Below are 72,089 nucleotides of genomic sequence, written 5' to 3'. Positions count from 1 at the left end.
CGCGACATGGCATCCGATTTCAATTCCAGCTAATTCTGTGTTGAAAAAGTAAAACAGTGCTCCTTCCCTTCCGAGCTCTCCCGTGTGCCCAAACAGGGGTTTACCCCAACATATGGGGTATCACCGTACTCAGGACACATTGGTCAACAACTTTTGGGGCCCAATTTCTCCTCTTACCCTCGGGAAAATACAAAACTGGGGGCTAAAAAATAATTTTTTGGGGAAATGTTTTTTTTATTTTCACGGCTGTGCGTTATAAACTGTAGTGAAACACTTGGGGGCTCAAAGTTTTCACAACACATCTAGATAAGTTCGTTGGGGGGTCTAGTTTCCAATATGGGGTCAATTGTGGGCGGTTTCTACTGTTTAGGTAAATTAGGGGCTCTGCAATCGCAATGTGATGCCTACAGACCATTCCATCTATGTCTGCATTCCAAATGGCGCTCCTTCCCTTCCGAGCCCTCCCATGCGCCCAAACAGTGGTTCCCCCCACATATGGGGTATCAGCGTACTCGGGACAAATTGGACAACAACTTTTGGAGTCCAATTTCTCCTCTTACCCTTGGGAAAATACAAAACTGGGGGCTAAAAAATAATTTTTGGGGGAAATTTTTTATTTTTTATTTTCACGGCTCTGCGTTATAAACTGTAGTGAAACACTTGGGGGTTCCAAGTTCTCACAACACTTCTAGATAAGTTTCTTGGGGGGTCTAGTTCCAATATGGGGTCACTTGTGAGGGGTTTCTACTGTTTAGGTACATTAGGGGCTCTGCAAACGCAATGTGACGCCTGCAGACCAAGCCATCTAAGTCTGCATTCCAAATGGCGCTCCTTCCCTTCCGAGCCCTCGCATGCGCCCAAACGGTGGTTCCCCCCCACATATGGGATATCAGCACACTCTGAACAAATTGGACAACAACGTTTGGGGTCCAATTTCTCCTGTTACCCTCGGGAAAATACAAAACTGGGGGCTTTAAAATAATTTTTGTGGGAAAAAATGTTTGTTTTATTTTTACGGTTCTGCATTATAAACTTCTGTGAAGAGCTTGGTGGGTCAAAGTGCTCACCACACCACTAGATAAGTTCCTTAGGGGGTCTACTTTCCAAAATGGTGTCACTTGTGGGGGGTTTCAATGTTTAGGCACATCAGTGGCTCTCCAAACGCAACATGGCGTCCCATCTCAATTCCTGTCAATTTTGCATTGGAAAGTCAAACGGCGCTCCTTCCCTTCCGAGCTCTCCCATGCGCCCAAACAGTGGTTTACCCCCACATATGGGGTATCAGCATACTCAGGACAAATTGGACAACAACTTTTGGGGTCCAATTTCTTCTCTTACCCTTGGGAAAATAAAAAATTGGGGGCGAAAAGATAATTTTTGTGAAAAAATGATTTTTTATTTTTACAGTTCTGCATTATAAACTTCTGTAAAGCACTTGGTGGGTCAAAGTGCTCACCACATCTCTAGATAAGTTCCTTAGGGGGTCTACTTTCCAAAATAGTGTTACTTGTGGGGGGTTTCAATGTTTAGGCACATCAGGGGCTCTCCAAACGCAACATGGCGTCCCATCTTGATTCCTTTCAATTTTGCATTGAAAAATCAAATGGCGCTCCTTCGCTTCCTAGCTCTGTCATGCGTCCAAACAGTGGTTTACCCCCACATATGGGGTATCGGCGTACTCAGGATAAATTGTACAACAACTTTTGCGGTCCATTTTCTCCTGTTACCCTTGGTAAAATAAAACAAATTGGAGCTGAAGTAAATTTTTTGTGAAAAAAAGTTAAATGTTAATTTTTATTTAAACATTCCAAAAATTCCTGTGAAACACCTGAAGGGTTAATAAACTTCTTGAATGTGGTTTTGAGCACTTTGAGGGGTGCAGTTTTTAGAATGGTGTCACACTTGGGTATTTTCTATCATATAGACCCCTCAAAATGACTTCAAATGAGATGTGGTCCCTAAAAAACAATGGTGTTGTAAAAATGAGATATTGCTGGTCAAATTTTAACCCTTATAACTCCCTAACAAAAAAAAATTTTGGTTCCAAAATTGTGCTGATGTAAAGTAGACATGTGGGTAATGTTACTTATTAAGTATTTTGTGTGACATATCTCTGTGATTTAATTGCATAAAAATTTAAAGTTGCTAAATTTTCAAAATTTTTGCCAAATTTCAATTTTTTTCACAAATAAATGCAGGTAATATCAAAGATATTTTTCCACTATCGTGAAGTACAATATGTCACGAGAAAACAGTGTCAGAATCACTGGGATCCATTGAAGCGTTCCAGAGTTATAACCTCATAAAGGGACAGTGGTCAGAATTGTAAAAATTGGCCTGGTCATTAACGTGCAAACCACCCTTGGGGGTAAAGGGGTTAAACAGGTTATTTTCTGATAACACATTCCTTTAAAGGTTAAGTTGAGTTTTTCATGAGATTTTTATGCTGCATATTTTTGTTGCACAAAAGCACAGCATCTTACATTTCCAGCAAAGTGGATTGGATAGAAATCTCGTGCCCACGGTGCTTTTATTTTACACTGCATAAACTTACCTGCGATGCGTGTTTACAATCAGTAATATGACAATTTCTCTTGCAGTAACGCTGAGATTTTTGTGTCGGTAGTGCATCAATAGTTGTGAGGACCTTGCCAAGTTGCTCAGCAGGAAGGTACTACAATGCCCAGGCGCTAGAGGAAGGTTATTGGATTCCACCTGGATAAGGGGACTATGGATTTGCCTTCAGACCGGCCGGACTCTGCCTGACCTGTGGTCCCTGCCCTGGACTGTGGATGCTGAAGCCTTCAGTAAAGGTAAAGAGACTGCAACCTTGTGTCCTCGTTATTCACTGCGCCTTACACAATCCACCATCTACACTCTGGGAAGCCCTGGGGCAGGCGCGGGCTGGGCCGGGTGGCAGAAATGCATATGCCCCCCGGGCCGGTGTCTAAGCAGCTGCACAGGGCCGCTGGAGGACTGGCAGTGACTAATACATAGCGCACCTGTAGTGCGCGGTGGTGTCATCCTGCCAGCAGCCCTGACATGCAGGCTGCAGGGGTATGTGAAGAGCAAGCTCCTATGCGCCACTGCCACTCTGAGGGAGAGAGCCAGCAGCCAAGATGAAAGGTCAGCATACCGGCATACCGGCCTGTGTGTGCACGGAGCTCCGGCTTCTCCTGCTCTTATCTTCTGTCCCGGCAGAGAAGGAGGGATGGGGGAGGTGCCAGGACAGTGCAGAGCTGTGAGCAGGAGAAACTGAAGAGCTGCACATGGACATCAGCCCCCCCTGCACCACAGAGGAGAGTGTGTGTGTGTATGAGGAGAGTGTGTGTGTGTGTATGAGGAGAGTGTGTGCGTGTGTGTGTATGAGGAGAGTGTTTGTGTATGAGGAGAGTGTGTGTGTGTGTGTATGAGGAGAGTGTGTGTGTGCATGTGAGCTGTGTGCGTGTGAGCTGTGTGCATGTGAGCTGCGTGTGTGTGAGCTGCGTGCGTGTGAGCTGCATGTGCCTGTCATTATACAGTGGGGCCGTGCGTGTGCGTGTCATTATACAGTGGGGTTGTGCGTGTGCGTGTCATTATACAGTGGGGCTGTGCATGTGTGCGTGTCATTATACAGTGGGGCTATGCATGTGTGTGTCATTATACAGTGGGGCTGTACATGTGCGTCATACAGTGGGGCTTTGTGGGTATGTCATTATACAGTGGGGCTGTGCGTGTGTGTGTGAGCTGCGTGTGTGTGAGAGCTGCGTGTGTGTGTGAGCTGCATGTGTGTGTGAGCTGCGTGTGTGTGAGCTGCGTGTTCGTGTGAGCTGCGTGTGCGTGTGAGCTGCGTGTGTGTGTGAGCTGCGTGTGTGTGAGCTGCGTGCGTGTGAGCTGCATGTGCCCTTCATTATACAGGGGGGCCGTGCGTGTGCGTGTCATTATACAGTGGCGTTGTGCATGTGCGTGTCATTATACAGTGGGGTTGTGCGTGTGCGTGTCATTATACAGTAGAGCTGTGCGTGTGCCTGTTATTATACAGTGGGGCTGTGTGCCTGTCATTATACAGTGGGGCGGTGTGCCTGTCATTATACAGTGGGGCTGTGCGTGTGTGTGTCATTATACAGTGGGGCTGTACATGTGCGTCACACAGTGGGGCTGTGTGGGTATGTCATTATACAGTGGAGCTGTGCGTGTGTGTGTGAGCTGCATGTGTGTGTGAGCTGCGTGCGTGTGTGAGCTGCGTGTGTGTGTGAGCTGCGTGTGTGTGTGAGCTGTGTGTGTGAGCTGCGTGCGTGTGTGAGCTGCGTGCGTGTGTGAGCTGCGTGCATGTGTCATTATACAGTGGGGCCATGCGTGTGCCTGTCATTATACAGTGGGGCTGTGTGTGTGCCTGTCATTATACAGTGGGGCTGTGCATGTGCCTGTCATTATACAGTGGGGCTGTGTGTGTGTGTGTGTGTGTGGGTGTGTGTGGGTGTCATTATACAGTGGGGCTGTGCGTGTGTGTCATTATACAGTGGGGCTGTGCATGTGTGTCATTATACAGTGGGGCTGTGTGTGTGTCATTATATAGTGGGGCTGTGTGTGTGGGTCATTATACAGTGGGGCTGTGCATGTGTGTCATTATACAGTGGGGCTGTGTGTGTGTCATTATATAGTGGGGCTGTGTGTGTGGGTCATTATACAGTGGGGCTGTGCGTGTGTGTCATTATACAGTGGGGCTGTGCATGTGCCTGTCATTATACAGTGGGCCTGTGCATGTGCCTGTCATTATACAGTGGGACTGTGTGTGTGCCTGTCATTATACAGTGGGGCTGTGCGTGTGCCTGTCATTATACAGTGGGGCTGTGCATGTGTGTCATTATACAGTGGGGCTGTGCGTGTGTGTGTCATTATACAGTGGGGCTGTGTGTGTGGGTCATTATACAGTGGGGCTGTGCGTGTGCCTGTCATTATACAGTGGGGCTGTGTGTGTGCCTGTCATTATACAGTGGGGCTGTGCGTGTGCCTGTCATTATACAGTGGGGCTGTGCGTGTGTGTCATTATACAGTGGGGCTGTGCGTGTGTGTGTCATTATACAGTGAGGCTGTGCATGTGTGTGTCATTATACAGTGAGGCTGTGTGTGTGTGTCATTATACAGTGGGACTGTGTGTGTGGGTCATTATACAGTGGGGCTGTGCGTGTGTATGTGTCATTATACAGTGGGGCTGTGTGTGTGTGTGTGCCTGTCATTATACAGTGGGGCTGTGCATGTGCCTGTCATTATACAGTGGGGCTGTGTGTGTGTGTGTGTGTGTGGGTGTGTGTGGGTGTCATTATACAGTGGGGCTGTGCGTGTGTGTGTCATTATACAGTGGGGCTGTACGTGTGTGTCATTATACAGTGGGGCTGTGCATGTGTGTCATTATACAGTGGGGCTGTGTGTGTGTCATTATATAGTGGGGCTGTGTGTGTGGGTCATTATACAGTGGGGCTGTGCGTGTGTGTCATTATACAGTGGGGCTGTGCATGTGCCTGTCATTATACAGTGGGCCTGTGCATGTGCCTGTCATTATACAGTGGGACTGTGTGTGTGCCTGTCATTATACAGTGGGGCTGTGCGTGTGCCTGTCATTATACAGTGGGGCTGTGCATGTGTGTCATTATACAGTGGGGCTGTGCGTGTGTGTGTCATTATACAGTGGGGCTGTGCGTGTGTGTGTCATTATACAGTGGGGCTGTGCGTGTGTGTGTCATTATACAGTGGGCCTGTGCGTGTGTGTCATTATACAGTGGGACTGTGTGTGTGCCTGTCATTATACAGTGGGGCTGTGCGTGTGCCTGTCATTATACAGTGGGGCTGTGCATGTGTGTCATTATACAGTGGGGCTGTGCGTGTGTGTGTCATTATACAGTGGGGCTGTGTGTGTGGGTCATTATACAGTGGGGCTGTGCGTGTGCCTGTCATTATACAGTGGGCCTGTGCATGTGCCTGTCATTATACAGTGGGGCTGTGTGTGTGCCTGTCATTATACAGTGGGGCTGTGCGTGTGCCTGTCATTATACAGTGGGGCTGTGCGTGTGTGTCATTATACAGTGGGGCTGTGCGTGTGTGTGTCATTATACAGTGAGGCTGTGCATGTGTGTGTCATTATACAGTGAGGCTGTGTGTGTGTGTCATTATACAGTGGGACTGTGTGTGTGGGTCATTATACAGTGGGGCTGTGCGTGTGTATGTGTCATTATACAGTGGGGCTGTGCGTGTGCCTGTCATTATACAGTGGGGCTGTGCGTGTGCCTGTCATTATACAGTGGGGCTGTGCGTGTGCCTGTCATTATACAGTGGGCCTGTGCATGTGCCTGTCATTATACAGTGGGGCTGTGTGTGTCATTATACAGTGGGGCTGTGCATGTGTGTGTCATTATACAGTGGGGCTGTGTGTGTCATACAGTGGGGCTATGTGGGTGTCATTATACAGTGGGGCTGTGTGTGTCGTTATACAGTGGGGCTGTGCGTGTGTGTGTCATACAGATGGGCTGTGTGTGTGTCATACAGTGGGGCTGTGTGTTTGTCATTAGACAGTGGGGCTGTGTGTGTCATTATACAGTGGGGCTGTGTGTCATTATACAGTGGGGCTGTGTGTGTGTGTGTCATTATACAGTGGGGCTGTGCATGCGTGTCATTTTACAGTGGGGCTGTGCATGTGTCTTTCATTATACAGTGGGGCTGTGCGTGTGTGTGTGTCATTGGTGCATTCTCTCTGTCATTCTTTGGACTGCAGACTTGTGCTTCTCACATTGCTGGCAGTGCTGTGGTCATTTGGCGGGTGCGTGGCTGTAAGTTTGTGATTTACATACAGTACATGCGGTCACATGCCAACTAGACTTGCATGGCCTAATGCAACTGTATTGAACAAGGCCCAAAACAGTCTAGTCGAAATGTGGCTGGGAATATATATATCGCATGCTTGCAGTCACAAGACCACCTGTTGCCGGCACCAGAGAATCTTCATAGCGCATGATATGATGATTCACACATAGTGTCTGTAGACATGTAGCATAAGATCCGACAACCCCTTTAAGGATGAGCCGCTACTCATGGGCCACTGCTGTGTGCTTGCCCCCCAGGCCAAAATTTGCCCGTCAGCCCCTGCCCTGGGGACATACTTCACCTGTGGGAAGGTATACCATCTAGCTGCCATAACATCACCCCAGCGGACCCCTAAGCAGCGTCGGTCTCCCTGACTGAATACCACAGGTGGCGTCATGAACATTATCCCTTAAAAGACCTTTCCCCCAAATTATCAACGGACCTCCCGAGGGCCACGGACCGGGTCAGCCACCGTGACATCCCCACTGAGAACAGAAGAGCCCGGATCCGAGTACCCCACAGCCCTTGGGGGCGCTCCAAATTCATGCAGCTGGGACAATGAAAACTAAATCGGGGCAATGAAAACTAAATCTCCGAGGACATCCAAATACTCAGAGACCACCCGAGCATGTTCAGGGAAACCCGAGTAACGAGTATGCTCGCTCATCACTAGTGTCTATGAGGAAGCTGTAGTTTTGCAACAGCTGGTAATTCACTCTTTGAAGACTACTAACTTTAAAACTTAAAGTAATGGATGATGTGTACTGGTGATTCTCGTTTCTCTTGTTTCCAACAACTGTGGACATGGCAAGAGTGGTCTCATCTCTACTGACAATTTGTATAAAATGTGTCTGTGACATATCACCTCCTCTTGTTCTTTTCATTGGTTGGCAAATGGCCATCGGTGTAGCCTTTTCTCATGCCTGTTCTTCTCATTGGTTGGCATTGCTCTTCTCATAGGTTGGCAAATAGCATCCGATGTGTGGCCTTATCACATCAGCAACAAATTCCAATTTATGTTAATATCTAGTGTCTGCTTTGGCTCTTCAGTTGTTGCATATGGTTCTACCATCTGCTTTTATTTTGCCTTAGTCCTTGTTTTTGATCAGTGATGGAAAGTATTCAGAAGGACTATTCACAGAGACCTTGAGGACAGTGAGCTGGTTAAACCCTGGAGAAGAATCTAGATTTCTTGGAAAATAAGGTTGACTCCCATGACTTCTCAAACCCATTTAATCTGAACCAATTTAATTTTAATTTCTGATCGCAGAATATTTAATGATTTCTGACAATTCAAACTATCTTCTAATTCTGTTCTAGACTATCAGAATTATTGAATTATTGATTGAAGAATGCAAACAACAACAGCAAGAAAACTCCCAGGATGGATGGGAGCAACGATGATTCACACATAATTAATTAGCTATAATTAAGTAGAACATCAAAGTTATGACATTGGAACTCAAATGACCTTGCATGGAGTCAAGTCTGCTGTAGACATCCAAAGTCATCTCCTATAGTTGTGACTCACCTGCGTTAGGGTCTGTGCTTTTTGTTTTTTTGTTACCTCTTGATGAATAGAGTAATGTAGTCTATTGCACTTGATTGAACCCATTAACTTATATTGATCTTTTATGGAGATGGAAAAATGGAAATCATTATGCCAGTTGAAAGGGATTCTGGCATGTAAGCTGCCTAAACGCTTTCATAGGGAACCTAGTCCCTCTGTGTATCATACTAGACAAGTATAGCTTAACTTGATAGTTAATTAAAAATCAGCTTTTATTTAACATGCAAATGTGAGTGAATTGATTCACCATTGCTGTGGCTTATGCCTTGGTGTACCCTCACAAACTCCTATTTACATAATAAAGCCTCACCTCACATTGAATGTCCTTTCTCTCAGAATGAATGTTACCTTTCCTGCCTTCAAACTTACACTAGATGATCAGGCTGGCATGCTCATAGTGTCTTTGTAAGTGCTAGGCTACTTTCACACTAGCGTCGGACTCGGCCCGTCGCAGTGCGTCGGGCCGACATACCGATGCTAGCAGTGAATGCGCCGTACAACGGGGGCAGCGGATGCATTTTTCCAGCGCATCCGCTGCCCCATTGTGAGGTGCGAGGAGGTGGGGGCGGAGTTCCGGCCGCGCATGCGCGGTCGGAAATGGCGGACCGTCGGCAGCAAAAAACGTTACATGTAATAATAATAATAATAATAATTTTTATTTATATAGCGCCAACAAATTCCGCAGCACTTTACAATTAAGCGGGGGCATGTACAGACAAATTCAGTACAAGTTAAGACAATTTAAACAGTGACATTAGGGGTGAGGTCCCTGCTCGCAAGCTTACAATCTACAAGGAAATGGGGGGACACAATAGGTGAAAAGTGCGTGTTATTTCAGGTCTGGCAATTATAATAAATAGGGATTTTCATATAAAGCTGCATGATCCGGTCATCAGCCCGTGTGTTTAAGTGCAATAGTCAAGCATCAAGTGCAGTTATCGTGTGCATGGAGGGTGTGGAGACAGATGAATAGTAGGGTGCAGATTCACATGCAGATAATATTTGGAAGGAGGGAACAGGACAAAGTTAGTTTACAGAGTAGTTGATTTGGTAGGCTTGTTTGAAGAGATGGGTTTTTAAAGCGTGCTTGAATAGGTCGGGGCTAGGTATCAGTCTGATCGTCTGGGGAAGTGCATTCCAGAGAGCTGGCGCAGCACGAGAGAAGTCTTGAAGACGGAGGTGCGAGGTTCGGATAATGGGGGATGTTAGTCTTAGGTCATTTGTAGAACGGAGGGCACGTGTAGGGCGATAGACTGAGATGAGAGAGGAGATATAAGGCGGTGCAGAACTGTGGAGAGCTTTGTGGGTGAGAGAGATGAGTTTATACTGGACCCTGCAGCGAATGGGTAGCCAGTGTAATGACTGGCACAAGATGGAGGCAACTTTTTTGCTCCCGGCGGTCCGCCACAACACGGCGCAACGTCGCACGACGGTTAGTCTATGGGGCAAAAACGCATCCTGCAGACAACTTTGCAGGATGCGTTTTTTCCCCATAAACGACGCATTGCGACGTATTGAAAAAAACGCTAGTGTGAAAGTAGCCTAAGGAGGAAGGCCAGGCTGCAAGTACCTGTATTGAGCCAGGTCCGGAGCTGCTGAGGCTGTGTCTCTTGTTTCCCGGGGAAAGGCAAAAAGGACTGGACCGGGGCTCTGACCCGAAAGCTGGGGACACGGATATAAGAAAAAATGCATGCAGCATCGGGCAGTTTCCTACCAGCCATGAGAGAAGCGAGGTACATGAGCAGCAGGCTCTGAGAGGTGCGCAGCCGGGCCTAGATGAAACAGGGCCGGCCATATGCCAGGACACTGCCGGAGGCCACCAGAGTGACAGGGAGAGAGCTGGAAGCCCTGTTCGGCAGAGTGCCGCATGTAACCTTAAGAGCCAGGGCGGAGTTGAGGACTGTTCACTGCTGCCCTTGTTATCAGACCGTGGTCAGCAGGACCTCGATGGAGAAGCAGTGTGCCAGTGGTTGTCACTTCAGTCTTGGCGGACAACAGGTATGGGTGCACAAGGACTTCTGTCTTCTGCCTGTCTGTGGCCTCCTCTTTCTACATTCAGAAGTGAGTACAACAGTAGCCCTTTGTGCATGCAGTAATGAAAGAGGAGGCACTGGTACCCCATATTGATGTGTGATCTTGATGTGTCATTAATGCAGAAAGGCTGCCACCTTGCTAGACTGCGCCATGCGGAAACAACCGGCACCAGAGGAGTTACAAGGGAAACAAGTTGGAACTGGGTCAGATGCCTTTGATGACGATGTTCCCGGATATATAGGTCCTGGGCACCAAACTGATAGGTGGATGTGGGCAAGAAATGATGCTGAAGTCAGAGTGACAGACCTCAGCGGAAAGTGTGTACCAGCAGGGTGCTTCCCTCTGTCAAACAGAGCCTGAGATTCGAAGTCCGGCAACACCCAAAATAATACCCAAAATCAGATCTTCGCTGGTCAAGACCCAAGAACCAGACTACGTTGGTCCAGGTCTGAATCCCCAATCTGCATCTGTCAAGGTTCAGAGACCAGACGACTCTAGCTGGGAGCGGGAGCCCAGCTCTCTTTACCCTAGGCCCAGGAGACACCCGCCGTCGGTCAAGCACCAAAGAACCAAAAGGAGACTTCGACCAGGGGAGGACGCCTGCTGTGATAGGAGGGAGACATGAGTGAGACGGGCCATCACCTCCGACACCAACGCACTACACAGGGGTTGGCATGAGCAAGGACAACAGGTGGGGTGGGGGTCGGCTGGGGTAAAGGAGACTCAGCATTCCTTGAAAGACTTTGTGAGGAGGACTTGTGACATAGCAGGAATACCCAGTGACCCACCCTAGGTCCATTATGTCAAGAGGAGTTAGCATAGCAGCACTCCCAGGAATGGTTGTACCACCCCTGTCAAAGAGACACCAATATAAACTTTTAAGAGACTTGCCGACTATTCAGAATGAACTTACGGTATGTCCTATTGTATGTTCTACATTGTATAACCCACTTGTTTTTCTGCTGTTTTCCATTATTAAACTGCATTTGTTCCACAAATTCCTGCTATTATGGAATTAATAAATAGTTTTGTTATCTGTTCCCACCTTGTGCTCCTCTGTGCGTTGTATCTGATCATCTGCTTACACTTGCACTGACACTTTGAGCTCACCTCTGAGATTATCCAGTGTCAGTGTTCAGGTGCAGACAGGAGAGGCAGCTAGGTCCCCTATATAAACATTTAGGCTGTTTAAATGCCATTTTGAGGACTCCTTTGAAGCCAAAATCGGACAACAGGACCCTCTTTTTGGGATAAGGGGTGGGATCAGAGGTGTCACTTTGAAAGAAAGATGTCAAATAGCGATGTGATTTTTTTTCATGAGATTAGACATGGTTAGAAAAACTCTAATGTATTGTACCACTCTACAAATCTCACTTGTATACTATCAGTAAGACAGGCCTACATTTCTGTCCAACTATGCTCATGTAAGGAGGTGGTGGAGACCCTCACGTGCCTTCTCTCTCCTGAACACTGAACACGTGTCACACTCGGCACCCTGATGTTTTATTAATGCTAATGTAATGTGCGGTTCATTAATGTGTGTCATGTATTGTAATGTGGTGTACTTGATATGTTTAGGATTAGGGATTGAAGCTAGCATAGAGTAATGGCGGTGTTAGAATAGAGGGGGACACATTAGACAATAGATAGGAGAGTTGGATGGATAAAGGCCGCATAGCGGTTAAGCAAATAGGAGGTGCCATAAAGCAGGGAGGTATAGGACTGGCACTTCCTGATTAGAGGCAGAAGCCCAGGCAACCTTGCCCAGGGCAAGATGCAGCAGTGAGAGTGAAAAGTGGGACTTAGGAAGGATCGACCCAAAGAGGATCCAGGGTCTACGACCGCTGCAGGAGTAACTGTAATGGCATTCCTGGCACCTTTCCCTATTAGAACCGGACCAGAGGACGGCAGAGAGCTAGTGCTGTGGAAAGCATGGACAGAATAGAGTTCCTCTAGAAGTACGTCAGCGAATAGCAGGAGGATGGAGACAGAGACTACAGAAAGAATAGAGTCTGCCTGGAAGGCAGGGAAAGTGCAGAATACGTGGCTCTGTGTGAATTGTGCTGCACATGTGTTGAATATACTGCTGTGTACTAAAGTTAAGCTGTTAGAAAAAGACCCCATCTCTGAAGTGATTTGTGGAGCTCATGAATGTGGAGCCAACATGACAGCAGCCAAGAGGCCTCTAACAATAACCAGTGTGTTGCTGCACATGCTGCATATGCAGCACAAAGGACTTTACATTTCATCTGTGGGGTGCCAGGGTATGGGAACAGTACAGCCCATTGGCACGACTACCACCCTGGCTGCCTTAAGGTACCGTCACACTGAGCGACGCTGCAGCGATACCGACAACGATCCGGATCGCTGCAGCGTCGCTGTTTGGTCGCTGGAGAGCTGTCACACAGACCGCTCTCCAGCGACCAACGATCCCGAGGTCCCCGGTAACCAGGGTAAACATCGGGTAACTAAGCGCAGGGCCGCGCTTAGTAACCCGATGTTTACCCTGGTTACCATCGTTAAAGTAAAAAAAACAAACGCTTCATACTTACCTACCGCTGTCTGTCCTCGGCGCTCTGCTTCTCTGGTCTGGCTGTGAGCGCCGGGCAGCCGGAAAGCAGAGCGGTGACGTCACCGCTCTGCTTTCCGGCCGCTGTGCTCACAGCTAGAGCAGAGAAGCAGAGCGCCGAGGACAGACAGCAGAAGGTAAGTATGTAGTGTTTGTTTTTTTTACTTTAACGATGGTAACCAGGGTAAACATCGGGTTACTAAGCGCGGCCCTGCGCTTAGTTACCCGATGTTTACCCTGGTTACAAGCGAAGACATCGCTGAATCGGTGTCACACGCACCGATTCAGCGATGTCTGCGGGGAGTCCAGCGATGAAAAAAAGTTCTGGACTTTCTTCCCCGACCAGCGACAGCACAGCAGGGGCCTGATCGCTGCTGCCTGTCACACTGGACGATATCGCTAGCCAGGACGCTGCAACGTCACGGATCGCTAGCGATATCGTCTAGTGTGACGGTACCTTTACACTCACATGAACAATTGTTGACGATCCCAACAATCATCTGGATAGACTAGGATTAGGATTCGCTCACACTACTGTGTAAAAATCGGTCCCATTCTAATCCAAGAGAGTGGGACGATTTTTTTCTCACTTGAAAGTAGAAAGATATCCGCAGAACTCTATAAGGGCTTACAGGGAACCAGGTCATCATACCAACACAGATGCAGCGCACAATCTCAAAGGAGCTCACTTGGATAAATTAATCATCATCAGTAGAATAGAAGGACAGCATCCAAACTTTATAAATACAGGTATTGTCGAAATGTTGCACTGTATTTGGCAGAATAAAAAGAACATTTTTTACTTCACTTAAGTTTGGATGTGGTACTTCAATTTTACTGATGATTTTTTCTCACTTGTCATCCGTGTGCTGTGTGTTGTCCGTGTGCAATCCGTATTTTTACTCAGCAGCATCATTTACAAGACTTTTTAGAGTTTCCTATGTTACAGAATTGTAACGTATCTGTAAAATTCGGATTCCCATCATATGCTCATCAAATCACACCCATTAGATTTCAGAGTGAAATTGCAATATGCGGCGATTTGTTTCTCATGCCGAATACAGATGAGAAAAAATATGCAGATCTGCACTGCCTCATTGAATGGGTCCTAGTGGAATCCGATTTTTTTTAATAGAAGTGCACTCATCTGATTTATTCGCTTGTGAGAGCGAACGCTTAGGTATGGCACTCGGACCAATGTTATTTAATGAGGTAGTGCAGAGCTGCGTATTTTTTCTCAGCTGTGTTCGGCCAGAAGTGGGTGAAAAATACAGAAGCGGTGATGTGTTTCTTTTCCTCTGTTGTTCCCCTCAAGGTTTTGGCTTACAAATATTGATATAAAATACTGACCAAATACTGAATGAGTGAATGTGGCATAAGTGGAGATATCCCCCAAACTTCCAACCATCTAGTTCCCACATGTAAACCAATCCTGACCTGTCCAGAGCATTCATGTCCTGACAAGACCATGTTCTTTTAAGAGTTTTTACTTTATTTAGTCATTGGCACAGCAAGATTTACTATACTAATAATGGAATATCTGAGAATAATTAACATCCTCCCAACTTGCAATAAAACTGATTACTCAGCTTCATTGGCACAACTGCCTGGTACCTACATCTTCAAGTTATGGGTGACGCCCCAATTCTTGAAAGAAGAATTGTGGTTTGCACGAGCTACATATTCTTCCTCCTCATAGTCAATCCTGGCACTGTATTTAAAAAAGACTTTTCAGCTATTTTATCTTTATTTTTGGTCATAATTAGTGATGAGTGAGAATACTTGTTGCTCGGGTTTACCCGAGCATGCTCGGGTGGTCTCCAAGTATTTGTAAGTGCTCGGAGATTTACTTTTCGAATTTACTTTTTGAATGATTTAAAGCTGCGAGCCAGCTTGATTACATGTGGGGATTCCCTAGCATCCAGGCAACCCCCACACATACTCAGGCTGGCTAGTAGCTGTAAATCATTCAGCTGCAGCAATGAAAACTAAATCTCCGAGCAGTTACAAATACTCGGAGAGCATCTGAGCGTACTCGGGAAAACCCGAGCAACGAGTATACTCGCTCATCACTAGTCATAATTAAAAATATTAATTTAACAAATTGTACTAATTTTGTAAGTGTATAGCTAAAATATAGCTTACGCTTAGAGTGATTTACTACAAATCTGTTAGGTTCAGGGTTGCTGTAGTAAATGCAGTGGCTTTGGGCTGTTCAGAAAGAGTATTCCGCTTTTCAAGCTTGGTGTTCAATCAGTGTTCTTAAAGCACTTAATATAGAGCACAAGGTTCAAGGTAAAGAATAGGGATGTCCTCTGATGACTTACGTCTTGTGAACTACCTTTCAGTTCAATCAGACCAGACTTCCATAATCTGGCAGGTCAACCACCACTGATCTAGAGTGAATGGTGAAGTTATGGGTGGAAGAGACATGTTGTGGCTTTTTTATGTTGCAGAAGAGACGTTGGATCCACTTATGCAAGGAATTGCCAACTTGTGTTTTTATTTTTTCTGGACAGCTTATCAAAAAATCACAGACAGACAATATTTCTTTACAGACACATTGTAAAACCATAATAAATCATGATTATTATCATTGATGCATGTCTACAGTCCATAGTTCTGATATGAAGACATCAGCTTCATTCACTGTAAACTGTAAAATGATAATTAAATTATTTGCATCAATTTCTCCAGCCTCAAAAAAACCATCTCATATTTTTTTATGGACAGGTAAAAAAAGTGCCATATTTTTACGGATTGTCCAGGAATTTCTAGTTGGTTGGCAAACTAGCTCAAACATCAGAGCCTGGATCTAGGGTGGACATATTATTGATGCCCAAGATGTAAGAAGCTTCTCTCATGGACAGAACTATTGCCCTGCAAAGGGCCCATATAGTGTTCTTGCCCAAAGGCCCTTTTCTATCTGTGTCCGCCACTGGCCCAAGATACTACAACTACATCTGTTTGTGGGTCAAAATCTCATCATTTCTTTTTAAAGTTGTACCATTACATTCTAGCTTTTTTTTTTTAACTAGGCATCATTTCTTTCAGTGTCAGGGTTAACATCTCTGACCTATCTATTGCCCCCTCCTCCTTCAATATTACCTAGGAAGGCTGAAGATAATGCACTAATGTCCTCGCCTGCCCACTTCTCATCCACTTGTTATATTCCACACTGAAGTGTGAAAGTCCTCACTTCTTCCAGCAGCCAAACCCTAATGTACTCCAGAAGCCTGGCAGCTGTGTATTGTGTTACTGACTCAGAGACTGTTTATGGCCTGTGAGGTTATCTGATCTGCCTGAATCTGGCTACTTAGCAAATGGGCTCTGGACAGAAGCTGCTCAGTAAATACCTGTTGTATATTCCACTGACTGTATTAACCCATCCTTTTATGGAAAATGTGTTACTGATTGAACCATCTAAAAGGTTACCAGTGGATCCCTATTTGCCTTATTGAGAGAACTTTTCCTTGAAGGGGTAGTCCAGCATTTAATTCATGCTGCCTGTGGTTCAACCGCAGCGATCAGCTAAAAGGTTCCCTTTAAAGAGTTGCCCACCCCTGAAGAAATGTTCAGCCTGCAGCTTGTTGAATCCTAACAGTATTTAATGTACAGATGTGATTGACCCCAGACCGCAAGTATGTGATTTGCATAGAGAGTCACAGACACTTCTCACTAGGATCTATTGTATGAGAGTCTAGATGGCATGTGACTACAACTAAGCAAATCGCACATTTTACGGTCATGTGACAACCGCTGGAATCAGAAAGAGGTTTCCTAGCACCTCCTCAGGGGAGGACAACCCCGTAAAGGGATCCTTTTAGTTGATTCATGCTGCCCGAACCACGGGCAGCATGCACCAATCACTGGCTGCGTTATTTCAGCCATGTACAGTGGGGCAAAAAAGTATTTAGTCAGTCAGCAATAGTGCAAGTTCCACCACTTAAAAAGATGAGAGGCGTCTGTAATTTACATCATAGGTAGACCTCAACTATGGGAGACAAACTGAGAAAAAAAAATCCAGAAAATCACATTGTCTGTTTTTTTAACATTTTATTTGCATATTATGGTGGAAAATAAGTATTTGGTCAGAAACAAACAATCAAGATTTCTGGCTCTCACAGACCTGTAACTTCTTCTTTAAGAGTCTCCTCTTTCCTCCACTCATTACCTGTAGTAATGGCACCTGTTTAAACTTGTTATCAGTATAAAAAGACACCTGTGCACACCCTCAAACAGTCTGACTCCAAACGCCACTATGGTGAAGACCAAAGAGCTGTCAAAGGACTCCAGAAACAAAATTGTAGCCCTGCACCAGGCTGGGAAGACTGAATCTGCAATAGCCAACCAGCTTGGAGTGAAGAAATCAACAGTGGGAGCAATAATTAGAAAATGGAAGACATACAAGACCACTGATAATCTCCCTCGATCTGGGGCTCCACGCAAAATCCCACCCCGTGGGGTCAGAATGATCACAAGAACGGTGAGAAAAAATCCCAGAACCACGCGGGGGGACCTAGTGAATGAACTGCAGAGAGCTGGGACCAATGTAACAAGGCCTACCATAAGTAACACACTACGCCACCATGGACTCAGATCCTGCAGTGCCAGACGTGTCCCACTGCTTAAGCCAGTACATGTCCGGGCCCGTCTGAAGTTTGCTAGAGAGCATTTGGATGATCCAGAGGAGTTTTGGGAGAATGTCCTATGGTCTGATGAAACCAAACTGGAACTGTTTGGTAGAAACACAACTTGTCGTGTTTGGAGGAAAAAGAATACTGAGTTGCATCCATCAAACACCATACCTACTGTAAAGCATGGTGGTGGAAACATCATGCTTTGGGGCTGTTTCTCTGCAAAGGGGCCAGGACGACTGATTCGGGTACATGAAAGAATGAATGGGGCCATGCATCGTGAGATTTTGAGTGCAAACCTCCTTCCATCAGCAAGGGCATTGAAGATGAAACGTGGCTGGGTCTTTCAACATGACAATGATCCAAAGCACACCGCCAGGGCAACGAAGGAGTGGCTTCCTAAGAAGCATTTCAAGGTCCTGGAGTGGCCTAGCCAGTCTCCAGATCTCAACCCTATAGAAAACCTTTGGAGGGAGTTGAAAGTCCGTGTTGCCAAGCGAAAAGCCAAAAACATCACTGCTCTAGAGGAGATCTGCATGGAGGAATGGGCCAACATACCAACAACAGTGTGTGGCAACCTTGTGAAGACTTACAGAAAACGTTTGACCTCTGTCATTGCCACCAAAGTATATTTTACAAAGTATTGAGATGAAATTTTGTTTCTGACCAAATACTTATTTTCCACCATAATATGCAAATAAAATGTTAAAAAAACAGACAATGTGATTTTCTGGATTTTTTTTTCTCAGTTTGTCTCCCATAGTTGAGGTCTACCTATGATGTAAATTACAGACGCCTCTCATCTTTTTAAGTGGTGGAACTTGCACTATTGCTGACTGACTAAATACTTTTTTGCCCCACTGTATATATTAGTCTTAATTTCTTCAGCATTTCATAGAACATATTGTACACTTTGAAAAGCCAGCCTGGGGACCATGTATTTTGGATGACTAGTCCGAGAAACAGTTCCCCAGTGTCTTCTTCCTGCCATGTTACCCTAGATTGACAGGTCTCTCCCTATGTGTTTTTATAGGGAGAGACCTCTTAGTCATAGTGGGCCGGGAAACTGCCTGAGACTAGTCATCTGTGATGCATAGTCCTTGTGCCGGCTTGTAACAGCATGCTTTCTCTGAAATGCAGCAGCAATTTAATGTAAGGCTACTTTCACACATCAGGTTTTTTGCATCAGACACAATCCGGCGAATTTTCCAAAAAAACGGATTAGTTTTTTTTCCTGCCGGATCCTTTTTTTCCCCATAGAGTTGCATTAGCGCTGGATTGTGCCTGATATCCCAACGTTTCATCCGTTTTTTTGCCAGATCCGTCCAAAATTTATTTTCCGGCAGACGGAGAAAATGTCCAGAGGAACGTTTTTACAGTCCGGCGGAAAACCGCACAGCGACTGAACCGGCCAAAAACATATGAAACGCAAGAAGAAATTCTCTCTCTCTCTCTCGTCCCCGGAACAGGAAGTCCAAATTGTACACCCGATAAACAAAAATGGTCCAGCCAAAAAACAGATCCGGCGCATCAGTTTTTCACAATTTGCACCGGATCCGTTTTTTTTTTTTTCAAAAAAAGACAGATTATAGCTGAAGGAAAAAAACTGATGTGTGAAAGTAGCTTGCACAAACACTGCTGAAATAGTGCAGCCAGTGTCTGAATCTTGCCTATGGTTCAGGCAGCAAGAATCAGCTCATAGGTTCCCTTTAAGCCATATTTACATAGGTTGATATGTGTTCGTATAAGTCTTTAACAATGGTTGATGAAAACTGTATATGGATATTTTTGTTGTTATGGTTGTACATTTGTCGGCAGCGCATCCTGTGTTACATATAGAGGTGTGCTGCCAAGAACAATGATTTTTAGGACTGCAAAAATGATGCCATCAGCAAAAAACATGTTTCCTGGGTTCAGGACCATTTTCTTTAGGCCATCTATATTCTTACTAAGCTGCTACAAAATTAAACTTGTAGAACAAACGCCAGGGGCGTCAAGGGGGTCAGAAATCTGACCAAATTTAAGGCTGGGGCAACACGATGACTTTTATACAGGTAATACAGGTGAATGGGGTAGCATTGCAATCCATAGGGTACCGCGACCCTCTGGGTCGGACCAGCATGACCTGTGACAGTTTTGTGCAGGCATGATATTATTATAGCCCACTCATTTGAAAAGAGGAAACGTGTTGGCATCGGAGAACCTCAGATATTGAAGAATCAAGAACACAGCGGTATCCAATAGGATCACTATCTGACTATGATAGGCTGGGGTGACCAATTCCTTACTTCATATATGGGTGAGATTGTTTCAGTTTGTTTTATGGTCATTGATTGATGGTTCTCACGACATAGTAAGGTTTTCCTCATCATGCATATCTACCCTACAGGGCATTAATATCCCAGGGACAGGATCATTGTTGTTGGTCACTAATTGTTGCCACAGTAGGTTACTGTATGCCTCAGTCTGTGAGACATCATATCCTTGCTCTCTGTGACATCTCTTATAGGGATTTGCCTTTTTTGTGTTTTTTTTTATGTTTACTGTCTTTGTACTTTATGACTGGAGGGACACTGTTTTTTTTTTTTAATTATGTTTCAACTATATAACACCTAGTGCTACTTTACCTTTGATTTAGAATGGTGTTTACAATTTACCCTATTGCGTATTTAGCATTTATTAGCATAGCAGTGATTGGCTGATGCAGCATGTAAATAAATGTAAAAAATACTAATAAATAAATTAAAAAAGCGATGCGGGGTCCCCCCTATTTTAATAACCAGCCAAGGGAAAGCAGACAGCTGTGAGCTGGTCTTATTATGCTGTGAAGGGGCCAATATCCATGAGCCTTCCCAGTATAATAGTATCAGCCCCCAGTGGTCTGCTTTGCCTTTGCTGGTTATTAAAAATGGGGGGATCCTAAAAAAATTACATGGGGTCCCTCTTATTTTTCTAACCCGCCAAGTCAAAGCAGACAGCTGGGGACTGAGATTAATAGACTGGGAAGGCCCATGGATATTGTCCCCTACCCAACCCTCAGCTACTCCAGAAATGGCTTTGTGCCTGATGTCAACACGTTTCATCCGTTTTTTTGCCGGATCCATCCAAAATTTCTTTTCTGGCGGACGAAGAAAACATCCAGAGGAACGTTTTTTCAGTCCGGCGGAAAACCGCACAGTGACTGAACCAGCCAAAAACGTATGAAATGCAAGAAGAAATCTACTACATAATTGTCTAAGGGTCACTTCCATCTGTCTGTCCTTCTGTCATGGTTATTCATTCGCTGATTGGTCTCGCCAGCTGCCTGTCATGGCTGCCGCGACCAATCAGCGACCGGCACAGTCCGGAAGAAAATGGCCGCTCCTTACTCCCCGCAGTCAGTGCCTGTCGCCCGCATACTCCCCTCCGGTCACCGCTAACACAGGGTTAATGCCGGTGGTAACGGACCGCGTTATGCCGCGGGTAACGCACTCTGTTACCGCCGCTATTAACCCTGTGTCCCCAACCTTTTACTATTGATGCTGCCTATGCGGCATCAATAGTAAAAAAGTAATGTTAAAAATAATAAAAAAAACAAAAAACCTGCTATACTCACCCTCCGTTGTACGCTGAGCCACTTCCGCCGGCCGCCATCTTCTGCTGCAGTTTCCGGTGGCAAAGATGGTATGGCAGAAGGACCTGCCATCACGTCACGGTCATGTGACCACGATGTCATCACAGACCCTGCGTGCCTGCGCGACAATGACCTGCCATGACGTCACGGTCATGTGACCGCGACGTCATCACAGGCCCTGTGCTGTGATACCAACCCTGGGACCGCAAGCTGCCGTGGACTACAACGGGCCTTCAGAAAGGTGAGTATATGTTTTTTTTCACCTGTGACAAACCTGGCTGGGCAATATACTACGTAGCTGGGCAATATACTACGTGACTGGCCAATATACTACGTGGCTCGGTGCTGTATACTACTTCGCTGTGCAATATACTACGTGGCCCTGTGCTGTATACGTCACTGGGCAATATACTACGTAACTGGGCAATATACTACGTTACTGGCCAATATACTATGTGGCTCTGTACTGTATACTACGTCACTCGGCAATATAATACATCACTGGGCAATATACTACGTTACTGGCCAATATACTACGTGGCTCTGTGCTGTATACTACGTCGCTGTGCGATATACTACGTCACTGGGCAATATACTACGTAACTGGGCAATATACTACGTAACTGGGCAATATACTATGTGGCTGGGCAATATACTATGTGACTGGGCAATATACTACATCACTGGGCAATATACTACGTGGCTGCGCAATATACTACGTCACTAGGCAATATACTACGTAACTGGGCAATATACTACGTGGCTGGGCAATATACTACGTGACTTGGCAATATACTACGTGACTGAGCAATATACTACTTAACTGGCCAATATACTACGTGGCTGCGCAATATACTACGTCACTGGGCAATATACTACGTGGCTGGGCAATATACTACGTGACTGGGCAATATACTACATCACTTGGCAATATACTACGTGTCTGGGCAATATACTACGTGGCAGGGCAATATACTACGTGGCATGGCAATATACTATGTGGCCTTTGCAATATACTACGTGGACATGCATATTCTAGATTACCCGATGCATTAGAATCGGGCCACCATCTAGTTCTTTATAATCTGGGCTCTGTTATAAATCCTTGTTAGAGCAAGCATTTGCTGCTAGTGTTGAGCATTCCGATACCGCAAGTATCGGGTATCGGACGATATTTGCGGTATCGGAATTCCGATACCGAGTTCCGATATTTTTGTGATATCGGGAATCGGTAACGGGATTAAGATTCATGTGTAAAATAAAGAATAAAAATAAAAAATATTGATATACTTACCCTCGGACACGCCCTGGTTGTCACCGCTGCAACCACCATGCTTGCGTTCCTAAGAATGAGCGCGTTAAGGACTTTCGATGACGTCGCGGCTTGTGATTGGCCGCTGAGCGGTCATGTGACCACTCACGCGACCAATCACAAGCCGCGACGTCATCGAAGGTCATTAATGCGCTCATTCCTAAGAATGAGCGCGTTAAGGACCTTCGATGACGTCGCGGCTTGTGATTGGTCGCGTGAGCGGTCACATGACCGCTCAGCGACCAATCACAAGCCGCGACATCATCGAAGGTCCTTAACACGCTCATTCTTAGAAAGGGAAGCATGGCGGTTGCAGCGGTGACAACCAGGGCGCGTCCGAGGGTAAGTATATCAATATTTTTTATTTTTATTCTTTATTTTACACATGAATATGGATCCCAGGGCATAAAGGAGAGTTTCCTCTCCTTCAGACCCTGGGAACCATAGAGGATACCTTCCGATATTTGTGTCCCATTGACTTGTATTGGTATCGGATATCGGTATCAGCGATATCCAATATTTTTCGGATATCGGCCGATACCATCCGATACCGATACTTTCAAATATCGGACGGTATCACTCAACACTATTTGCTGCACGACTAATGGAGGGAGAGGAGTTCATATGAGAAGGAGAGTTGAAGGAGTTATTTGTGACTGTTGCTTGGTTTGTATGCGTGGTAATTCCCTATCCTTCTCTATTTTGGTTTATTCCCCTACCTCAATGCCCTGTTACATTCCTCTGTTGTATGTGAGTGAATATTTTGTATGCCTGGGGTTTTCTGTTAACCCTTGTTTTTTTTTTTTTTTCTCAGGTTGGTGAACTACAGTGCACAGTAGCGCCTCTCTTCCCTGGGCGGGGCAAGAGAACAGACGGAGGGCTAACTCTGGAGATAAAGCAAGGGTGGAGGCCTCGACATCTTCTTGGGGAGTAGGGCGAGCTAGAGCGCCCCCTAGTATTAGGTTCACCCGACAGCTGTGTCATGACACCACCACCTGATATAATTAATTTATTAATTTAACACAAGAAGAAGTATGCCTGCGTCTGGGCAAATTAAACATTGACAAATCCCCTGGCCCAGATGGCATTCATCCAATGATATTGAGAGAATTGAGCTCAGTAAATGACAGGCCGCTGTATCTCATATTCTTAGATTCCCTTCTAACGTGGTTGGTGGCACAATAAATAGAAAGAAAGAACATGCTATAACGGAGATCACCAAGAAAATGTATAATAGATACTTTATTCAAATTTGCAAAAATAAATTACTTTAAAAACACTTAAACACAGAAAATATCCACAAGTGGGGGGTTCTGCTCCATGGACCCACAGTATTATAACAATTATATATCGCTCAGAAATACAATGGTCAAAAAGAGAGATACCACAATAAAAATTTTTGTTTGTTTTGACACCTGGTAGGGAATGTCACATATTGAACATGATATTATAAAGTTATCAATAAATAATACAATAAAGATAAACCCTCGTCCTGTTGATGAGTGTTTTGGGGAATACCAAGCTGGAAAAACTCAAAAATAAGTGCACCAGTTTCTAGGAAAGTCCCTAGTGGGGAAGCTGCATTCCCAATCCCAAAAATAATACTATCAGGGGCATGGATAAATGCCCAGTGACTTGCAAGAATTAAATGTAACATATCCTCAAGTAAACTACCAAACATTTTAACAGTCATGGATATACAGTATAGTTCAATATCAGCAAATGGATATCAAAAATAAATGTCACAGATTAATAATAAATATGACACATAAGAAAATAATTGAACAATTAACCTGCCTTCACAATGGAAATGAGTGCAGGCAATACCTATTGAGCACGACCAGTTTAAATGTGGGTGGATATGGAAAAAGTTTGTCAGGCAGCAAAGTCCTGCTAAACCTTCCTTCACACTGGAGTGAGTACAGGCGCAGCTATTGAGCTAAAAAAAAGATTGCCAGTGGAGTGAAAAAGGGTCCATAGGGCAGCAAAGACCAAAGCGTGTCGCCACACACGGTGGCTTCGTCGGGGCAGATATGATGGTTCTAGTGCACTAATGTGATTAAATACAAATACCGAAACCAAAGGATCCGTAACAGCTGTGCGAGACGCCGGATTGTCAGGAAATGAGGTAATAAATGCTGCCGCGGTCAAGGTTCCCGGTGCGCAGGCGTCTAAGCCCATAGTAAGATGACACAAAAAAATGAAACTACGCATGCGTTAAGATAGTATCCTCGCGTGCATCCAGGTTAAAATAGAGCTGTTATTGGTGGTCCCCCATTGGTCTGGATATGATCGCATTCTCTGCGAACCATGATCTTTATGCCCCTTGTCACTACTATAGAGTTGCAAAAAATCCAACTGATCCCAATTATTCAGTTCCTACCATCAGTGATTTTAACTGAAAAAAAATGAAAAATTACAAAGCTTTTCCTACACGGTACAATGTTAATCACGGACAGTACACAGATTGTGCACTGATGCCAACCTTGTGCTGTCCATAATTTTCACGAACCCATAGACTTCTATGGCTAATTTTGATCCGTGGAGCTGATACATTAAAGTGTTTATGCCAGTTTAAAGTGGAGAACACTTGGAGAAGTCACAACATTTTTTGCACAACCCAAGTCCCGGCCAGCTTAGACAAAATGCAGCAGAGTGGAGGTTGAAAGGGAGCGAATGTCCACCATTCTAATTCATGACCAGACTCCCTGACTGGAGTAATATTTCTCCCCAATTGTAAAATGTGCCTAATTAATTAAGTGGCATGCACCTCTTAAAGGGAACCTGTCATGTCCCAAATGCCATTAACTTGCAGATATGGAGTTAATATGCAGGTTAATCGCGTTCTAAAGCTGCCTGGCTGCCTAACTGAAAGCCTGGCTCCCAGGAGGAAATTAACTTTATTTATCCTGGCAGCCTCTGACTTTCAGTCATGGAGGTGTGGCTGGCCACCAATCAGCATAGAGTGAGCGGTGGCTATAACCACGATTCAGCACTGACTGAGAGCCAGCTCAGCAGTGCATCAGTACAGAGCCGGATATCAGTCAGTGTCACGGTGTGGTTGCAGCTGACTCTCACTATGTTCTGAGCAGTGACTGATGACGTCCTGGCTATGCCTCCATGACTGAAATCTAGAGGCTGCTGGGAGGAATAAAGTTGATTTTCTCCCAGTAGCCATGCTATTAGTGCAGTGGTCGAACAGCTTTAGAACACTATTAACGTATAGATTAACCCCATGTCTTCAGGTTAATATAATGAATCAGGCATCTGTTACTCTGCCATGCACCTTCATTAGGAAGGCGTGCATAACGACAATCCTAATGAATCAGACCTCAAAGTGTTTTTGAATTTTGCATATCTTTATACAGCTGTTGAGCATTTCAAGTATACATCTATCGGTATCCCCATATAGATTTATCAATATATTTATCAAAAAAGTCCAATACTGGAGCTTCATTTTTTAAAAGCAAAGTGTTTTCTTCTTTGATTGATTGGTTGAGCAATGTAAAAAACTGTACAAAAAAAAACACAAGGAGAAGCATTGTCACTCCTGTGGAGAAAAGCACACAGCTGGATCCAAGGGATAGACCCAGGAGATGTTAGCAGCCAGTGCCTGACAGCGGGTGGCAGTGTCCCTGGTGGGTTTGTTAGCACAGGCCATGCTATCAGCAGAGTCCTTGCCAGGGAGCAGAGTATGGAAGAAATGGAGAATAGGTACAGGGTGTGAGAAGAGAATGGTAGGGTTCTTTCATTACCCTTTCATGATATCTGTTGGAGAGAACAAAGCAGTGCAGACGTCAATTACACTTAGTGGGTTAACACAAGGCTTAAGGCTTTAATATTTGTTCTTTCATTTTATCTCGCCATGCAATTCACAGTGGGGTGTGTTTTAAGCTGCAGAATGTATTTTCCCTGCCTTAAACAGAAATTGGGTCACAATCTTCTAGTGACAGTCACACACTTGCGGAACTCTCTTTCCAAGATAACACCATGTTCTGCAGAGCTAGCACGTTAGCTGCAAGATGCCCCTAGTCAACCCAGGGAGCATGAGATATTGTGATGGACTGAAAAGTGGCTGATATCAGCTTTGCATGTGCCAGATGTAATAATATCCTATCATGACACCTTCTGAATATTTAAGATTTCACAATTCATATAAAACAAGAATGTAAAATCTGCAACATCCCCCAATGAGTGTCATTTATAATAAAGTGGCGCCTTTTCTGTGGCAGAAAGGCCCACTGATACACTTGGGCAGGAATATGAACAGTCTACTCACCCCTGTTAAAATGCCTGTTTTTTGTTAAAAAATAAAAAATAATCTCAGAACTTTTTTACCTTTAATGTCACTCATAATCTATATAAATCCATTGATAAAGAGATGAAAATGATTTTGAAGGGGAAAATAAAAATACCAAGTCTAAAATAATGTGGTTGCACAAGTCTGAGCACCCCTTATTATTGGGGATGCGGAGGGTGTTCAAAATTAGTGAATCACATGTACGCTCATGGTACATAGTACAGTAGTCAGTACATAGCTGCCATCATTTACAGTATTTCTGATTAACCCCATATAAAGTTAGGGTACCGTCACACTATACCATTTCGATCGCTACGACGGTACGATTCGTGACGTTCCAGCGATATCGTTACGATATCGCTGTGTCTGACACGCAGCAGCGATCAGGGATCCTGCTGAGAATCGTACGTCGTAGCAGATCGTTTAGAACTTTCTTTCATCGCTGGATCTCCCGCTGTCATCGCCAGATCGGTGTGTGTGACACCGATCTAGCGATGCGATCCAGCGATGCGTTCGCTTGTAACCAGGGTAAACATCGGGTTACTAAGCGCAGGGCCGCGCTTAGTAACCCGATGTTTACCCTGGTTACAAGCGTAAAACTAAAAAAAAACAAACAGCACATACTTACATTCCGGTGTCCGTCAGGTCCCTTGCCGTCTGCTTCCCGCACTGGGACTGCCGGCCGTAAAGTGAAAGCAGAGCACAGCGGCTGTGCTTACACTTTCACTTTACGGCCGGCAGTCAGTGAGTGCGGGAAGCAGACGGCAAGGGACCTGACGGACACCAGAATGTAAGTATGTGCTGTTTGTTTTTTTTAGTTTTACGCTTGTAACCAGGGTAAACATCGGGTTACTAAGCGCGGCCCTGCGCTTAGTTACCCGATGTTTTCCCTGGTTACCAAGGGACCTCGGCATCGTTGGTCGGTGGAGAGCTGTCTGTGTGACAGCTCCCCAGCGACCACACTACGATTTACCTACGATCACGGCCAGGTCATATCGCTGGTCGTGATCGTGGGTAAATCGTATAGTGTGACGGTACCCTTAAGCTTTCCAGAGATATCTTCCTGACATTTTTATTTGCATTTTCCAGCAAAGGCTATGGTCTATAAACAGTTTAAAACACAGCAAAGGGATTTCATTGTTTAAAGTTATCAGTGAGGTGAAAGGTACACATTTTTTTCCAAGGCATTATTAGATATACCATGGAACACTGTAAAGATGGTCATCGAGAAAAGGCTTACATTTTGCATAACAGTGATATTATCTAGAACTGTACCAAATTGTTGAAAATACAATAGAAAAATGCATTTGGGAGGCTGCTAAGAGGCCTACAGCAACATTAAAGGAGCTGTAGGAATTTCTGGCAAGTTTTGGCTGTGTGCTGCATGTGACAACGAAGAGAAAGTCTTTTCTTACAAAAAAACAAACAAACATCCAAGCCTGGCTATATTTTGCCAAAACCTACATAAAGTAGGAAAATGTGTTATTGTCTGATGAGACCAAGGTTGAAGTTTTTTGGATATAATTCCAAAAGGTATGTTTGGCACAAAGCCAACACTGTGCATCTTCAAAAGAACACCATACCCATAGTGAATCATGGTGGAGGCATCATTGTACTTTGGGCCTATTTTTGGCCAACTGGAACTAAGGTTTTATTCAAGGTGGAGGGAATTATGAACAGTTCCAAATATCAGTCAATCTTGTAACAAAACTTTCATGCCTCTGTTAAACAGGTGAAGGTGAAAAGGAATTTCCCCTTTCAACACGTCAATGACCTTAAGCTTACCTTCGAATCAAGAAAATGATTACTTTGTCAGAAGAAGAACAAAATGTTGGAATTTCCTTGCCAGAACCCAGACCTGAATCCAATTGAAAATCTGTGTTTTTTTCTTTTTGCACCTGAAAAGATTTCCATTTAATTTCAATGGATTTGTACAGATTATGGGTGATATTAAAGGTAGGAAAAGTTCTGAAGTCATTTTTCTTGGTATGATTTTTTTTACATGACAAAAACTTGCCTCTGTAATAGGGCTGTGCAGCCGTTTTCTAATCACTGTATTTATGTTTCTGCATCAAAAGAAATAATGTAAAATGGAAATAAATATTTTCCTTAAATTTATAACTACGCAATTTGTACGTGCATTTACAGCTAAAAATAATTTTGCCATTGGATTTTTATAAAAAAATGTGCATTGTTTTCCCCTTTATAGCCTCTGTGTTGCCTTGCTTATTGCTGGGAAATCTATGAGAATCTATCAGTGAGCTGTTCTAAATATTATATTCCTTCTTCTAAGCTCTTTTGTTGTGAAAGGTGTTCATAGGAACGAAGATAAGAGTTATAATCTCTCCTGACAGAATAAGCTTACTGACAGAGTCTGAGTTATCTCATTCTGCATCCTGGCATTATAAAATGCTATTATCAGTGTCTAGCATAGGCAAGAACTACTCATGCCGGTAAAAGAAGTGGATATGAAACATTTGTAAGAGGGGAAACTCATATTGGTCTTTTTAGAATTCACTATGTACACAGTACAAGAGTAATTTACAATGCAAAGTTATACAGCTAATAAAGTATAGCTTTTGTCTATATGTAATGAAGGATGGTCATTGGAGGGGAAAAGGTGGCCACTGCAGTCAGGCTCCTAGGCAATTTTAAGAGAGAATTAATGACATACCATATCAATTAGAGAATGTCGTACTGGCAGTAGACAGTGCTCACTACACAAATAAATAATGTCTTTATATGACATCATCATATACAAAGAGCCATGATGTTATTTGTGGTTAGGACGTTGGCCAAGGCAAAGCTTCCACAGGAATTAACGAGATTTAGGCTGTACCTCTGATGAAAGCAAACACATTAAGGAAAAATTGAGTGCATGGGCCTTATAGGCTGGCACACACTTTATATCTGTATAGTAACTCGTGGGCACTCTAAGTGCCAAGGTATGGTGCCAACATAAGGCACGGCTACTTTTGTTGTATCCTGCTATCTTTTCTTCTCCTTCTTTTCCAGATTTAAAGGGCTTCCATGTAAAGACAATTGCCCTTCCCTTTACAAAACAAGAGGTACACGGAAGAACAGTATGGGTCCAGAGCAGAATATGGACGTATTGGATCCACACAATATACACTATAATTTCACAATGAAGGCGCTGAACTTCTTAATCTTGACAGCCAATCAATGCCCATGACAAGAAACGAAAACCTAAATGTCATCTATAATGACGCCACCTAGCTACTGCTGCAGTCATGGATGAAATATCATTGTTATATGACCACAACAAAATGGGTGGTAGGTAGTGTTGAGCGATACCTTCCGATATCGGAAAGTATCGGTATCGGTTGGGATCGGCCGATATTCAAAAAATATCGGATATCGCCGATACCGATACCCGATCCCAATGCAAGTCAATGGGACCAAAATATCGGAATTAAAATAAACCCTTTCTTTCCTTGTAGGTTCATTCTACATCAAGGAAAACAACTAAGAATAATGTAGGATGTATTGTGGGAGGTGGCGGAGACATTAAAGGCAATGAGGTTTAGCCCAATCAAATAGAATAGCATGTTTTTTTTTTTTTTAAAGACGTTCAGAGTGAAAAAGATATTGAGTATGTAAATTATTTTTTATTTTGTCAGATATTGATGTTTCACTATTCCACGCCCTTCCCCTTCTTTTTTTTCTTTTTTTTTTTTACTTTTCCCACACTTTCATCTTCATCATCATCAGCATCTTTGACATCAACTTCTTCTTCACCTTATTCATCTTCTTCTTCATCTTCTACCTATTTTTTTTTTTATTACATTCTTCATATTCATTTTATTCAACTATTATTACTCTTCCTATTCTACATATTCTTTTTATTCCACTGTTATTATTCTTCCTATTCTACTTCTTCATCATATTCTCATTTGTGACAGGCATTCCCGTAGTTGTTATCTATAAAAGTTGGAAGATTACACCTTCCGTTCTGCCAGTCACAAAAGTTACATTTGTCCGCGTTCAGTTTGGCCTGCATCATCAGGCTTTATCCAGGGGCACCACGAGGAGGAACGGACTCACCCCCATACACTGCTTAGTCTTCTTCTGCATATAATTTAGATAATATCTTTTGCTCTGATATTAAGTCTTATGCTTAATGTTCTTCTGCTCTTTGTTCTGCAGCCTCTTGTTCTTCTGCTTCTCGGTCTTCCATGTCGTCGTCTCCAGGTTCGTCGTCTCCAGTGTCGTCATCTCCGCCGTCGTCGTCTCAGCCGTCGTCGTCTCCGCCGTCGTCGTCTCCGCCGTCGTCATCGGGGTGGTCTTCCGGGTCGTCGTCGTCGTCATCGGGGTGGTCTTCCGGGTCGTCGTCATCGGGGTGGTCTTCCGGGTCGTCGACTTTAGGGTCTTAAACTTGGAAATGTAGCAGAAGGTACAAGAAGGCTGAGAAAATGCCAAGAACCAGCTGATGGAACTGGAACTCGGATGGCTACCCGAAGGTTCAAGAGCCTATGGAACTACCGAGGACCAGCTGACGTTACTGGAACCCGGTTACTAAGCAGGAGGTACCCGTGCTAAAAAGCACTACCAAGGACCGCCTGGCGTTGGCGGAACTCGGATACCCAGAAGGAGGCACCTAAGCCAAAGGCTCTGCCCGGAACCAGCTGACGTTACTGGAACCAGGATGGGGAGCAGAAGGTACAAGAGCAAAAGACACTGCCGAGAACCAGCTGACGGTACTGGAACCCGGATGGGTAGCCGAAGGTCCAAGAGCCAATGGAACTACCGAGGACCAGCTGACGTTACTGGAACCCGGTTACTAAGCAGGAGGTACCCGTGCCTGAAAGCACTACCAAGGACCACCTGACGTTGGTGGAACTTGGATACCCAGAAGGAGGCACCTAAGCCAAAGGCTCTGCCCGGAACCAGCTGACGGTACTGGAACCAGGATGGGGAGCAGAAGGTACAAGAGCAAAAGACACTGCCGAGAACCAGCTGACGGTGCTGGAACCAGGTGGTGGACCCGAAGGCCCACAGGAGAGGAGAGAACAGCTAGGCCGCGAGGCAGCCGCAGTTACCGAACCCCAACAGTCCTACAGGGGGAGCTGGGCCTACTGGCACTACAGAACCAGCCTTGACTACCAGTTCACGCAGCCCACATAGGAAGCTCCTAAACTGGAGGCACCCTGGAGTTGGCTAACCCGACTGCAACACGACGGGGCAAACATAGGCGTCTCAGCGAGTTTGACACACCCCGGAAACAGCTGACGGTGCTGAAACCAGGTTTGGCACGAGGGAGTACCTGTGACAAAAACACTGCCGAGAACCAGCTGGCGGTGCTGGAACCCAGATGCGTTGCCCCAGTGTGCAAGAGCCAATGGCACGACCGAGGACCAGCTGACGGTGCTGGAACACGGTTACTAAGCTGTAGGTGCCCGCGCTTAAAAGCACTACCAAGGACCGCCTGACGTTGGCGGAACTCGGATACCCAGGAGGAGGCACCTAAGCCAAAGGCTCGGCCCGGAACCAGCTGACGGTGCTGGAACCAGGTGGTGGACCCCAAGGCCCACAGGAGAGGAGAGAACAGCTAGGCCGCGAGGCAGCCGCAGTTACCGAACCCCAACAGTCCTACAGGGGGAGCTGGGCCTACTGGCACTACAGAACCAGCCTTGACTACCAGTTCATGCAGCCCACATAGGAAGCTCCTAAACTGGAGGCACCCTGGAGTTGGCTAACCCGACCGCACCACGACGGGGCAAGCATAGGCGTCTCAGTGAGCTTGACACAACCCGGAAACAGCTGACGGTGCTGAAACCAGGCTTGGCACGAGGGAGTACCTGTGACAAGAACACTGCCGAGAACCAGCTGGCGGTGCTGGAACCCAGATGCGTTGCCCCAGTGTGCAAGAGCCAATGGCACGACCGAGGACCAGCTGGCGGTGCTGGAACCCGGTTACTAAGCTGTAGGTGCCCGCGCTTAAAAGCACTACCAAGGACCGCCTGACGTTGGCGGAACTCGGATACCCAGGAGGAGGCACCTAAGCCAAAGGCTCGGCCTGGAACCAGCTGACGGTGCTGGAACCAGGTGGTGGACCCCAAGGCCCACAGGAGAGGAGAGAACAGCTAGGCCGCGAGGCAGCTGCAGTTACCGAACCCCAACAGTCCTACAGGGGGAGCTGGGCCTACTGGCTCTACAGAACCAGCCTTGACTACCAGTTCACGCAGCCCACATAGGAAGCTCCTAAACTGGAGGCACCCTGGAGTTGGCTAACCCGACCGCACCACGACGGGGCAAGCATAGGCGTCTCAGTGAGCTTGACACAACCCGGAAACAGCTGACGGTGCTGAAACCAGGCTTGGCACGAGGGAGTACCTGTGACAAGAACACTGCCGAGAACCAGCTGGCGGTGCTGGAACCCAGATGCGTTGCCCCAGTGTGCAAGAGCCAATGGCACGACCGAGGACCAGCTGGCGGTGCTGGAACCCGGTTACTAAGCTGTAGGTGCCCGCGCTTAAAAGCACTACCAAGGACCGCCTGACGTTGGCGGAACTCGGATACCCAGGAGGAGGCACCTAAGCCAAAGGCTCGGCCTGGAACCAGCTGACGGTGCTGGAACCAGGTGGTGGACCCCAAGGCCCACAGGAGAGGAGAGAACAGCTAGGCCGCGAGGCAGCCGCAGTTACCAAACCGCAACAGTCCTACAGGGGGAGCTGGGCCTACTGGCACTACAGAACCAGCCTTGACTACCAGTTCATGCAGCCCACATAGGAAGCTCCTAAACTGGAGGCACCCTGGAGTTGGCTAACCCGACCGCACCACGACGGGGCAAGCATAGGCGTCTCAGTGAGCTTGACACAACCCGGAAACAGCTGACGGTGCTGAAACCAGGCTTGGCACAAGGGAGTACCTGTGACAAGAACACTGCCGAGAACCAGCTGGCGGTGCTGGAACCCAGATGCGTTGCCCCAGTGTGCAAGAGCCAATGGCACGACCGAGGACCAGCTGGCGGTGCTGGAACCCGGTTACTAAGCTGTAGGTGCCCGCGCTTAAAAGCACTACCAAGGACCGCCTGACGTTGGCGGAACTCGGATACCCAGGAGGAGGCACCTAAGCCAAAGGCTCGGCCCGGAACCAGCTGACGGTGCTGGAACCAGGTGGTGGACCCCAAGGCCCACAGGAGAGGAGAGAACAGCTAGGCCGCGAGGCAGCCGCAGTTACCGAACCCCAACAGTCCTACAGGGGGAGCTGGGCCTACTGGCACTACAGAACCAGCCTTGACTACCAGTTCACGCAGCCCACATAGGAAGCTCCTAAACTGGAGGCACCCTGGAGTTGGCTAACCCGACCGCACCACGACGGGGCAAGCATAGGCGTCTCAGTGAGCTTGACACAACCCGGAAACAGCTGACGGTGCTGAAACCAGGCTTGGCACTAGGGAGTACCTGTGACAAGAACACTGCCGAGAACCAGCTGGCGGTGCTGGAACCCAGATGCGTTGCCCCAGTGTGCAAGAGCCAATGGCACGACCGAGGACCAGCTGGCGGTGCTGGAACCCGGTTACTAAGCTGTAGGTGCCCGCGCTTAAAAGCACTACCAAGGACCGCCTTACGTTGGCGGAACTCTGATACCCAGGAGGAGGCACCTAAGCCAAAGGCTCGGCCTGGAACCAGCTGACGGTGCTGGAACCAGGTGGTGGACCCCAAGGCCCACAGGAGAGGAGAGAACAGCTAGGCCGCGAGGCAGCCGCAGTTACCGAACCCCAACAGTCCTACAGGGGGAGCTGGGCCTACTGGCACTACAGAACCAGCCTTGACTACCAGTTCACGCAGCCCACATAGGAAGCTCCTAAACTGGAGGCACCCTGGAGTTGGCTAACCCGACCGCACCACGACGGGGCAAGCATAGGCGTCTCAGTGAGCTTGACACAACCCGGAAACAGCTGACGGTGCTGAAACCAGGCTTGGCACAAGGGAGTACCTGTGACAAGAACACTGCCGAGAACCAGCTGGCGGTGCTGGAACCCAGATGCGTTGCCCCAGTGTGCAAGAGCCAATGGCACGACCGAGGACCAGCTGGCAGTGCTGGAACCCGGTTACTAAGCTGTAGGTGCCCGCGCTTAAAAGCACTACCAAGGACCGCCTGACGTTGGCGGAACTCGGATACCCAGGAGGAGGCACCTAAGCCAAAGGCTCGGCCCGGAACCAGCTGACGGTGCTGGAACCAGGTGGTGGACCCCAAGGCCCACAGGAGAGGAGAGAACAGCTAGGCCGCGAGGCAGCCGCAGTTACCGAACCCCAACAGTCCTACAGGGGGAGCTGGGCCTACTGGCACTACAGAACCAGCCTTGACTACCAGTTCACGCAGCCCACATAGGAAGCTCCTAAACTGGAGGCACCCTGGAGTTGGCTAACCCGACCGCACCACGACGGGGCAAGCATAGGCGTCTCAGTGAGCTTGACACAACCCGGAAACAGCTGACGGTGCTGAAACCAGGCTTGGCACGAGGGAGTACCTGTGACAAGAACACTGCCGAGAACCAGCTGGCGGTGCTGGAACCCAGATGCGTTGCCCCAGTGTGCAAGAGCCAATGGCACGACCGAGGACCAGCTGGCGGTGCTGGAACCCGGTTACTAAGCTGTAGGTGCCCGCGCTTAAAAGCACTACCAAGGACCGCCTGACGTTGGCGGAACTCGGATACCCAGGAGGAGGCACCTAAGCCAAAGGCTCGGCCCGGAACCAGCTGACGGTGCTGGAACCAGGTGGTGGACCCCAAGGCCCACAGGAGAGGAGAGAACAGCTAGGCCGCGAGGCAGCCGCAGTTACCGAACCCCAACAGTCCTACAGGGGGAGCTGGGCCTACTGGCACTACAGAACCAGCCTTGACTACCAGTTCACGCAGCCCACATAGGAAGCTCCTAAACTGGAGGCACCCTGCAGTTGGCTAACCCGACCGCACCACGACGGGGCAAGCATAGGCGTCTCAGTGAGCTTGACACAACCCGGAAACAGCTGACGGTGCTGAAACCAGGCTTGGCACTAGGGAGTACCTGTGACAAGAACACTGCCGAGAACCAGCTGGCGGTGCTGGAACCCAGATGCGTTGCCCCAGTGTGCAAGAGCCAATGGCACGACCGAGGACCAGCTGGCGGTGCTGGAACCCGGTTACTAAGCTGTAGGTGCCCGCGCTTAAAAGCACTACCAAGGACCGCCTGACGTTGGCGGAACTCGGATACCCAGGAGGAGGCACCTAAGCCAAAGGCTCGGCCTGGAACCAGCTGACGGTGCTGGAACGAGGTGGTGGACCCCAAGGCCCACAGGAGAGGAGAGAACAGCTAGGCCGCGAGGCAGCCGCAGTTACCGAACCCCAACAGTCCTACAGGGGGAGCTGGGCCTACTGGCACTACAGAACCAGCCTTGACTACCAGTTCACGCAGCCCACATAGGAAGCTCCTAAACTGGAGGCACCTTGGAGTTGTGGAGTTGGCTAACCCGACCGCACCACGACGGGGCAAGCATAGGCGTCTCAGTGAGCTTGACACAACCCGGAAACAGCTGACGGTGCTGAAACCAGGCTTGGCACGAGGGAGTACCTGTGACAAGAACACTGCCGAGAACCAGCTGGCGGTGCTGGAACCCAGATGCGTTGCCCCAGTGTGCAAGAGCCAATGGCACGACCGAGGACCAGCTGGCGGTGCTGGAACCCGGTTACTAAGTTGTAGGTGCCCGCGCTTAAAAGCACTACCAAGGACCGCCTGACGTTGGCGGAACTCGGATACCCAGGAGGAGGCACCTAAGCCAAAGGCTCGGCCCGGAACCAGCTGACGGTGCTGGAACCAGGTGGTGGACCCCAAGGCCCACAGGAGAGGAGAGAACAGCTAGGCCGCGAGGCAGCCGCAGTTACCGAACCCCAACAGTCCTACAGGGGGAGCTGGGCCTACTGGCACTACAGAACCAGCCTTGACTACCAGTTCACGCAGCCCACATAGGAAGCTCCTAAACTGGAGGCACCCTGGAGTTGGCTAACCCGACCGCACCACGACGGGGCAAGCATAGGCGTCTCAGTGAGCTTGACACAACCCGGAAACAGCTGACGGTGCTGAAACCAGGCTTGGCACGAGGGAGTACCTGTGACAAGAACACTGCCGAGAACCAGCTGGCGGTGCTGGAACCCAGATGCGTTGCCCCAGTGTGCAAGAGCCAATGGCACGACCGAGGACCAGCTGGCGGTGCTGGAACCCGGTTACTAAGCTGTAGGTGCCCGCGCTTAAAAGCACTACCAAGGACCGCCTGACGTTGGCGGAACTCGGATACCCAGGAGGAGGCACCTAAGCCAAAGGCTCGGCCCGGAACCAGCTGACGGTGCTGGAACCAGGTGGTGGACCCCAAGGCCCACAGGAGAGGAGAGAACAGCTAGGCCGCGAGGCAGCCGCAGTTACCGAACCCCAACAGTCCTACAGGGGGAGCTGGGCCTACTGGCACTACAGAACCAGCCTTGACTACCAGTTCACGCAGCCCACATAGGAAGCTCCTAAACTGGAGGCACCCTGGAGTTGGCTAACCCGACCGCACCACGACGGGGCAAGCATAGGCGTCTCAGTGAGCTTGACACAACCCGGAAACAGCTGACGGTGCTGAAACCAGGCTTGGCACGAGGGAGTACCTGTGACAAGAACACTGCCGAGAACAAGCTGGCGGTGCTGGAACCCAGATGCGTTGCCCCAGTGTGCAAGAGCCAATGGCACGACCGAGGACCAGCTGGCGGTGCTGGAACCCGGTTACTAAGCTGTAGGTGCCCGCGCTTAAAAGCACTACCAAGGACCGCCTGACGTTGGCGGAACTCGGATACCCAGGAGGAGGCACCTAAGCCAAAGGCTCGGCCTGGAACCAGCTGACGGTGCTGGAACGAGGTGGTGGACCCCAAGGCCCACAGGAGAGGAGAGAACAGCTAGGCCGCGAGGCAGCCGCAGTTACCGAACCCCAACAGTCCTACAGGGGGAGCTGGGCCTACTGGCACTACAGAACCAGCCTTGACTACCAGTTCACGCAGCCCACATAGGAAGCTCCTAAACTGGAGGCACCCTGGAGTTGGCTAACCCGACCGCACCACGACGGGGCAAGCATAGGCGTCTCAGTGAGCTTGACACAACCCGGAAACAGCTGACGGTGCTGAAACCAGGCTTGGCACGAGGGAGTACCTGTGACAAGAACACTGCCGAGAACCAGCTGGCGGTGCTGGAACCCAGATGCGTTGCCCCAGTGTGCAAGAGCCAATGGCACGACCGAGGACCAGCTGGCGGTGCTGGAACCCGGTTACTAAGTTGTAGGTGCCCGCGCTTAAAAGCACTACCAAGGACCGCCTGACGTTGGCGGAACTCGGATACCCAGGAGGAGGCACCTAAGCCAAAGGCTCGGCCCGGAACCAGCTGACGGTGCTGGAACCAGGTGGTGGACCCCAAGGCCCACAGGAGAGGAGAGAACAGCTAGGCCGCGAGGCAGCCGCAGTTACCGAACCCCAACAGTCCTACAGGGGGAGCTGGGCCTACTGGCACTACAGAACCAGCCTTGACTACCAGTTCACGCAGCCCACATAGGAAGCTCCTAAACTGGAGGCACCCTGGAGTTGGCTAACCCGACCGCACCACGACGGGGCAAGCATAGGCGTCTCAGTGAGCTTGACACAACCCGGAAACAGCTGACGGTGCTGAAACCAGGCTTGGCACGAGGGAGTACCTGTGACAAGAACACTGCCGAGAACCAGCTGGCGGTGCTGGAACCCAGATGCGTTGCCCCAGTGTGCAAGAGCCAATGGCACGACCGAGGACCAGCTGGCGGTGCTGGAACCCGGTTACTAAGCTGTAGGTGCCCGCGCTTAAAAGCACTACCAAGGACCGCCTGACGTTGGCGGAACTCGGATACCCAGGAGGAGGCACCTAAGCCAAAGGCTCGGCCCGGAACCAGCTGACGGTGCTGGAACCAGGTGGTGGACCCCAAGGCCCACAGGAGAGGAGAGAACAGCTAGGCCGCGAGGCAGCCGCAGTTACCGAACCCCAACAGTCCTACAGGGGGAGCTGGGCCTACTGGCACTACAGAACCAGCCTTGACTACCAGTTCACGCAGCCCACATAGGAAGCTCCTAAACTGGAGGCACCCTGGAGTTGGCTAACCCGACCGCACCACGACGGGGCAAGCATAGGCGTCTCAGTGAGCTTGACACAACCCGGAAACAGCTGACGGTGCTGAAACCAGGCTTGGCACGAGGGAGTACCTGTGACAAGAACACTGCCGAGAACAAGCTGGCGGTGCTGGAACCCAGATGCGTTGCCCCAGTGTGCAAGAGCCAATGGCACGACCGAGGACCAGCTGGCGGTGCTGGAACCCGGTTACTAAGCTGTAGGTGCCCGCGCTTAAAAGCACTACCAAGGACCGCCTGACGTTGGCGGAACTCGGATACCCAGGAGGAGGCACCTAAGCCAAAGGCTCGGCCCGGAACCAGCTGACGGTGCTGGAACCAGGTGGTGGACCCCAAGGCCCACAGGAGAGGAGAGAACAGCTAGGCCGCGAGGCAGCCGCAGTTACCGAACCCCAACAGTCCTACAGGGGGAGCTGGGCCTACTGGCACTACAGAACCAGCCTTGACTACCAGTTCACGCAGCCCACATAGGAAGCTCCTAAACTGGAGGCACCCTGGAGTTGGCTAACCCGACCGCACCACGACGGGGCAAGCATAGGCGTCTCAGTGAGCTTGACACAACCCGGAAACAGCTGACGGTGCTGAAACCAGGCTTGGCACGAGGGAGTACCTGTGACAAGAACACTGCCGAGAACCAGCTGGCGGTGCTGGAACCCAGATGCGTTGCCCCAGTGTGCAAGAGCCAATGGCACGACCGAGGACCAGCTGGCGGTGCTGGAACCCGGTTACTAAGTTGTAGGTGCCCGCGCTTAATAGCACTACCAAGGACCGCCTGACGTTGGCGGAACTCGGATACCCAGGAGGAGGCACCTAAGCCAAAGGCTCGGCCCGGAACCAGCTGACGGTGCTGGAACCAGGTGGTGGACCCCAAGGCCCACAGGAGAGGAGAGAACAGCTAGGCCGCGAGGCAGCCGCAGTTACCGAACCCCAACAGTCCTACAGGGGGAGCTGGGCCTACTGGCACTACAGAACCAGCCTTGACTACCAGTTCACGCAGCCCACATAGGAAGCTCCTAAACTGGAGGCACCCTGGAGTTGGCTAACCCGACCGCACCACGACGGGGCAAGCATAGGCGTCTCAGTGAGCTTGACACAACCCGGAAACAGCTGACGGTGCTGAAACCAGGCTTGGCACGAGGGAGTACCTGTGACAAGAACACTGCCGAGAACCAGCTGGCGGTGCTGGAACCCAGATGCGTTGCCCCAGTGTGCAAGAGCCAATGGCACGACCGAGGACCAGCTGGCGGTGCTGGAACCCGGTTACTAAGCTGTAGGTGCCCGCGCTTAAAAGCACTACCAAGGACCGCCTGACGTTGGCGGAACTCGGATACCCAGGAGGAGGCACCTAAGCCAAAGGCTCGGCCCGGAACCAGCTGACGGTGCTGGAACCAGGTGGTGGACCCCAAGGCCCACAGGAGAGGAGAGAACAGCTAGGCCGCGAGGCAGCCGCAGTTACCGAACCCCAACAGTCCTACAGGGGGAGCTGGGCCTACTGGCACTACAGAACCAGCCTTGACTACCAGTTCACGCAGCCCACATAGGAAGCTCCTAAACTGGAGGCACCCTGGAGTTGGCTAACCCGACCGCACCACGACGGGGCAAGCATAGGCGTCTCAGTGAGCTTGACACAACCCGGAAACAGCTGACGGTGCTGAAACCAGGCTTGGCACGAGGGAGTACCTGTGACAAGAACACTGCCGAGAACAAGCTGGCGGTGCTGGAACCCAGATGCGTTGCCCCAGTGTGCAAGAGCCAATGGCACGACCGAGGACCAGCTGGCGGTGCTGGAACCCGGTTACTAAGCTGTAGGTGCCCGCGCTTAAAAGCACTACCAAGGACCGCCTGACGTTGGCGGAACTCGGATACCCAGGAGGAGGCACCTAAGCCAAAGGCTCGGCCCGGAACCAGCTGACGGTGCTGGAACCAGGTGGTGGACCCCAAGGCCCACAGGAGAGGAGAGAACAGCTAGGCCGCGAGGCAGCCGCAGTTACCGAACCCCAACAGTCCTACAGGGGGAGCTGGGCCTACTGGCACTACAGAACCAGCCTTGACTACCAGTTCACGCAGCCCACATAGGAAGCTCCTAAACTGGAGGCACCCTGGAGTTGGCTAACCCGACCGCACCACGACGGGGCAAGCATAGGCGTCTCAGTGAGCTTGACACAACCCGGAAACAGCTGACGGTGCTGAAACCAGGCTTGGCACGAGGGAGTACCTGTGACAAGAACACTGCCGAGAACCAGCTGGCGGTGCTGGAACCCAGATGCGTTGCCCCAGTGTGCAAGAGCCAATGGCACGACCGAGGACCAGCTGGCGGTGCTGGAACCCGGTTACTAAGCTGTAGGTGCCCGCGCTTAAAAGCACTACCAAGGACCGCCTGACGTTGGCGGAACTCGGATACCCAGGAGGAGGCACCTAAGCCAAAGGCTCGGCCCGGAACCAGCTGACGGTGCTGGAACCAGGTGGTGGACCCCAAGGCCCACAGGAGAGGAGAGAACAGCTAGGCCGCGAGGCAGCCGCAGTTACCGAACCCCAACAGTCCTACAGGGGGAGCTGGGCCTACTGGCACTACAGAACCAGCCTTGACTACCAGTTCACGCAGCCCACATAGGAAGCTCCTAAACTGGAGGCACCCTGGAGTTGGCTAACCCGACCGCACCACGACGGGGCAAGCATAGGCGTCTCAGTGAGCTTGACACAACCCGGAAACAGCTGACGGTACTGAAACCAGGCTTGGCACGAGGGAGTACCTGTGACAAGAACACTGCCGAGAACCAGCTGGCGGTGCTGGAACCCAGATGCGTTGCCTATTAAAGATTGTCTTCCTAGAGCCCCAACTAGCGGTGTTGGAGCTAAGGGTAAGCAGGGGGAGCAGAGTGTAGGCCGAAGCCTGCACTGGAGGCAGCTTTGTGTCTGCGTTGCGTTTGCAGGACACTTTGCCGGCTACACAGTGGGGGAACAGCTGGCGTTGCTGAACCCCACTAACACAATGGCGTGTGTTTTTCTCTGTGCAGCTAGCACTTGCGGTCAAAAACTAGCGATGTTAGAGCCCGTGTTGAAGCAGGAGGAGGAGGAGAGGAGCAGAGTGTAGGCCGAAGCCTATTTGAACCAATTTCAAAGGAAACCTTTAACCCCCCCTCAGGTGTTACAAAGTACAAGAGGCACACCTTGTGCAGTATTAATGCTGCACAAGTGAAAGGTTGCTCTATTAATTTGTCTACTTGCACACGCTGAATGAAAGACGTACACAATTTAGCCCATTCTACAATCAAACTGTAGTGGATGCGTGACTTGGCTTTTTAAGGAGACGCAGCACAGGTGTCCCAAATAACGCCTTGGTGCTTGGCGCAGCATCCTGAGCGTTGTTATTTGCTGTACAGGAGTCTGCGCTCTTGTGTTATCCCTTGGCAATGCCCTGTTAGAGCTGCCCGTCTTATGACCTCATTTCATGTTGGCCGGTGCGGTTAACGATGGCCATAAATCCCAGACCCACAGTGCCTTTTCATAAAGTCACACTGCGGTGCTGTGATTCGTGGCCTTGAGCAGTAAATATTTTGGCCGCTCACACACGTCCTTACACCTGCTTCAGACTGGGCGGCCTCTGCTGATCCCTTCTCGCATGCCGCGGCCATGAGGCTGCACAGTCTGAAGAAGGCGGAAGGAGATGAGTTAAGACAGGTGAAGATATGCACTGCTCGTGCCCATCAATCACACCCTCGCAGTCAAAATAAGACAACGAGGAGCATTGTTTCAAGCAGGGCGGACGCACAGGCGCAACAAGCCAACCAATGATGTCAGAAGACGGGAAGCGCTACCAAGGGGGGTGCTGCGTATCATTAGAAAGGAAAGTCACACCTCAGGGACAGTGGAATGGTCTCAATGAGACACATTTTGTATGTTTTGAGTTCCACGTGGGCAAGGACAAAAAGTCAGCCACCTTGTACAAATGCAGCAGTACTGCTGTACAAGGTGGCTGTTATACATAGAAACACCTGGGGGTGGGGGGCAGGCTCCCTTCAATTTCAGTTCATGTGCCTGCATGGCGTTTGCAGGACACGTTGCCAGCTACACAGCAGGGGAACAGCTGGCGGTGCTGAACCCCACTAACACATTGGCTGGTGTTTTTCTCTGTGCAGCTAGCATGTCCGGGCAGAAACTGGCGTTGTTTGAGCCCAGGGTCAGCAGGAGGAGGAGAGGAGCAAAGTGTAGGCCGAAGCCTGCACTGGTGGCAGCTTTTGGTCAGTTGTGCCAGCGTGGCTTGTGCTGGACACGATGCCGACTACACAGCAGGGGAACAGCTGGCGGTGCTGAACCCCACTAACACATTGGCTGGTGTTTCTCTCTGTGCAGCTAGCATGTCCGGGCAGAAACTGGCGGTGTTTGAGCCCGGGGTCAGCAGGAGGAGGAGAGGAGCAGAGTGTAGGCCGAAGCCTGCACTGGTGGCAGCTTTTGGTCGGTTGTGCCAGCGTGGCTTGTGCTGGACACGATGCCAACTACACAGCAGGGGAACAGCTGGCGGTGCTGAACCCCACGAACACATTGACTGGTGTTTTTCTCTGTGCAGCTAGCAGTTCCGGGCAGAAACTAGCGGTGTTTGAGCCCAGGGTCAGCAGGAGGAGTAGAGGAGCAGAGTGTAGGCCGAAGCCTAGTTGAACCAATTTCAAAGGTTACCTTTAACCCCCCCTCAGGTGTTGCAAGGTACAAGAGCCACACCTTGAACAGCATTAATGATGCACAAGTCAAAGGTTGCTCTATTTAATTTTGCTCCTTGCACACGCTGAATAAAACACGTACACTATTTAGCCCATTATACTGTCAAACAGTAGTGGAGGCGTGACTACTAGTCTTTTTAAGGAGATGCAGCACAGGTGTCAAAATTTACACCTAGCTGCTGTGCGCAGATTCCTGAGCATTGTTATTTGCTGTACAGGAGTCTGCGCTATTGGGATCCCTTGGCCATGCGCTGTGAGCGCTTCCTTTCTTCTGACCTCATTTAATGTCGGCCGTTACGGTTAGCAATGGACATGAATCCCAGACCCACAGTGTGTTTTCAAAAAATCACACTGCGTGGCTGGGATTCGTGGCCTTGTTCAGTAAATATGTTTGACGCTCACACATGTCCTTACACCTGCTTCAGACTGGGCGGCCTCATCTGATCCCTTATCGCCTGCCGCGGCCATGAGGACACCCAGTCTGAAGAAGGCGGAAGGAGATGAGTGAACACAGGCAAACATATGCACTGCACATGCCCATCAATCACATCCTCGCTGTTCAAAAAAATAAGACACCGAGGGGCGTTGTTTCGAGCAGGGCAGACGCACAGGCGCAGCCAGCTAACCAATGATGTCAAAAGACGGGCAGCGCTAACAAGGGTGGTGCTGCGTATCATTAGAAAGGAAAGTCACACCTCAGGGACAGTGGAATGGTCTCAATGAGACACATTTTGTACGTGTTGAGTTCCACGTGGGCAAGGAGAAAAAGTCAGCCACCTTGTACAAATGCAGCAGTACTGCTGTACAAGGTGGCTGTTTTACATAGAAACACCTGGGGGTGGGGGGCAGGCTCCCTTCAATTTCAGTTCATGTGCCTGCGTGGCGTTTGCAGGTCACGTTGCAAGCTACACAGCAGGGGAACAGCTGGCGGTGCTGAACCCCACTGACACATTGACTGGTGTTTTTCTCTGTGCAGCTCGCATGTCCGGGCAAAAACTGGCGGTGTTAGAGCCCAGGGTCAGCAGGAGGAGGAGAGGAGCAATGTGTAGGCCAAAGCCTGCACTGGTGGCAGCTTTTGGTCAGTTGTGCCAGCGTGGCTTGTGCTGGACACGATGCCGGCTACACAGCGGGGGAACAGCTGGCGGTGCTGAACCCCACTAACACATTGGCTGGTGTTTTTTCCTCTGTGCAGCTAGCACTTCCGGGCAGAAACTGGCGGTGTTTGAGCCCAGGGTCAGCAGGAGGAGGAGAGGAGCAAAGTGTAGGCCGAAGCCTGCACTGGTGGCAGCTTTTGGTCAGTTGTGCCAGCGTGGCTTGTGCTGGACACGATGCCGACTACACAGCAGGGGAACAGCTGGCGGTGCTGAACCTCACTAACACATTGACTGGTGTTTTTCTCTGTGCAGCTAGCAGTTCCGGGCAAAAACTAGCGGTGTTTGAGCCCAGGGTCAGCAGGAGAGGAGCAGAGTGTAGGCCGAAGCCTAGTTGAACCAATTTCAAAGGTTACCTTTAACCCCCCTCAGGTGTTGCAAGGTACAAGAGCCACACCTTGTGCAGCATTAATGCTGCACAAGTAAAAGGTTGCTCTATTTGTTTTGCTCCTTGCACACGCTGACTAAAACACGTACACTATTTAGCCCATTATACTGTCAAACAGTTGTGGAGGCGTGACTTGTCTTTTTAAGGAGACGCAGCACAGGTGTCAAAATTTGCACCTAGGTACTGGGCGCAGATTCCTGAGCGTTGTTATTTGCTGTACAGGAGTCTGCGCTATTGTGATCCCTTGGCCATGCGCTGTGAGCGCTTCCTGTCTTCTGACCTCATTTCATGTCGGCCGTTGCGGTTAGCGATGGACATGAATCCCAGACCCACAGTGTGTTTTCAAAAAATCACACTGCGTGGCTGGGATTCGTGGCCTTGTGCAGTAAATAGGTTTGCCGCTTACACATGTCCTTACACCTGCTCCAGACTGGGCGGCCTCAGCTGATCCCTTATCGCCTACCACGGCCAGGAGGCCGCACAGTCTGAAGAAGGCGGAAGGAGATGAGTTAAGACAGGCGAACATATGCACTGCTCGTGCCCATAAACCACACCCTCGCTGACAAAATAAATATGACAACGAGGGGCGTTGTTTCTAGCAGGGCGGATGCACAGGCGCAGCCAGCTAACCATGATGAAACGCTACCAAGGAGGGGTGCTGCGTATCATTAGAAAGGAAAGTCACACCTCAGGGACAGTGGAATGGTCTCAATGAGACACATTTTGTACGTGTTGAGTTCCACGTGGGCAAGGTGAAAAAGTCAGCCACCTTGTACAAATGCAGCAGTACTGCTGTACTAGGTGGCTGTTATACATAGAAACACCTGGGGGGGTGGGGCCAGGTTCCCTTTAATTTCAGTTCATGTGCCTGCGTGGCGTTTGCAGGTCACGTTGCCGGCTACACAGCAGGGGAACAGCTGGCGTTGCTGAACCCCACTAACACATTGGCTGGTGTTTTTCTCTGTGCAGCTAGCACTTCCGGGCAAAAACTAGCGGTGTTTGAGCCCAGGGTCAGCAGGAGGAGGAGAGGAGCAGAGTGTAGGCCGAAGCCTGCACTGGTGGCAGCTTTTGTTCTGTTGTGCCAGCGTGGCTTGTGCTGGACACGTTGCCGACTACACAGCAGGGGAACAGCTGGCGGTGCTGAACCCCACTGACACATCACCTAGTGTTTTTTCTGTGTAGACAACACTTCCAGGTGGCAACTGAGTGTTGAAACCCAGGGAATCAAAGAGGAGCAGAGTGTAGGCCGAAGCCTGCAGTGGAGCAAGTTGAAAGGGAACCTTTAACCCCCCCCCCAGGCATTTGTTGCTGAAAGAGCCATCTTGTACAGCAGTAATACTGCACATGGAAAATGGTGGCTCCGAAAATTATGCTCCTTGCAAACGCTGAAGTACACACTCATATAATGTGTCCCCTCACACCGTCAAACCATCCCGGAAGTGGGACTTTCCTTTGTAATGTGACACAGCACAGCCGTCATTCCAACCCCCTTGGTGCCGGGCGCCACCTCCTCAACGTTGTTTGGTTCTGTCACGGAGCCCGCGCTGTAATGTTATCCCTTGGCCATGCACAGTTAGCGGTGCCCGTCTTCTGACATCATGTAGGTGTCAGGCTGGCAGTGCCTGTGCGTCCAAGCTGCCCGAGATCCAACCTTGCAGTGTCATCTAATGTAGTCCCACTGCGGGCCAGGGATCCATGGGCATGCGCAGTGCATATCATCGCCTCTCACTCACCTCCTTCCTGCTTCTTCAGACTGTGCGGCGTCACGGCCGTGGCATGCTATTAGGGATCAGCTGACGCCGCCTAGTCTGAAGAAGCGTGAAGAAGGGGAGTGAGAGGCTAGTATATGCACTGCGCATGGCCATGGATACCAGGCCCACTGTGGGATCACATTAGACGACACTGCGAGGTGTGATTTCGGGCAGCGTGGACGCACAGGCGCAGCCAGGACGACAACAAATGATGTCAGAGGATGGGCAGCGCAAACTGTGCATGGCCAAGGGATAACATAACAGCGCAGGGTCCATGACGGAATCAAACAACGCTAAGGAGGCAGCGCACGGTGCCAAGGGGGTAGCAATGACGGCTGTGCTGCGTCACATTACAAAGGAAAGTCCCACCTCCGGGACGGTTGGACGGTGTGAGGGGACACATTACATGAGTGTGTAGTTCAGCGTTTGCAAGGAGCATAATTTCAAGAGCGACCTTTCCCTTGTGCAGTATTAGTGCTGCACATGGTGGCTCTTTCAGTAACAAACGCCTAGAGGGGGGGACAGGTCCCCTTACATTTTAGTTGTGCCAGCGTGGCGGTCGCATGACACGTTGCCGGATACACAGCTGGGGATCAGCTAACATTACTGAAACCCAATAACAGAGGAGCGACTGTTGACTGTGCACACAGCACTTCCAGGCACCAACTGGCGGTGTTAGAGCCCAGGGACAGCAGGAGGAGCAGATTGGAGGTATTGCCGCACACACAGCTGGGGATCAGCTGACGTTACTGAACCCCAATAACAGAGGAGCGACTGTTGACTGTGCACACAGCACTTCCAGGCACCAACTGGCGGTGTTAGAGCCCAGGGACAGCAGGAGGAGCAGATTGGAGGTATTGCCGCACACACAGCTGGGGATCAGCTGACGTTACTGAACCCCAATAACAGAGGAGCGACTGTTGACTGTGCACACAGCACTTCCAGGCACCAACTGGCGGTGTTAGAGCCCAGGGACAGCAGGAGGAGCAGATTGGAGGTATTGCCGCACACACAGCTGGGGATCAGCTGACGTTACTGAACCCCAATAACAGAGGAGCGACTGTTGACTGTGCACACAGCACTTCCAGGCACCAACTGGCGGTGTTAGAGTCCAGGGACAGCAGGAGGAGCAGATTGGAGGTATTGCCGCACACACAGCTGGGGATCAGCTGACGTTACTGAACCCCAATAACAGAGGAGCGACTGTTGACTGTGCACACAGCACTTCCAGGCACCAACTGGCGGTGTTAGAGCCCAGGGACAGCAGGAGGAGCAGAGGAACAGAGTGTGGGCCGAAGCCTGATTGGAGCAAGTTGAAAGGAAACCTTTAACCCCCCCCCCCAAGACGTTTGTAGCTGAAAGAGCCATCTTGTGCAGCACTAAGGATGCAAAAGGAAAAGGTTGCTCTTTTAATTATGCTCCTTGCGAACACCGAAGTAAACACTAAAAATGTGTCCCTTTATACCGTTAAACCGTTCCGGAGGTGCGAATTTCCTTCGTAATGGGACACCGCACAGCTGTCATTCCTATCCCCTTGATGCCGTGCGCTGCCTCCTCAGCGTTGTTTTAAGCTGTCACGGAGCCTGCGCTGTTCTGTTAGCCCTTGGCCATGCCCAATTAGCGCTGCCTGTCTTCTGACATAATTTAGTGTCAGGCTGTCAGTGCCTGTGCGTCCACGCTGCTCCAGATCCCACCTCGCAGTCTCGTCTAACGTAATCCCACTGCGGGCCTTGGAACCATGGGCATGCACAGTGCATAACCTCGACTCTCACTCCCCTCCTTCCCTCTTCTTCAGACTGTGCGGTGTCACGGCCGTGGCATGCTAGGGATCAGCTGACGACGCACAGTCTAAAGAAGGCGGAGGGAAATGAGCGAGAGCCCGAGGGGAAGATATGCACTGCGCATGCCCATGGATCCCAGGCCCGCAGTGTGACTCAATCAGAAGACACTGCGAGGCGGGATCTCGGGCAGCGCGGCCGCACAGGCGCAGCCAGCCTGACACCAAATTATGTCAGAAGACAGGCAGCGCAAATAGGGCATGCCCAAGGGATAACAGAACAGCGCAGGCTCCGTGACAGCTTAAAACAACACTGAGGAGGCAGCGCATGGCACCAAGGGGGTAGGAATGACGGCTGTGCTGCGTCACATTACGAAGGAAAGTCCCAGCTCCGGGACAGTATAACGGTATCAGTGAACACATTTTATAAGTGTTAAGTTCTGCGTGTGCAAGGAGCTAAACTACAAGAGCTACCTTTTCCTTGTGCAGCATTACTGCTGCACAAGGTGGCTCTTTCAGTAACAAATGACGGGGGGGGGGACAGGTTCCCTTCCATTTAGGATGTTGTGCCAGCGTGGCGGTCGCAGGACACATTGCCGGCTACACAGCTGGGGATCAGCTGACGTTACTGAAACCCAATAACACTGGGTCGTATGTTTTTACTGTGCAGCCTGCACTTCTGAGCCGCAACTGGCGGTGTTGGAGCCCAGGAACAGCAGTTCAGGTGGTAGAAAGATGAACACAGCAGGAGACCTGGATGACACCCAATTACTTAATCAGGCAGAGGAGTGGCAAATTCCTGCGAGATCCAGGCCTGGTTCATTTTCAGGAAAGTAAGCCGGTCAACGTTATCGGAGGATAGTCGCATGCGACGGTCTGTTAGTACACCACCTGCGGCACTAAAGACACGTTCCGATAAGACACTAGCCGCAGGGCAAGCCAGCACCTCCAATGCATACTGGCTTAGCTCTGGCCATGTATCCAGCTTAGAGACCCAAAACTTGAACGGGGAAGAGCCGTCTGGGAGTACAGTAAGAGGGAGAGCCATGTAGTCTGTCACCATCTGACGGAACCGTTGCCTCCTGCTGACTGGAGCCGCCGGTGATGGTGTAGACATTTGGGGCGGGCACACAAAAGTGTGCCAGAGTTGTGCCATACTGGGCTTGCCTTGGGCAGAGGCACTGCTTCTGCTCCCTCTTTGGGCAGAGCCTCCCCCACTGCCTCGACGCACTGAGCTGCTTTGTAAAGCACTAGCAGCACTCCTCTCAGTTGGACAGGAGAAGATGATGGAATTCACCAGTGTGTCGTGGTACTCCCGCAATTTACGCTCCCGGGTCAACGCAGGGATGAGGTTTTGGACGTTGTCCCGGTAGCGAGGATCGAGGAGGGTGAACACCCAATAATCAGGCATGTTGAGAATGTGGTCGATGCGGCGGTCGTTTCTCAGGCACTGCAGCATGAAATCCACCATGTGCTGCAGAGTGCCAACTGGCCCAGAAACGCTGTCCCCTGCTTGAGACATGATCTCTGCCCGCTCGTCATCACCCCACCCTCGCTGTACACACTGACCACTGGACAATTGTGTCGCTCCCTCCTCTGGACGGAGCTCTTCCTCCTCCATTGACTCCTCCTCATCCTCCTCACAAATTGGCCCCTGCGTACCCCTTTGTGAGGAACCACGTGGCGCTGACTCTCCAGAAGCTGATGGAAAAGGTGACTCCTCATCCTCCACCTCTTCCACCACATCATCCCTTAACCCTTGCAAAGTTTGCTGAAGCAGGCAGATAAGGGGGACAGTCATGCTGACTAGTGCATCATCTGCACTTGCCATCCGCGTGGAATAATCAAAAGGACGCAAAACCTGGCAGACGTCCTTCATAGTGGCCCACTCTGTGGTTGTGAAGTCTGATCGGCGCTGACTGCGACTTCTTTGCGCCTGATGCAGCTGGTACTCCATAACTGCTTGCTGCTGCTCACACAACCGCTCCAACATATGTAACGTGGAATTCCACCGGGTAGGTAGGTCACATATGATGCGGTGTTCCGGAAGGCGGAATCGGCGCTGCAGAGCAGCAATGCGGGATCTGGCCAAGCTGGAACGCCGCAAGTGAGCACACTCTAGGCGGACCTTGTGCAGCAGGGCATCAAGATCCGGATTGTCCCTCAGAAAACTCTGCACAACCAAATTGAGCACATGTGCCAGACATGGGATGTGAGTGAGGTTGCCAAGGGCCAAAGCTGCCACCAGATTTCGGCCATTGTCACACACTACCATGCCTGGCTGGAGATTCGCTGGCAGTAACCACACATCGCTCTCCTGCTTGATGGCATTCCAGAGCTCCTGCGCTGTGTGGCTTCGATGCCCCAATGAAACTAGTTTCAAGACGGCCTGCTGACGTTTGGCCACGGCTGTGCTCATGTCGGTCATAGGTAAACGTTCACGGGTCCATGTGGAGGTGGACTGTGACGGATCCTGCAGAGAGGAATCAGAGGAACTGGTGTAAGAGGAGAAGTCGATGCGTACAGACTGGATTCCTGCAATCCTTGGAGTGGGCAGGACACGTCCTGCGCCACTCGCACGATCTGTACCTGGCTCAACAACATTAACCCAATGGGCAGTGAGGGAAACATATCGCCCCTGTCCATGCTGACTGGTCCACGCATCGGTGGTGAGGTGGACCTTGCTACTGACGGCGTTCAGTAGCGCATGTTTTATGTTTGCCTCAACATGCCTGTGCAGGGCAGGGACAGCCTGCCTGCTGAAGTAAAAGCGGCTGGGCACCTTGTACTGTGGGACTGCCAATGCCATCAAGTCACGGAAGCTGTCAGTCTCCACCAGCCTGAACGAGAGCATTTCCAGGGACAACAGTTTGGCAATGCCTGCATTCAGAGCCTGTGCTCGGGGGTGGTTGGCCGAGAATGCCCGCCTTTTCTCCCATGCCTGGACTACCGATGGCTGTAGAGTAGACTGGGAGTGTGAGGATGACTGGGAAGGTGGTGCTGTGGGTGGAATTACACTAGGTCTCTGGACAACAGTGGAGGAAGAGGCAACACGAGATGAAGAGGTGGTAGCTGCCGCTGTTGGTTGGCCTACGTCTTCACTGTGTTTCTGTAACTCCACCGCGTGCCTGTTCCGCACATGTTTCCACATATTTGTGGTATTGAGGTTGCTGACACTTTTACCTCTTTTTACTTTCTGATGACACAGCTTGCATTTGACAAAACAAATGTCATCTGCAACTGTGTCAAAAAAGGACCAGGCACTGCAAGTCTTGGGAGCGCCCTTTTTGGCTTTGGAAAGAGACAGGCTCCTAACGGGTGCCAAAGTGGAGGCTACAGGCTCCGCAGTCTTCCCCCTCCCTCTCCCTCTTTGGCCCGTAAGGGGAAGCTCTTCCTCAGAGCTGCTCCCACCACCTTCCTGTTCCTCACGCCACGATGGGTCAAGGACCTCATCATCTCCACTACCCTCTGCCACCAACTGCTCCTCCTGGGTAGTCTCGGCAGCACAGTACGCATCAGAAAGCGGCACCTGAGTTTCATCATCAGATGCGTACTGCGCTGTGGTCACCGGAGGCACTGGCCCACCTGCCTCTTCAGAGTCAGAGAGATAAAGCTTTTGGGCATCACTGCACACTGCCTCTTCTTCCATTTCTCCAATGCTGCTTGGCCGGCCCCCTGTTTCCAAGCCAAGAGATTCAGAGAACAGAAGTAGAGATGGCTCCTGTCCTGGGCTCTCTGACTGCCTGGCCAATTTGGCAGGTGGTGAAGAGACAGATGGCTGCTCTCCAGTGCTCTGTGCCTGAGAGGATGTGGCACTAACTGAAGTCGATGCCGAGGCGTTAGCTGCCATCCACCCGACAACGGCTTCAATTTGGTCTTCACGTAGCAGCGGTGCACGGCACTCTCCGACAAAGCTGCGCATGAAGGACTGTTCCCTGCTGAAACTGAGTGACGACGAGTCACCGGCGCCCGCAGCAGGCACAGAATCACCACGTCCTCTCCCTGCTCCTCTCCCTGCTCCGCGCCCACGCCCACGTGCCTTACTCCCTGCCCTCTTCATCTTGGTTGACAGATAAAGATAAGCAGAAAAGTACTAAGGCCTTAGTGTGCTTATTCCTGAAATGCTCCTCCTAACAGGTGTAAGAAACACTAATGTTGTAAATTGTGGACTAAACTTTATTATTTTTCAAATGTGGCCTACACAAGTGTTAAGTTGTGTTTGGTGAACTTAACTTTTTTTTGGTGCAGATCGGGCTACAGAGCTAGTTTAAATCACACGGAGACCGTGCAGACAGCCGTAAACGGCGCTGCAAGGCCAAAAAACCCTCCTCTCGGTTATCCTATATAGTGTTTTTCCACTATTTAGCTGGATACGAGTGGAAAGACACTAATAGGAATTTTTTTTTTTCAAATTTTAAACTGGCTGCATTATTTGAAAAAAAGGAAATTGTTTTTCAAGGTATGAGGCAGTAACGCACCCTGAGCTGAATCCAACCGGCTATGGCTGCACACAGACTACAGGGCGAGCTGCGCTCACACAGAGACCATGCAGACAGCCGTAAACGGCGCTGCAAGGCCAACAAACCCTCCTCTAGGTTATCCTATATAGTGTTTTTCCACTATTTAGCTGGATACGAGTGGAAGGACACTAATAGGAATTTTTTTTTTCAAATTTTAAACAGGCTGCACTATTTGAAAAAAAGTAAAATTTTTCTCAAGGTATGAGGCAGTAACGAACCCTGAGCTGAATCCAACCGGCTATGGCTGCACACAGACTACAGGGCGAGCTGGGCTCACACGGAGACCGTGCAGACAGCCGTAAACGGCGCTGCAAGGCCAAAAAAACCTCCTCTAGGTTATCCTATATAGTGTTTTTCCACTATTTAGCTGGATACGAGTGGAAAGACACTAATAGGAATTTTTTTTTTCAAATTTTAAACTGGCTGCACTATTTGAAAAAAAGGAAATTGTTTTTCAAGGTATGAGGCAGTAACGCACCCTGAGCTGAATCCAACCGGCTATGGCTGCACACAGACTACAGGGCGAGCTGCTCTCACACAGAGACCGTGCAGACAGCCGTAAACAGCGCTGCAAGGCCAAAAAACCCTCCTCTAGGTTATCCTATATAGTGTTTTTCCACTATTTAGCTGGATACGAGTGGAAAGACACTAATAGGAATTTTTGTTTTTCAAATTTTAAACAGGCTGCACTATTTGAAAAAAAGTAAAATTTTTCTCTAGGTATGAGCCAGTAACGAACCCTGAGCTGAATCCAACCGGCTATGGCTACACACAGACTACAGGGCGAGCTGGGCTCACACGGAGACCGTGCAGACAGCCGTAAACGGCGCTGCAAGGCCAAAAAACCCTCCTCTAGGTTATCCTATATAGTGTTTTTCCACTATTTAGCTGGATACGAGTGGAAAGACACTAATAGGAATTTTTTTTTTCAAATTTTAAACAGGCTGCACTATTTGAAAAAAAGTAAAATTTTTCTCAAGGTATGAGCCAGTAACGAACCCTGAGCTGAATCCAACTGGCTATGGCTGCACACAGACTACAGGGCGAGCTGGGCTCACACGGAGACCGTGCAGACAGCCGTAAACGGCGCTGCAAGGCCCAAAAACCCCCCTCTAGGTTATCCTATGTAGTGTTTTTCCACAATAGAGCTGGAGACTGGTGGAAAAACACTAATAGGAAATTTGAGAAAAAATGTGCAGCAGGCTGCACTATGAGCAAAAAAGGACAACTGTGTGAGGCAGTGTGAACCCCCCCTGAGCTGAATACAACCGGGTATATGGCTGCACACAGACTACAGAGTGAGCTGCACACACACACACACACACAGAGACCTTGCAGAACGCTGTTAAAACAGCGCTGCAAGGCAAGAGCAAGGTGAACAGTGAAGAACACACAGCGTTTTGCTAAATTAGCCTTTGGAAAGGAAAATAAAGCAATTAGCTTGCTCGACTGGCCCTCAGTTAGAACACAGCGTCCTGTCCCTAACTGAAATCACAGCAGAGTGAGCGCAAAATGGCGGCAGCGTTTTTTATAGTGCAGAGTGACATCATTTCAGCAGCCAATCCAAGCCTTGCCAGTACTTACATGCCCACCATGCTAAACAGGATGTGCCCACACTTCCAATCATTCCTCATTGGCTGCTGCGTTCAGTTTGAATTCTGGGAACTTCCGATTCCGGTATCCGATACGCGGGAAGTATCGGAATTCGGTATCGGTATTCCGATACCGCAAATATCGGCCGATACCCGATACTTGCGGTATCGGAATGCTCAACACTAGTGGTAGGTCCATGCATTAGTGGAAATTAAATAAGATATGTACAGTAACTACGGTGGTGCTTGAAAGTTTCTGAATACTTCAGAACTTTTCAGATTTTCCATTAATTTTCCATATTTCTGCATAAATTTGACCTAAAACTACATCTGATTTTCATACAAATCCTTAAAATACACGAAGAGACCCAAATCAAACAAATCAAATATATCAGACTTTGATGACATTTTTTTTTTAAATAAGAAAAGTGATCCAATACCACATGTCTGTGAGTGGCAAAAGTATGTCAACCTTTGCTTTTAGTACATGGCGTGAGATCCATGTGCTCCTATAACTGCATCTAAACATTTCCAGCAAATTGTAAAGCGCTGCGGAATATGTTAGCGCTATATAAAAATAAAGATCAAATAAAGATCAGTAATTGTTGATTAGTCCTGCCCATCGTCTTGGTGGAATTTTAGCCTATTGCTCAATACAAAACAGCTTCAACTCTTTTATGTAGGGGGGGTTTTCTCCCATGAATTGCTCCCTTCAGGTCCTTCCATAACATTTCTATAGGATCAAGGTCAGGACTTTGACTTGGCCATGCCTAAACGTTAACGTTCTTTAACCATTCTTTTGTAGAACGACTTGCGTGTTTGGGGTCATTGTCTTGTTGCATGACCTTCACGTTCTTGACAATCAGCTCATGGACAGATGTCCTGACACTTTCCTTTAGAACTTAAAAGCACCACTATATATTATATTTTTTTACCCACATTTAGGACCTGAAAATCATATTTTTGAGAGTCAGAAACCCCTTTAATAATTATGCTAAGAGATTGGCCCATATGCAAATTATTCTTCATTGTGAAAAGTAGGACTTCACTTGTTCTGACACTTAAGTTCCCAATTTGCTTTACACCCCAACTATTTTTGCAGATTAAACTTTTTCTAAAGAAGCCGAAACATACTAAATTTCTTTAAACTCCAACTATCAAAAACTCAGAATGTGGTTCTTCTCTCTCCGCTCCAAATGCCTTGTTTGCTGCTGAGCACTTTTTTTGGTCTCCCTTTGATTCTCACTTATCAAGTTTTGCAAGTTGTCTGCAGTTTTTTTTTTTTAGTGATATTGGGTATGTGTTTTCATGAAGAATTTTCCCAAAAGGCCCAATTCCGAGCACTCAAATCTTTTCAAAGTACACTTTAATTAATAGATTTATCTTTTGATATAGCCACGGGCAATTAGTTCCAACAAGAAAATGGATATATTGACATACCTTGTAGGCTCTAAACGTCTATGCACATGAATATTGATAGGCCTCTCATTAATTAGGCAGGACTTAGAAAAAAAATGAAGCCTTCTGATGTAATAAGTGCTTCAGAAGCTCGCAATCACCTGAGACTCGCTCTGTGCCTGGAGCAGAGATTCAAAGTTAACACCTTGGCTGCGGGAGGGGTTAGCAGTCAGTCAAGAAACCAGAATGACTAGCTGTGGGACAACAGCCTTGGCTTTGATCATGAATTTAGCTCTGAACTTGCAAACCGTGCTGGCCTGCTCTCCACACACTTAGCAGTCAACCTCTCCAGTGAACAGTTCCTGCTTTTCCATAAATCACTGAGGCTAAGCTATATCTCACTGATGCAGGTGTTTAAGTCCATCTTGGCAAGGATCACAGATTCAGGGTAAACCCTCTGGTAAAAAAATGGTTTCTTCCTTCACACCTTCAATGGGCCCTAAGCATCAGCATGGGTATACGTAGCATGAAGTTTACAGGTTGTTCTTTGTGTTATTTCTATATTTAGTTAGTTACACTACTGTAAAAATTGTATGATTGTAGCTATTAAATTATAATCTAAATTACGGTAATTCAATTTCCTACTAAAATTAAGAGCAGCACCCCGTGAACTTTAGAGTAACACAGTAATGACCCTATACTGTAACACAACTCCATTGTTTTCCTTCAGAATTAAAGCTGCAAGCTAAAGATGATCCGGTACTAAGAGCTGTGAACGTTGGGAATCAGCATCTCAGTGAGAGCCACTAAAAGTGTCTCACTAGGCTTAAATTGACGTTGTTCGTAAACGTAAACACAACCCATCTTGGTTGCAATTAGGAGGGCTTTCGTCAGTGGGTAGGCTCCATTAATTTACTCATAAAAGTGTGTTCATCTGGCACTTATTGGTGAGCGGAGCCAAATGATCCAGATCAGCAAAAAGATTCAGACTGCCCATCACTATTGCAAGCAACCAATTTGGATTGTGGATGACTACGGAAATCTGGCGGCAGGCTGTCCCTACAGAAAAGAGTGGGATTGTTAAAGGGAAACTGTCAGTCAACTTGTGCTGCTCAAACCATGGGCAGCATGTATCAGATCCTACCTGTACAATTTTAGCCAGGTATATTGTGCCTTGAAATGCTCCAGCGTTTCAGAAAAAATATCATTTGAAGAGCCAGTCATGGACCATATGGAGAGATGAGACTCTTCTGGCTCTATGATTTCTTTCAGCTCCGATCTCTTCCATGTATGTACTCAGCGAAAAACCTGTTAGTCATCTCTAGCAATTTTCGGAAAAGTTGGACTAGTCAGATCTCTACCTATAGACCTTGGCTGGTTCGTCAAAATCTCTTTTCTCTGAAACACCAGAGTGTTTCAAAGAAAAAATGATTGCAATTGAATATCAAGGCTCTGATTTATGTTGCCAGGATTATGGAGGAACTTGGAGGTGTTTGGACGGTTTGGGCAGCACGACTCAAGTGACAGGTTTCCTTTATGAAAAATCCAATATGGCCTCTTTCCACTTTCCCCGAACAAAGCATTAAGAATTTTTTTTTCTTAGGACCAATTAACATCATGTACACTTGCTACTTTTTTATAAGATGTAATATTATGTGATGTTGCACTGCTACTTAATGTGGCCATAAAGTGTGATACATATTAGATAACAACATATGCTGCCCAGGATGCTGTGACCTCAGACATGGGAGTCTTTTACAGCAGCTCTTAGTGAATCTAAATACATTATAAAATCCATGCTAAAATTATGTAACAAAACAGTAGCCTGAGCAGAAGGGCTCAGTGTTTGATATGTGAATGATCTGTTCATCAATGGCCACCACTGGTCGTGCAGCTCCCCCGATGCATAGTAATAATATGTTCTGCTCTATTAGTAATAATAGCTTTTCTTCCCATCATTTTTCTCTATTTTTACCTACAGTACAAAAACATACTGGTAGGTTAATGAGCTCCTATGTGTTTGATGTAGACATGTCTACTGAACTAACTCATGAAGTCAAACTAAACAGTAATTTGCCAGTAAAGAAGACATTGCGCTAAGCAAGAATTTGGCTAAAAACCTCTAAATGTTTAGTGGTCTGTCCTTTTGTCTTCAGCTGCTGTATGTTCCCTCTGTGATTTCATTTTCTTGTGGTTAGGCAAGGGCTTCATGAAATGTGTTGAACAACATAAAAACTCCAGGGTTGCTGATGATTGGGGTAGTGTTGCAACTTGTGATCTACCGTGAAGTGACACTGGGATTATTTGGTCACTAGTTCCAGATTTTTCTTTCCCATTGTCTTTATTGTAAGTCCCAAGTGCACTGCTGACAATTTAGCAGTTTTTTTTGCAGCCAAATTACAACTTTATAATATACATATGACACCTTACTCCATTAAAATATTGACCTTAACCCATTTAAAGAATGCTCAAAACAAGTTGAAGGACAAATAAAGCCAAAGGCAACTGGAGGAGACAACTTTTGCTAAAGAACCTTAGTCACTATTGATTTAGAGCAGTGTTTTCTAAACTCCAGTCCTCATGGACCCCACGGGTCATGTTTTCAGGATTTCCATAGTGTTGCACAGGTGAGACAATTCCTGATGTCTTGATGATACTTCCACTACTTGAGCAATACTTGAGCAAGGAAATCCTGAAAACATGACCCATGGGGTCCGCAAGGACTGGAGTTTGGGAAACACTGATTTAGAGGGTCTCGGCTTATAGAACAACATTTGCTTGTCATATATTTTATTGATATGGTAGAATTTAAAGGAGACATCAGGGACTTTGTAAAAAAAAATGTGTCTAAGCACTAGCAGACAGGTAGTTGCTACCTAAAAAACCGTTCGAGCCAGCGATTCAGCTGCCTCTGCTGACGTCACATTAACAGAGTGGCAGCTTCTTTCCGCTCTGCTATTAACAGGGACTGACTGCTAACGCCATGCTAATTGGCAGCCAGATCTCTGCTGCCTAACCGGGGGATCTGGCTGTCAATCATGATATCCACAGCCACGCCCCATAATCAGAGCAGTACGGAAAAGAATCCACCACACTGTCAAAGTGACACCAGCAGAGGCAGCTGAATCACTGAACGGAGCGGTCTATGACAGCTCCGTGCCAGCAAAGAACGGAGCCCGGCACAGCAGGCAAGTAGGTAGTAACTACCTGCCTGTTAGTGCATTTTTCAAAAAGTCCTAGATATCCCTTTTAAATTGGATTTTTCTTGTAATAAAGTTATTGTCAATGGGCACAGGATGGGTCATAAAAACCTAAAACCTTTATTCACCTCTTGACCAGCAACACTCTTCCACACTCCACTGATCTCCTCCTCAGGCTGCAGCCCTCACATTTTGTGTGTTCCTAATAAGGAGATTTATAGAACTTAGTAAAGTACCGTACTTCAAATTATCAAAGGTGCTCTGGTCTTACGTATCAATGCAAAGTCCCAGCACCTCCACTTATGATGTTGTGCTCACCCAGCAGAGAGTTTCCTTTTTTAGCAGGTCCTAAAGCATGTGCATAAAGGGGCTGGTTGACTGTTTTTTTTTCAGTAGTTAAAAAGGAAATGTACTTTCAATGGACTTTGCACAAATCAATAGCACAGGTGAATAAAATAAACATTGTAACATTTCTTATCAGAGAAATCAGCTACCTTTCCTACTTATCAGACACTTCTTAATCTTCACCGTTACTCATGAACTTGACATTCACTGTGAAAAAAAACAGCTGAAACGTCTCTTGCTCAGACAAGATGGACTGCAGACTTTTCATATGTGACACAGCCCATTATACACTATACTAGATGGTGGCCCGATTCTAGCGCATCGGGTATTCTAGAATATGTATGTATGCATGTATGTATATAGCAGCCACATAGTATATAGCACAGGCCACATAGTATATAGGAGCCACGTAGTATTTAGCAGCCACGCAGTATATAACACAGCCACGTAATATACAACACAGCCCATGTAATGTATAGCACAGGCCACGCAGTATATAACACAGCCCACGCAATATATAACACAGCCCATGCAATATATAACACAGCCCACGTAATATACAGCCAGCCCATGCAATATATAACACAGCCCACGTAATATATAGCACAGCCCAAGCAGTATATAACACAGCCATGTAGTATATAACACAGGGCACACAGTATATAACACAGCCCATGCAGTATATAACACAGGCCATGCAGTATATAACACAGGCCACACAGTATATAACACAGCCCACACAGTATATAACACAGCCCACGCAGTATGTAACACAGCCCACGCAGTATATAACACAGCCCACGCAGTATATAACACAGCCCACGCAGTATATAACACAGCCCACGCAATATATAACACAGCCCATGCAATATATAACACAGCCCACGTAATATACAGCCAGCCCATGCAATATATAACACAGCCCACGTAATATATAGCACAGCCCAAGCAGTATATAACACAGCCATGTAGTATATAACACAGGGCACACAGTATATAACACAGCCCATGCAGTATATAACACAGGCCACACAGTATATAACACAGCCCACACAGTATATAACACAGCCCATGCAATATATAACACAGCCCATGCAATACATAACACAGCCCACGTAATATATAGCACAGCCCAAGCAGTATATAACACAGCCATGCAGTATATAACACAGGGCACACAGTATATAACACAGCCCATGCAATATATCACATAGGCCACGCAGTATATAACACAGCCAACTCAGTATATAGCACAGCACAAGCAGTATATAACACAGCCCATGCAGTATATAACACATCCCACGTAGTATATAACACAGCCCACGCAGTATGTAACACAGCCCATGCAATATATAACACAGCCCACATAATATATAGCACAGCCCACGCAGTATATAACACAGCCACGCAGTATATAACACAGAGCACACAGTATATAACACAGCCCATGCAGTATATAACACAGGCCATGCAGTATATAACACAGGCCACGCAGTATATAACAGTGGCCACGCTGTTTATAACAGTGGCCACGCAGTATATAACACAGCCCACGCAGTATATTACACAGCCCACGCAGTATATAACACTGTCCACGTAGTATATAACACAGCCCACACAATATATAGAGGCCACGCAGTATATAACACAGCCCACGTAATATATAGCAGTGTGGGCACCATATCCCTGTTAAAAAAATAATTAAAATAAAAAATAGTTATATACTCACCCTCCGGCGTCCAGCAAAGCTATCCCGATGCGCGCGGCTGCCGCCAGCTTCCGTTCCCAGAGATGCATTGTGAAATTACCCAGATGACTTAGCAGTCTCGCGAGACCGCTGTCTTTTGGGTAATTTCGCAAAGCATCTCTGGGAACGGAAGCTGGTAGTAGCCAAGCGCGCATCGGCGGACGACAGACGGTGAGAATAGCAGGTTTTTTGTTTTTTTTATTATTCTTAACATTAGATTTTTTTTTACTATTGATGCTGCATAGGCATAGCTTCCTTCCATGCATTCATTGACAGATTCATGCTATATATGGTCATCTGTAGACAGAAATTCACAAAAGAACATAAAACTAACTAATTTAATGACCATTCACAGTTTCACTGTACCATCCATGTGTCCACGGTAGCCATGGGAGAGGGCCTCATCTTCCAATCTTTCTCCAATCCAATTCACAATCTTTTTAAAATCATCCCAAAAAATTTTCTGAGCCCAATTCAAGTTCTTTCTTTCCTGCATTTTGTTGCATTTCTCATTGCCAAATGTCAGTATCTCTGATGGAAATGAGTATAGATGAGCGAACCCGAATTATAAAGTTTGGGGTTTGCACCAGACACCTAGTGTTTGGTGCTGAACACCAAATATAGAATTTTTCCGGAGGTCCGTTGTATTGTTGGTGTTCCGATGCCTAATAAAGTTTGTTGAAAGGCTGCAGCGCAGCCAGTCAACAAGCTTTTAGGCTGTGGGCACTTCCAGATCCATCAATACTTGGCATGGTTGTGATTGCCCGACGCATCACGTGACCCAGCCTTTATAACTGCTGGATCATGGGTGGTGCTGCCATTCTGCTCTGATTAGCATAGGAACAGAACGCAGCTTGTGTGAGGGACAGTGTTAGGTCCTGCCTGTGTACTCTGCCAAAAAGCCTCTGTGTGTGTACTTTGCACCTGTCTCTGTGGGAGTACTCTGCCAAAAAGCCTGTGTATGTGTACTCTGCAGAACAGCTTCTGTGGGGTTCATTGGCTCATCTTTTTTTGTTTGTTTTCATTTTAATTTTGCGGAGGACCCAAAACATTGAAAATGGCAATTAGAATGAAATAACAAATTGCGTGTAGTATAACAATGGGTGGGTGCAGCTGGTATACTTCTGTATTCAGTCTAAGGTAGGAACAAGTCCCATGGGATCCATGCATGGTTAATTTTAATGAATGTGAGCTTGCCGAAATTGGCTGTGGACCTGCGGATGCGCCTGTCTGTGATTACACCCACTGCCGTGCTAAACACACGTTCCGACAGTACACATGCCGCAGAGCATCAAGGCATAAAAGGGCAAGCTCAGGCCATGTGTCCAATTTGGAGACCCAGAAGTTAAATTGGGCAGACCCATCACTCATTACTTGGAGATGGGTGGTCACATACTCTTCTACCATGTTGTTGAAATGCTGCTTACTGCTAATACTGGCCATATCAGATGGTGGTGCTAGATGTTGTGGCATGCTGAAGAAGGTTTTCCACATTTTGGCCAGGCTAACCCTCACTTCCTAGGTAGTGCCGGTGCCCCGGCTGCATTGGTGACTTCCTCCTTTGCCTTGTGCTTCCACTGAGCCCCAGCTGTCAGGTGAGCACCGTCAGTAGTGTGTCTACCAGTGTGCACTTGTATTCTCGCATTTTCTGATCACACTCCAGTGACAGAAGCAGGGCTGCCTTGAGGGCATTACAGCCATTACTGGTGTATGGGGCCCGGTGAGTATAATCAAAGAGGGGTGGCCCAGTCTAACCCCCCTTTTGCTTTTGCACACCGGGCCCCAGGGGAAGGGGTGGGTTGAAGTATAGATCTGGTCAGTGCAGGGAGCTTTTCTGGAGCTCCACAGCTGCCAAATCAGTAGAACGGCAGTGCAGTTACTGGGGAGCTGCCTTTGACTCTTCTGTAATGTGCTGGTGACAATGCCTGTGCAATGACATCGTCGCGCAGGAGGCAGCATGTGCACGCACCAATGACTACCAGAAGTGGAGCTGCAGGGGATAATATGAGATTTATGTATGAAAAACTTTTTAAGTAAAATTAATTAAATGGGCATGGGTGGAGAAAACTATGTTCTGAGGGAGGGGGACAGGGGAGAGCCAGCAAGTGATGATTAATTGAGGGTGGGGGGTGGGAAAAGCAAATGATGAATTGATGGTGGGGGACTGGGCACAGTAAATGATCAATTTATGGTGGGGAGAGAGGAAATGATGATGAATTGAGGGTGGGGAACCTGGGACAGAAAATGATGAATTGAGGGTGGGGGATGGGGGACAGTTAGAAAGTAATGATGAATTGAGGATGGTGGACAGTCAGCAAATGATGATGAATGAAGGTGGGGACAGCAAATGATGAATTGCAGGGAAGCACTATGCTGATTTTTTCTTTATCTGGCATAGTATAGAAACTGGGTAAAAAATCGTAAATGTGCTCTAGAATTGGTGCTCTTAATAACTGTGCGTTATTTTCTGCTGAGATGAATCCTGATTCCTGACTGGTAGAAGTGATGGCAGTCTGCGCTGGATGAAGAAGAAAAGCGAAATTGAAGGACTTCAACTAGAGTTCTCACTGGTGAGTCAGTGTGCTAGCTGTACACTTTCACTATGCACTGTATATTATATACAGAGCTCCTGTGTATAATGTCACCAGTGATCTCTGTATTACCTATACACTATACAATTTATACAGAGCTCCTGTGTTTAATGTCACTGGTAACCACTGTTTTACTTGTACACTGACACTATATACAGAACTCCTATGTATATTGTCAGCGATGATACCTGTATTACATGTATGCTATATCCTATATACCGAGCCCATGTGAATAATGTCACTGGTGATCAATGTATTACCTGTACACTATATACTATATTCAGAGCTCGTGTATAATGTCACTGGTAATCCCTGTATTACTTGTACACAGACACTATATATAGAGCTCCTCTGCATAATGTCACTAGTCATCCCTGTACTACCTGTCCACTGTATACTATATACAGAGCTCCTGTTTATAATGGCACTGGTGATCCCAGTATACACTATACACTGAGGCTACCTTGTGTTGGCAGGCTTAAAAAAATCTCACACCACCAGGCCAGATTTGAGGTTCAGTGTCACCAACTACTCATTGATCTGTTCTTTGATCCCTGTCCACAGCTTCTGCGTGGTGTTGGATTTTTCCCTTAAACAGGTGAGTTTCTGAATAACCTGCTGTCATTTGCCACAGGCTGCACTGAAGTTCATGGTGGAGGTGTTATGCTGACCAGATAAGGAGGTGATGGAGGAAACGGAGTAGGAGAAGGAGGCAACAAGGACAGAAATACATTTAAAAAAAATCCTTTAATCCTTGGTAGTAGTGCGACATGCACCAAAATGCTTTTTGCCACAGCCCCAGCAGCCACCACATTTACCCAGTGAGCAGTTAGGGAGAAATAACGTCCCTGCCCATGCTTACTGGACCACGTTTATGTGATTAAGTGGACCTTGACACTAATTTTGTCGATAACATGTTTGTGCAGGGCAGGGATGGTCCACCTGGAAAAGTAGTGTCATTGATTCCAGCATATTCTTACCCCTTTATAAATCACTTGTAAACAGTAGAATGAGGCCAAAACAGAAGGAAACTCACTGCAGCTTGTATTTTGCATTCAGATGCCTCGTCATGCAGGTGGTGCTCAGGTTAAGAACATTTATACCTCACTTCAGTCTTTGATGGGACAGCGTGCAAACCACCCGTGTCCTGTCAGGGACCTCTTGGAGCTGGCCTTGGTGTGTTCAGTTCGTCAGTGTGGTGGAAAGTATCAGCCTGACGTACTTGCTTGAGGCCGGCTACTGCCCTTTTGAACCCTGCTCCCTCTTTCACTGTGCAGCTGGGACAGCTTGACCACCACCTCTTCCTCCGAACTGCCCACATCACATGAATGGCCTTGACTTCATATGGCGTCTAGGACCTCATCATTGCACCATTGCATCATCACACCTCTCCAGTCTGTCTGTAACTCTGTTGCCTGACTAATCCACCTCTCTCCTCGCTACTCCACTGCTTATCCCCTCATTGGCTCCCGATTCCACAACGTATCCACTTCAATCTACTAACACTGATCTAGAAAGCCGTCCATAACCTGTCTGCCCCATATATATCTGAACTAATGTCCTGATATCTCCCACCAGGTAATCTTAGATCCTCCCAAGACCTCCTTCTCTCTTCCACAGTTGTATGTTTTTAATCCAATTACCTGGAAGACTTTTCCCGAGTATCACCAACCTTCAGGAATTCTGTGCCCAAACACATCTGATTATCCCGTTCATTCAGAACTGTCAAACGGAACTTGAACATCTAACTCTTCAGAACAACTTAAAGCCTGCAATGTAAGGCTGCAATGGCAGGGTCCTCTCCCCTCTGTACCTGTCTGCATGGCTGCAACTAGGAATTTCAGGGCCCCATACTGGCAAAATTTTCGGGGCCCCCTTGAGACTCCGCCCAGGCTCCACCCCAGCCCCACCTCCTCCCCTCATACCATCCACAGTCCCACCGCCCTCTCTTGGAAAAACTCAATTTCTGCACCACATCCTCACCAATCACAGATTTAGGCTATGTGCACACGTTGTGGAATTGCCATGGAAATTTCCGCTGCAATTCTGGAACTCCCTGCCGCGGGTAAAAAGCATGCAGAATTGGCATGCACATTACCGCTAAACACTAGCATTTTGCAAACATAATTAGCTTGCAGAATGCTAGCGTTTTCCAAGCGATCTGTAGCATTGCTTGGATAACTGATTGGCAGGTTGGTCACACTTGTTAAACATAGTGTTTGACAAGTGTGACCAACTTTTTACTATTGACGCTGCCTTTGCAGCATCAATAGTAAAAGATAGAATGTTAAAAATAATTTAAAAAATGGTTATTCTCACCTTCCGACGGCCTCCGATCTCCTCAGCAGCGCTCCCGGTGACTTCCGTTCCCAGGGATGCTTTGTGCGAAGAACCTCTGTGACATCATGGTCACGTGACCGCAAGATCATCACAGGTCCTTCACGCAATGCATCCCTCGGTACATAAGTCGCTGCGTCCACCTCTGAGAGGCGGGAGGAGTCCGGGGGCCATCAGAAGGTAAGTATATCACTATTTTTTTTATTTTAATTCTTTTTTTTTTTACACAGGATATGGTGCCCAGTCGCTGAAGGAGAGTCTCCTCTCCTCCAGACACTGGATACCATCCGCACATGATCCGCTTACTTTGCGCATGGTGGGCATAACCCCATGCGGAAAGTAAGCACATCAATGCATTCCTATGTGTGCGGAATCACCACCACTCCGCACAAAGAATGAGCATGCTGCATATTTTTCCACGATGCGATTCCACCGCGGAAAGATAAGCAGCATTAGCACAGCATTGCAGAATCCCATTGAATTCAATGGGTTGTTTTGTGTATGCATTTTCGCAGTGAAAAAATGCGGCAAAAACGTATACAATCCACAACTTGTGCACATAGCCTTACAGTTCCCATCACCACATACATAGCCAGCAGCTTTTGTTTTTGCCAAAAGATTTTTTAATCCACCTTCAAGACAAGGTAGACTCTTCTGGCTGGACTCTACTCTACTGTAACTTACTAAACATTTGTTAAAATATCCAATACAATTTAGGTATATTTTTATTTATTTTTCAATTTTTAAAATGACCAATACTATCATAAACAAGGAAAAATTCCGCCACACCATGATCAGACACCATATTACTACCATATAGTGACCTATAATACCACATACAAGGAACAAATACCACCACACCATGTCCAGATCACATATTACCACCACAATGGTCGAATAATAGCACATACAAGGAACAAATACCACCGCACCATGTCCAGATCACATATTATCACCACCACATGGTGACCAATAATACCACATACAGGGAATAAATACCGCCACACCATGACCAGACCACATGTTACCACCACATAGTGACTGAATACTGCAATACTGATCATTAATTAAAAAAACACAATACTATCACCATAAGTACCATTATACACAGGAGATCTGTACTTCTACCACCCTACCCGTGCCCTCCGCTCCGCTAATGACCTCAGGTAAGCATCCTCAATAATCAGAACCTCCCATTCCCGTCTCCAAGACTTTACACGTGCTGCGCCGATTCTTTGGAATGCACTACCTAGGTTACTACGATTAATCTCCAATCCCCACAGTTTTAAGCGTGCCCTAAAAACTCATTTGTTCAGATTGGCCTACCACATCAACGCATTAACCTAACTTTTTTTTCATTCCAGCCCCCCTTGTTTTCATTCTTGCCCCATGTTTTCATTCCTGCCCTCTGTGTTTTCATTCCTGCCCCGTGTTTTCTTTCCTGCCCCGCTTTTTCATTCCTGCCCCCCGTGTTTTCATTCTTACCCCATTTTCATTCCTTCCCCCTGGCAATAGAGGACACTGAACCTACGTCTCGGATGCAGATTTAGTGTACCGTCAGAATGCCCTGATGGCGGCCCTGCCTGTCTGTCACTATTAGTTTGTTCATTGTAATTTCTATTTGTGTTTTTTGTATGCAACATCTTCTTATGTACAGCACAATGGAATCTATGGTATTCTAAAAATGAACAAAAATAATAATAATCCCCTTCATGTTCTTACACCCAGTCCTCAACCCTATCCTCCTTGCTGGTCTGCACACAGCAGGAGGCGGCAGGAGTTGGCACCTCTGCTTTGTCATCATCATCAGAGATGGCTGCAGTGGTCCCCTGACCATTTGCACTACCCTTACCACATACTCATCCTAAAACAGGGCAAGTGCTTGGGCATCAGTGCACAATAATGGGGTGGAACTACAGCCAGTGGAGAAGTGACTGCTGCATGACTTGGGGCTCAGACTGCTTGCCTAATTGGAAAAGGGTTGAGGTGAAAGACAGATTGCCATGGACCGCAGGTGCAAACTCTGTGCTTTCAGCAGGGGACTGGGTGGAAGACAAAAGTGAAGGAACTAGATGGTTCAGGGTCAAGTTTGAGTCAAGTCCTGATGCTTGAACCAAACTTTAGAATGCTAACTTTGGACTGAACCCGACAAACCCAAACATCCATGGTTCCTCTTATCTCTAGTTACCATGAGTCACAGGACCAGAAGTGAAGCTGCTGCTGATACTGTAGGTGAACAATTTTTTTCAACTGGTCAACTCCTTTAAACTTCTGGCAGAAGACACCTTCTAAATTGAAATTTCCCTTTAATTACTGGATATTTTGAAAGCATCAGAACAACATAAAACATTTTTGAAATGTCCATATAGTGCAAGTATACAAACCATTTTGTATCACAAAGGCAGCACGGATACATTTTATTCATATATGTCCATTGTCCTCCATCGTCCTTCATGGCGTCCTCCAAGATACTGATTTGGCATATTAGGCTCACGGGAATCTTTATGAACAGTGATGTAAAGTATGTGTAAACTTGACATCATAACTTTGCTCATAGCCTGTAATTAATAACACGCAGAATCAGTCGCCTTATCTCCAGGTATGTACGTTGCACAATTGCTATTCCATCATCCTTTTGTTGCCTCTGAGACATGTGGAACAAGAATTGCTGTTTGTGTCTCTGCCAAAACCACCTGTAAATGAGATATTTATCTCCAGGATTTCCCAGTAAAACACACTGAATCAATTAAACTTGTGTTTTTACTTTCTACTGCCATCAATTCAGACGTACTCCTTTGACAAAGATATATTATGTAGTTGAAGCTATTTCACGACCTTCCATTTGTCTGGGAAAGTTGAGGGGACAAGTATTATGCTGTCACCATTCTCATAGTAATAGTCTGTAATTTAAAGTTGATTTGTCACGGGTTTTCACAATACACTATTAGACAGATCTCATAGACCTGGTGGTGCTGGTGTACTTGCTTTGGTAATCCATGTCAGAATGAGTGTGTAAACATTTTTTAAAATTGAAACTCGTTCTCTGCACAGTTAGCCTGATTGATAGCTCCATAGTGTTCCTCCTCCTTGCTGCTGCTGAGATGTCTTACTCCTCAATAAAAGCTGCAGCTGTCAGTCAGCATGGGACTCAAATGTCCTCAGAAAGGTTGGCATCTATGTAATACTGTTAAGTGCCACGGGGAGATGATGATCCCTGCGACACCATTTTCCATATGTGAATGCTACTGTTGCTCCTCTCCATTTCAGAAACTTCTACAAGAAACCTGCAGCTTAAGTAAGTGCACCCTTATTGGCTGTTCATTCATGGTGTCCATGCATTGAGTGACCTTTTTACTCAGTGAGGGACATTTATTACAATTAAGAGATAATAAAAAAACATGGGCATAAATTCTTCAGCCAATACAAAACTAAGAAGTTTTCCGTGTAGGTCTGCCCATAGATTAATAACTTGCCGCATGAGCTTGAGAACATCATGTGTCCCCAATACGTCTTCTTGGAAAGGAGCAAGGAGCAATGATGCACATTTACATGGATACCAGATAGTAATGATCTTATCAGTCACTTATTTCTATTAAAGTTTAACCTGTTTACTCATTCTGCCAGTTCTATCTCCTTTCAGTTCTAGAAAACATAGTTATCTTATGGAATAAGCAATTATTTAATATAAAAAGGAGCCAATAAAACTCAGTAGCAATCTAATTCCAATGTGCCATTTCTACCTCAAAGGCCACAATTTGTACAAAAAAAAAACACTTTAAGACTCGATTCATTAAGACGGTATTGCTGTCTTAATGAAGGGTTCCCTGGAGGACCATGCCCCAAATTGATTAAGATGCACATACAGTACAGACAAAAGTTTGGACACACCTTCTCATTTAAAGATTTTTCTGTATTTTCATGACCATGAAAATTGTACATTCACACTGAAGGAATCAAAACTATGAATTAACACATGTGGAATTATATACTTAGCAAAAAAGTGTGAAACAACTAAAAATATGTCTTATATTCTAGGTTCTTTAACCCCTTTACCCCCAAGGGTGGTTTGCACGTTAATGACCGGGCCAATTTTTACAATTCTAACCACTGTCCCTTTGTGAGGTAATAACTCTGGAACGCTTCAACGGATCCCAGTGATTCTGACATTGTTTTCTCGTGACATATTGTACTTCATGAGAATGGTAAAAATTCTTTGATAGTACCTGCGTTTATTTGTGAAAAAAACGGAAAATTGGCGAAAATTATGAAAATTTTGCAATTTTCCAACTTTGAATTTTTATGCAATTAAATCACAGAGATATGTCACACAAAATACTTAATAAGTAACATTTCCCACATGTCTACTTTACATCAGCACAATTTTGGAACCAAAATTTTTTTTTGTTAGGGAGTTATAAGGGTAAAAATTTGACCAGCAATTTCTCATTTCTACAACACCATTTTATTTTAGGGACCACATCTCATTTGAAGTCATTTTGAGGGGTCTATATGATAGAAAATACCCAAGTGTGACACCATTCTAAAAACTACACCCCTCAAGGTGCTCAAAACCATATTCAAGAAGTTTATTAACCCTTCTGGTGCTTCACAGGAATTTTTTGAATGTTTAAATAAAAATGAACATTTAACTTTTTTTCACAAAAAATTTAATACAGCTCCAATTTGTTTAATTTTACCAAGGGTAACAGGAGAAAATAGACCCCAAACATTGTTGTACAATTTGTCCTGAGCACGACAATACCCCACATGTGGGGGTAAACCACTGTTTGGGCGCATGGCAGAGCTCGGAAGCGAAGGAGCGCCATTTGACTTTTCAATGCAAAATTGACTGGAATTGAGATGGGACGCCATGTTTCGTTTGGAGAGCCCCTGATGTGCCTAAACATTGAAACCCCCCACAAGTGACACCATTTTGGAAAGTAGACCCCTTAAGGAACTTATCTAGATGTGTGGTGAGCACTTTGACCCACCAAGTGCTTCACAGAAGTTTATAATGTAGAACCGTAAAAATAAAAAATCATATTTTTTCACAAAAATTAACTTTCCGCCCCCAATTTTTTATTTTCCCAAGGGTAAGAGAAGAAATTGGACCCCAAAAGTTGTTGTACAATTTGTCCTGAGTACGCTGATACCCCATATGTGGAGGTAAACCACTGTTTGGGCGCATGGGAGAGCTCGGAAGGGAAGGAGCGCCGTTTGACTTTTCAATGCAAAATTGACAGGAATTGAGATGGGACGCCATGTTGCGTTTGGAGAGCCACTGATGTGCCTAAACATTGAAACCCCCCACAAGTGACACCATTTTGGAAAGTAGACCCCCTAAGGAACTTATCTAGAGGTGTGGTGAGCACTTTGACCCACCAAGTGCTTCACAGAAGTTTATAATGCAGAACCGTAAAAATAAAAAATAATATTTTTTCACAAAAATTATATTTTCGCCCCCAATGTTTTATTTTCTCAAGGGTAAGAGAAGAGATTGGACCCCAAATGTTGTTGTACAATTTGTCCTGAGTACGCT

Source organism: Ranitomeya imitator, chromosome 2, assembly GCF_032444005.1.
Source record: "Ranitomeya imitator isolate aRanImi1 chromosome 2, aRanImi1.pri, whole genome shotgun sequence".
Classification (NCBI taxonomy): Eukaryota; Metazoa; Chordata; class Amphibia; order Anura; family Dendrobatidae; genus Ranitomeya; species Ranitomeya imitator.
Note: the sequence above shows the minus strand (reverse complement) of the source record.